The sequence below is a fragment of the Lactuca saligna genome, chromosome 7 (genome assembly GCF_052625555.1).
Source record: "Lactuca saligna cultivar CGN05327 chromosome 7, ASM5262555v1, whole genome shotgun sequence".
Lineage (NCBI taxonomy): Eukaryota > Viridiplantae > Streptophyta > Magnoliopsida > Asterales > Asteraceae > Lactuca > Lactuca saligna.
The window spans coordinates 36,266,532-36,327,500 of NC_136423.1; the positions used below are offsets into that span (position 1 = coordinate 36,266,532).

At 37.8% G+C, this 60,969-nt stretch overlaps 1 pseudogene; it reads left to right on the forward strand.

Annotated features, from left to right (window-relative positions):
* The first annotated feature begins 17,870 nt into the window (after nucleotides 1–17,870).
* LOC145006828 (uncharacterized) lies at nucleotides 17,871–60,011 on the forward strand (annotated as a pseudogene).
* The last annotated feature ends 958 nt before the right edge of the window (nucleotides 60,012–60,969 follow it).

The following is a 60,969-nucleotide window of genomic DNA, read 5'->3' on the forward strand; positions in this document are numbered from 1 at the left end:
CTTCGTTAAAAGTATGATGGTTATAAAGTAACTAAATGTTTTTATAAATTGTCAATCTTAGTTACTTTAGGAAAATGCGAATATGGTGCTAACCCATGAAATTACACTTTGCATTTTGCTTAAGTCGTTAGTGGACTTAACAAGGTAGGCAAATGGTGGCTTAAGGTTTATCATAGATCGATGGAGCGTGTATGATTAGCCGACACATCAGTTAGGTGATAAACATTAAGAGTACCAAGTAATTTGCATGGTTAATTCATACCTTGTTCTATGATCCTCGGCATCACAGTCACAAACCTTGAAGGGCACATTCAAGATTGAAACATGCCATTGAAAAGTTCAATGAATCTCAAAAGAATCTAGGAGTTTCAAAACCAATTAAAACCTAATAATTTATTTCGTTTTTCATGGTGGAAATTGGTGAATCGTCATTCACCTACCTTCAAATATTTTATAGCTTGGATTACGGCATCCCTCTTATAAGTTATAAAATATTGTGTTGGGTCCTAGCATTATTATTACATTTGGGTGTCTTATTAAGGACTATCTTTATATCTAATTCAAACTTGTCTTTCTTCTTTTTCAGATGTCTTCTAACAATGCTGCTTCTAGTTCAAACCCTACCTGATCCTTCTCTCTCATGAACCTTTGTGGGAGAGTCATCTTCGATGGTTCCAACTTTATAGATTGGATCCGGAACATCGGGATGGTTACTCATCACGAGGACAAGCAATATATCCTCGACGAGGAGCTTAAGGAACTTGATGAGTCGTCTGCTACTCCTGAGGAGATCGCTGAATTCCGGACTCATGAGAGAGATACCACTAAAGTGGCATGTATTATGTTGGCCACGATGACAACAGAGCTCCAAAAGTCCTATGAGGACTATTACCCTTTTGAGATGCACCAGGATTTGATGGACCGTTACCATCATAGTGCTCGTCAAGAGTGGTATGAAATCATCTCCTCCATGATAACAACCCGAATGAAGGATGGTGAACCCATCACGGGCCACATGCAGAAAATGAAAAGGTATGTGGACCGTTTACTGAAATTGAATGTGAACTTCCCCGAGGAGTTGGCAATTGACATCATTTTGGTGTCCTTGCCTTCGTGTTATGATCAATTCCGAAAGACATACCACATAAACAAGGAGGAAGTTACACTCAGCAAACTCAAGGACTTTTGAAGACCGCCGAAAGTAGTCTTAAAGGTAAATTGGTTGTTACCACTCCTACTCGTACCGCGGCCCCTGTCTTGGCAATCGGGCAACGTAAAGGGAAGAAGAGGAAGAGACATTTGAAGGGTACCAAGGGAAAGTCCCTTGATGGCCCCTCTTCAAGTGGAACCAAAAGAGATTATGTCACTTATTCTGCTAACCCTAAAGAGGCTGAATGCTTCTATTGCCATGACAAGTCGCACTGGAAGCGAAACTGCCCAAAGTACCTGCAAGATGTTAAGGATGAGAAAGTGAAATCCAACCATGCAGGTATTTACACTATATTGTCTAATAACTCACCCCATTCTAATTCTTCGGTCCTTGATACATTTTTTGGTATTCACATATTATCTGATTTGTAGGGACTAAGAAGAAGTAAGAATGTGGAGCATAAGAAGATAAACATGATCATGAGGAATAGGAAAGCTTCACCTGTCACCAAGATTAGAGTTTATTCTTTGTTTCTAAGTAGTGGGTTAACATTAGATTTGAATAAATGTTGTTACTCATCTGAAATGGCGAGAATATTATTTCCCTTCATGGTTTGTACAAACAAGGGTTTACCTTTTCGTTTAATAATGAATGTGGTGGTGTTAATGCTTTCTTTAATAATGTTCTTTATTTTAAACCACTACCCTTGTGATGGTGTGTATGAAATTGTGTCGGTTATTGATAACCTAGGAAATAATGTGTTGTGTATTGATTCTTCCACTAACTTGGATAAAGAATCATTATGGCACGGTCGTATTTGACATGTAAGCAAGAAACGCACAGGCCAACTCCAAAAGTATGGAGTCTTGGAGTCATTTGACCAAAAATCGGATGATAGTTGTGAATCTTGGTTTCTTAGGAAAATGACAAAGTCACCATTCACTGGTTCTTGTGCTAGGGGTGAGGGTTTGTTTGATCTCATACATATTGATGTGTTTGGGCCCTTCAGAACTACCACAAGGGATGATAACCGCTTCTATGTGACTTTTACTGATGATTATAGTATATATGGATATGTCTACATAATCAAGCATCAGTCATAAAACTTTGAAAAGTTCAAGGAGTTTAAGCAGCAAGTGGAGAATCAAGTGGGCAGGAACATTAAGATGCTTTGATCCGATCGAGGTAGTGAGTATCTTAGTACAAAGTTCTTTGACTATCTTAAGGAATGTAGGATTGTCTCATAATTGACACCTCCCAGGACACCACAGCTTTATGGTGTGGCTGAGAAGCGTAATCGAAGTTTGTTAGATATGGTTCATTCCATGATGAGTTGAGCTTCACTACCAATCTCATTTTGGGGGTATGCCTTAGAGACTGTCGCTCATATTCTTAATCTAGTCCTTACCAAAAAGGTTGCCAAAACACTTGATGAGATGTGGACTGGAAGAGTTCCCAATCTGGACCACATCAAGATTTGAGGTTGCGAGGCTTTTGTGAGGCGCAAGACTCACGATAAGCTCGAACCTCAAAGTGAGAGGTGTATTTTCATCGGCTACCCACATAAATCCTTTGGTTACCTCTTCTACAGACCCAGTGATAATGTGGTCTTTGTAGCAAGGAGATGAGTTTTTCGCGAGAGAGAGTTCATAAGCCAAGGAAACAATGGGAGGTAAATTGACCTCGAACAAATTCAATAGTCAAGTGGTGAAGGAACCTCAAACCCTAGCAATCAACCTGAGGAGGAAACTCTTGTTGATCTGACAGACAAGTTTGTACCTCTAAGGCGTTCCACAAGAGTTAGGAATGCACCTAAGCATTACTATGGTTACCATATTATTGCGGAAGGTGATACACTTATCACTAGTAAGTCTGGAGGAACCTAACAGCTACACGGAAGCCATGGCAGGCCCTGAGGCTACTAAATGGATAGATGCTATGGACAGTGAGATACAGTCCATGTATGACAATCAAGTTGGGAACTTGGTTGACAATGTACCAGGTCGCAAGATAGTCGGGTGCAAATGGATCTTCAAGAAGAAGATTGACATGGATGGTAATGTACACACTTATAAGGCGCGACTGGTTGCAAAAGGATTTTTTCAAAATTCGGGAGTTGATTATGATGAGACCTTTTCACCAGTAGCGAAGATTAAGTCTATTAGGGTTATGCTAGCCATTACTACATTTCATGACTATGAACTATGGTAAATGGATGTCAAAATCGCTTTCCTTAATGGAAAGTTGGCTGAGGATGTTTATATTGTTGGATAAGGTGTCTAAGTCCACAACTATTTCTGGTATGTACTTGACCCGACCCGGCATGGTCCATTTGGGTTGCATGGCACCATGCATTTGGATAGACTAAATGAGAGAAATAACACTTGTGGTTTATTAATATATTATAATTTCTAATATTAATAGTATTCTTTAATTATTATTGATCAAGAATTAATTTGGAATTAACTAAGTGATCAAAAGATAACTAATAAAATATATGGGTTGATTATGTAAATCATCCATAACTTGTATAGTGGGCTAAGAGGCTCCATGGTTTTTCAAGTTGGGTTAAACCCATAAGATGCTCCATGGGAGTTACAAAACCATGGGTCATGGAAATGAAGATCCATGACACATTAGGGTTTACATGGTGTAACCATAGATGTGTCACACTATATAAGGATCATCTCTTCCACCATAATCGGCTACACAAATGAGAAGTGAGGGCTAGGCTGATTTTTCAAGTGTCAGTATTCTCTCAAAAGTCATTCCAAAAGCATTTGTGTTGTGTGAAGCATTTGAGGCATCACACTTGGGATGCTAGGCTCACAAGGTTTCAAGGAATCAAAATCAACTACAAGGTATGTAATTCTAGCCATCCTTTTAGGATTAAAGTTCCCCATGTATGCTAGATAGGATTATGAACCCTAGAAACCAAATTTTGCATGTATTTAGACAAACATAGATCCAAGGTTATTAGGTTTGCATATACACTTAGGAAGTGTTAGAATGCTCAAAACCCATCAGTGGTATTAGAGCCTAGGCTTGTTTGTTAAATACTTGATGCAAACTTGTTTTCAAAAGCCAAAAACTATCTAGAAAAGAAAACTCGACGAGTTCTGGCCAAAAACTCACTGAGTTTGTATGTTATAGCATAAACTCGACGAGTTTCCTGATAAGCTCGACAAGTTTGTCATCCAGTGAGCAGTTTTTGGAGCTTGGCTGCTGTAAATAGACTAGAAACATTACCCTAAACTGTTTTGGTGTTGTAAAACTTGTTTTAGATGGTGTAATGATTGTTCTAATCCATTTACAATGGCAAATATCAAATTTTCATGATTATATGTGTTCATATGTTCTTGAAACTTTGATATGAATGTTCATGTTCTTATGAGTTCTTGATAAATCATAGGAGTTACTTGTTGATATGATTAATTCATGATCTTTATGTGTTTTAATGGAGTCCATTACTTGTCCTCAAGTTATGGATAACCAAAAGTATCTTTGTGTTAAAAGCTATTAAAAGAACACATAAGTTATAAAATGAAGAGTCTTCATTTTAATGAGTCATAAGTTATGAATGTGAAAGGTTTTGTAAAGTCACAAAACTTGACCTCAAGTTTTGGAACATGTAAACTCACTTAATATACTTTAGTTCCAACCCTTAGAATTTTAAAAGTTAAAATTAAACCCTTATACTTTATAATATTATAAGTTAATAATATATATATATATATATATATATATATATATATATATATATATATATATATATATATATATATATATATATAAGATCAAGTCGTCTTACCGCTAGTACGCCTCATTCACGAAGTTGGTCTATAAGGGGGGGGGGGGGATAAGGTTGTTGTCTATAAAATGGCAGCTTAATGGGTGTCCACTCTCACCCACCGCTTCCTTGATCGGTGGAGGGTCTTTAGCCGAACGGGTAGGACAACGACTTATAAATTCTCATTAAAAGTATGATGAATATTATAAAGTAACTAAATGTTGTTATTAAATTCCCAATCTTAGTTACTTTAGGAAAAATGTGAATAAGGTGCTAATCCATGAAATTACACTTTACACTTTGTTTAAGTTGTTGGTGGAGCGTGTGTGGTTAACTGGCACACTAACATGGACTTAACAAGGTAGGTAAAGGGTGACTTAAGGTTTATCATAGTATTGGTGGAGCGTGTATGGTTTACCGACACATCAATTGAGTGATAAACTTTAAGGGTATCAAGTGATTTGCATGGTTACTTCACACCTCGTTTTGTGATCCTCGGTATCCCAATCACAAAACTTGGAGGGTACACTAGAGATTGAAACATGCCTTTGAAAAGTTCAATGAATCTCAAAAGAATCTAGGAATTTCTAAGAACCAATTAAAAACCTAATATTTATATTTCATTTTTCATGGTGGAAATTGGTGAATCGTCATTCACCTACCTTTCAAATATGTTATAGCTTGGATTACGACATACCTCTTCTAAGTTATAATATATTGTGATTGGATCCTAGCCTTAATATTACATTTGGGTGTTTTTATTAAGGACTCTCTTAATATCTAAACTAATCTTGTTCTCTTCTTTCAGATGTCTTCAAACAATGTTGCTTCTAGCTTTAATCCTAATGGGTCCTTTACCCTTATGAACTTGTGTGGGAAAGTCACCTTTCATGGATCCAACTTCAATGAATGGCTCAGACACATCAAGATGATTACCCGCTAGGAGGACAAAGAATATATCCTCGACAAGGAGCTTAAGGAGATTGATGAAACCACTACCACTCCCTAGGAGATCACTGACTTTCGAGCACATGAAAGGGATGCTACCAAAGTGGCATGCATTATGTTGGCCACCACGACAGCAGAACTCCAAAAGTCCTATTAGGACTTCTACCCTTTTGAAATGCACAAAGATCTGATCGAAAGATACCATCAAAGTGCACAAAAAGAGAGGTATGAAATCATCTGCTCCATCATAACAACCATGATGAAGGACGGAGAATCCATCACAAGCCACATGCAAAAAATGAAAAGGTATGTGGATCGGTTGCTGATGCTTAATGTGAACTTCCCTAAGGAGCTTGCAATATATATCATTTTGCACTCCTTACCCTCGTGCTATGATCAATTCCGCATGACATATCACATGAATAAGGAAGAGGTCACACTTAGCAAACTTCAGGGACTCCTCAAGACCGCAGAAACAAGTCTTAAAGGTCAGCCGATTGTTAACACTCTGACTCCAAACTCCGCCCCGGTTTTGGCAACCGGGAAAGGTATAGGGAAGAAGAGGAAGAGCTCTTCGAAGGGTACCAAGGCTAGGACCCTTGATGGCTCTTCTTCAAGTGGAACGAAGAAAGGTTTCGTCACTCCTTCTTCTAACCCAAAAGAGGCTGAATGCTTCTATTGCCATGAAAAGTCATATTGGAAGCGGAACTGCCCAAAGTACCAGCAAGATGTGAAGGATGGGAAAGTTAAACCCAACCATGCAGGTATTTACACTATCTTATCTAATAACTCACCCCAACTTTTGGGTCCTTGATACCGGTTGTGGTATTCATATATGTTCTGATTTGTAGGGACTAAGAAGAAGTGAGAATGTGGAGCATGGAAGAATAAACTTAATCATGGGGAATAGGAAAGCTTTACCTATCACCAAGATTGGAGTTTATACTTTATCGCTAAGTAGTGGGTTTAGTTTAGATTTGAATAAATGTTGTTATTCTCCAGAAATGGTAAGAAATATTATTTCCTTTCATGCACTTTATAAACAATGTTTCACCTTTTCATTTGATAATGAAGTTGGTTTGATTAACGCTTTCTTTAATAATGTTCTTTATTTTAAAGTATTACCTTGTGATGGTGTGTATGAAACTGTATCTATGGTTGATAACTTAGGAAATAATGTATTGTGTATTGATTTTGTCAATGATAATAACTTGGATAAAGCATCTTTATGGCATTGTCTTCTTGGACATATAAGCAAGAAACGCATAGGCCAACTCCAAAAGGATGGAGTCTTGGAGTCATTTAAACTAAAGTCAGATGATAGTTGCGAATCATGCTTACTTGAAAAAAATAACAAAGTCACCCTTCACAGGTTCTTGTGAAAGGGGTGAAGGTTTGTTGGATCTTGTACACACGGATGTGTGTGGACCCTTCAAACATGCCACAAGGAACGATAATCGTTATTATTTGACTTTTACTGATGATTACAATAGATATGGATATGTATACTTAATCAAGCATAAGTAAAAGACTTTTGACAGGTTTAAAGAATTTAAAAAGGAAGTCGAGAATCAACTGGGAAGGAACATTAAGATGCTTCGATCTGATCGAGGTGGTGAGTATCTTAGTTCAGAGTTCCTCAACTATCTTAGGGAATGTGGGATTGTCTAACAATTGACACCTCCCAGGACACCGCAGCTAAATGGTGTGGCTGAGAGGCGTAATCGAACATTGTTGGATATGGTTTGTTCCATGATGAGTCGAGCTTCGCTACCAATCTCATTTTGGGGGTACTCCTTAGATACTACCACCCATATCCATAATCCGGTCCCTACAAAGAAAGTTGCCAAAACTCCTCATGAGATGTGGACTGGTAAAGTACCCAAAATAGACCACATCAATATTTGGGGTTGTGAGTATTATGTGAGACACGATACTCATGATAAGATCGACCCTCGAAGTGAGAGGTGTATTTTCATCGGCTACCCACAGAAATCCTTTGGTTACATCTTCTACATGCCTAGTGAAAATGTGGTCTTTGTAGCTAGGAGGACTGTCTTTCGAGAGAGAGAGTTCATAAGCCAAGGAAATAATGGAGGCAAGTTGACCTTGACGAAATTCAAGAGTCAAGGGGTGAAGGAACTTCAAACCCTAGCACTCAACTTGAGGAGGAAACTCCTGTTGAGCCAATTGACAAGTCTGTACCTCTGAGGTGTTCCACAAGGGTTAGGAATGCACCTGAGCATTACTATGGATTCCATATTACTGCGGAAGGTGATACACTTATCAGTGATGAGACACTGATAGGTCTGGATGAACCTAACAGTTACGTGGAAGCCATGGTAGGCCCTAAGTCAGCCAAGTGGAAAGAGGCAATGGACAACGAGATACAATCCATGTATGACAATCAAGTTTGGAACTTGGTTGAGAATGTACCAGGTCGTAAGACTGTAGGGTGTAAATGGATCTTCAAGAAGAAGACCGACATGGATGTTAATGTACATACTTATAAGTCACAACTGGTTACAAAGGGTTTCTCTCAAACTCCAAGAGTGGATTATGATGAGACCTTTTCTCCAGTAGCCAAGATTAAGTCTATTAGGGTTATGTTAGCCATATCTGCATTTCATGACTATGAAATATGGCAAATGGATGTCAAAACCGCTTTCCTTAATTGAAAGTTGGCTGAGGATGTTTATATGAGTCAGCCAGAGGGTTTTGTCAATACAGAGTACCCTAATAGAGTGTGTAAGCTTGAGAAATCCATATATGGATTAAAGAAAGCACCTCGTAGATGGAATCTTTGCTTTGATGAGAAAGTCAAAGAGTTTTGCTATTCTAGGAGTGAAGATGAATCTTGTGTATATGTCAAGGCTAGTGGTTGTATAGTTAGCTTTTTGGTATTGTATGTGGATGACATAGTACTCATAGGAAATAACATCCCAACTCGACAGGAAGTTAAGTCTTGGATTGCGAAGTGTTTCTCTATGAAGGACCTAGGAGAAGTTGTCTATATTCTAGGGATAAGGATATTGAGAGACTGTAGTAAAAGACTAATTGGACTTAGTCAGAGTACCTACTTGGATAAGGTGCTGAATAGGTTCGGCATGTAGGACTCCAAGAAAGGAGAGTTACCCATCTAGAGTAACGTCAGATTGAGTAAGATACAAAGCCCTAGTACTGAGGCTGAGATAGCAAAAACGAGTCGAATACCTTATGCTTCGGCTGTAGGTTCGATCATGTATGCTATGACGTGTAATCAACCTAATGTAGCCTTTGCTGTAAGCATGGTTAGCAGATATCAGGGGAACCCTGGCAAGGCATATTGGACTGTGGTAAAAAATATCCTCAAGTACCTACGGAGGACTAAGGACTGGGTCCTTACTCTCGGTGGGAGTGATGACTTGAGAGTTGTTGGGTATACTGATGCTAGCTTTCAGACTGATAGGGATAATTTCCGCTCTCAGTCAGGCTGGGTCTTTACCTTAAATGGCGGAGCAATTTCATGGAAGAGTTCTAAGCAAAAAACAGTGGCTGATTCAACTTGCGAGTCAGAGTATATAACAGCAAGCGAGGCAGCAACGGAGGTGATATGGCTGAAGAACTTCATTGGAGACCTTGGAGTTGTACCAACTATTAAGGAGCCAATGGAAATTTTCTATGATAGTGAAAGTGCAGTTGCCTTAGCCAAGGAACCAAGGGATCATGCGAGATCCAGACTCATCGACAGAAAATACCATTTCATTAGACATCAAATAAAAGAAGGACTCCTCGTGGTAAAGAGGGTATCATCGGATGAGAATCCAACAGATCCTCTCACGAAGGGACTGACTCGGGTTAAGCATCTCCAGCATGCTCGGAGCATAGGGCTGAAGGATGATATTTGTTTTAGTAGTTAGATAATTTTAAATTTATAAAGTGTAATTGACATTAGATGATGAATAAAATGTGTTTTATTTATGAGTAAAGTGTTGCTATCTCTTGTAAACCGTTTACTATATTTCTTTTGCATGTTTTGACTTCCAGAATAATTATGTTTGGTATATCATATTATTCGAGCCTCCACAATCGGTCATATGTCGGAAGTAGGTATGAATCAAGATTCTCATGATTGGTTGTAGAGGTCTAAGTTGCGACATGCCTACAAAACTCATAAGTGCTCATAAGTTATGAGCATTGGACTCAACCCACGCTCACTGGAATCACTTCGTGGAATTTATCTCGAGTGATCGTGAGATGGTAATATCATATAAGTCTTCAAACCTAGAGATATAATTTGTGCTATGAGTTGGCTATGCATTGATTGTACGAAAACACATTGGTAACTCGATGTTATAAAAAGTGCTCTTGTGTATAATTCAATAAGTAGTAGAGCAAACATATGAGTCAAAGTTTATATGTTCCTTCTTGGATTAGAAGCTTATATCTGGGCCCCTCGATGATTTTGTTTTGACCTATGTACCAGGACCATTCAGAACCGAATTGATGTGTTCAATTTAGTTCTATGTCAAACAAATCGTAAACCGGGAAACAAACTGCTAGACAATAAGTAAGACATTGTTCCTTGTATTTTTCTGGCTGATATCTAGAATAGAGGATTATATGATCACTTATCTTAAATGGCGTACCATTATCTTCTCAGTTCTGTGAGACCTTGAAAGAGCTACGATTGTTGATCGGTTCCTGGAGTCATACTTGCAGTTATAGTTATTAGACTTATCCAAGTGGGAGATTGTTGGATAAGGTGTCTAAGTCCATAACTATTTCTGGTATGTACTTGACCCGACCCGACATGGTCCATTTGGGTTGCATGGCACCATGCATTTGGATAGACTAAATGAGAGAAATAACACTTGTGGTTTATTAATATATTATAAGTTCTAATTTTAATAGTATTATTTAATTAGTATTGATCAACAATTAATTTGGAATTAATTATGTGATCAAAAGATAACTAATTAAATACATGGGTTGATTATGTAAATCATCCATAACTTGGATAGTTGGCTAAGAGGCTCCATGGATTTTCAAGTTGGGTTAAACCCATAAGATGCTCCATGGATGCTCCATGGGAGTTACAAACCCATGGGTCATGGAAATGAAGAGCCATGACACATTAAGGTTTACATGGTGTAACCCTAGATGTGTCACACTATATAAGGATCATCTCCTCCACCAAAATCGGCTACACAAATGAGAAGTGAGGGCTAGGCTGATTTTTCAAGTGTGAATATTCTCTCAAAATCATTCCAAAAGCGTTTGGTGTTGTGTGAAGCATTTGAGGCATCACACCTGGGGTGCTAGGCTCACAAGGTTTCAATGAATCAAAATCAACTACAAGGTATGTAATTCTAGCCATCCTAGTAGGATTAAAGTTCCCTATGTATGCTAGATAGGATTATGAACCTTGGAAACCAAATTTTGCATGTATTTAGACAAACATAGATCCAAGGTTATTAGGGTTGCATGTACACTTAGGAAGTGTCAGAATGCTCAAAACCCATCATATATGAGTTAGCCAGAGAATTTTGTCAGCGCATAGTACCCTAATAGAGTGTGTAAGCTTAAGAAATCCATCTATGGATTGAAACAAGCACCTCGCAGATGGAATCTTTGTTTCGATGAGAAAGTCAAAGAGTTTGGCTTTTCGAGGAACGAAGATGAATCTTGTGTATATGTCAAGGCTAGTGGGAGTATAGTTAGCTTTTTGGTATTGTATGTGGATGATATACTACTCATAGGAAATGACATCCCAACTCTACAGGAAGTGAAGTCCTGGCTTGGGAATTGTTTCGCTATGAAGGACCTTGGTGAAGCTACCTATATCCTAGGGATAAGGATTTTGAGAGACAAGAGTAAAAGACTAATTTTACTTAGTCAGAGTACCTACTTGGATAAGGTGTTGAATAGGTTCTGCATGCAGAATTCCAAGCAAGGAGAGTTATCGATCCAGAGTAACGCCAGATTCAGTAAGACTCAGGGCCCGAGTACAGAGGATGAGATAGCAGAGATGAGTTGAGTACCGTATGCTTCCGTTGTAGTGTTGATCATATATGCTATGACTTGTACTCGTCCGGATGTGGCCTTCGTGTTTAGCGTGGTCAGCAGATATCATGGGAATTCTGGCAAGGCTCACTGGACTGCGGTAAAGAACATTCTCAAGTACCTGTAGAGGACTAAGGACTGGGTCCTTACCCTCGGTGGGAGTATAGTTAGCTTTTTGGTATTGTATGTGGATGACATACTACTCATAGGAAATAACATCCCAACCCTACAAAAAGTTATGTCCTGGCTTGGGAAGTGTTTCTCTATGAAGGACCTCGGAGAAGCTTCTTATATTATAAGGATAAGGATCTTGAGAGACCGGAGTAAAAGACTAATTGGACTTAGTCAGAGTACCTACTTGGATAAGGTGTTGAATAGGTTCGACATGTAGGACTCCAAAAAAGGAGAGTTACCCATCCAGAGTAACGCCAGATTGAGTAAGACACAAAGCCCTAGTACTGAGGCTGAGATAGCAAAAACGAGTCGAATACCTTATGCTTCGACTGTAGGTTTGATCATGTATGCTATGACGTGTACTCAACCTGATGTAGCCTTTGCTTTAAGCATGGTTAGCAGATATCAGGGGAACCCTGGCAAGGCACATTGGATTGCGGTAAAGAATATCCTCAAGTACCTACGGAGGACTAAGGACTAGATCCTTACTCTCGGTGGGAGTGATGACTTGGGAGTAGTAGGGTATAGTGATGCTAGCTTTCAGACTGATAGGGATAATTTCCGCTCTCAGTCAGGCTGGGTGTTTACCTTAAACGGAGGAGAAATTACCTGGAAAAGTTACAAGCAGGAGACAGTGGCTAAATCAACTTGCTAATCAGAGTATATAGTGGCAAGTGAGGCATCAAGGGAGGCTATATGGATAAAGAACTTCATTGGAGACCTTGGATTTGTACCAGCTATAAAGGAGCCTAAGGAAATTTTCTATGATAGTGAAAGTGCAGTTGCCTTAGCCAAGGAACCAAGGGATCACGGAAGATCCAAACATATCGACAGAAAATACCATTTCATCAGACATCAAATAGAAGAAGGACTTCTCGTGCCAAAGAGGGTATCATCAGATGAGAACCCAACAGATCCCCTCACGAAGGGACTGGGTAGTGTTAAGCATCTTTAGCATGCGAGGCCCATAGGGCTAAAGGATGATATTAGTTTTATAAATTAGATAGCTTTGAAATGTGTAAAGTGTAATTGAAATTTAATGAAAAATAAAAGTTGTTGTTTATTTATAAGTAAAGTGTTGCTATCTTCTGTCAATCGTTTAATATCATTTCATTTTGCATGTTTTGACTTCCAGAATAATTATGTTATGGTATGTCGTATTATTCAAATTCTCCACAGTCGGTCATATGTTGGAAGTAGATATGAATCAAGACTGTCATGAAGTTGGTTGTAGATGTCTAAGGTGTTGGACATAGCAAGAGTTGCTACAACACTCATGAGTGCTCATAAGCTCTAAGTATTGGATTCAACCCACGCTCACTTGTATCACTTCATGGAATTTATCTCGAGTGATCGTGAGATAGTAATATCATATAAGTCTTCAAACCTAGGCATATGAGTTGTTAACTATGAGTTGGTTATACATTGATTGTACGAAAATGCATTCGTAACTCGATTTTATAAAACGTGCCTTTGTGTATGATTCAACAAGTAGTAGAACAAGCATATGAGTCGAAGTTTACATGTTCCTTCTTGGATTAGAAGTGATATCTGCACCCGTTGATGATTTTGTGTTGACCTATGTACCGGGCCCGGTCAAAACTAAATTGATGTGTTCGATTAAGTTCTATGTCAAACAAATCGGAAATCGGGAAACAAACTGTTGGACAATAAGTAAGACATTGTTCCATGTCTTTTTCCGGCTGATATCTAGAACAGAGGATTATATGATCACTAATCTTAAATGGTGTATCATCATCATCTTAGTTCCGCGAGACATTGAAAGAGCTACGATTGTTGATCGGTTCCTGAAGTCATTCTTGCAGTTATAGTTATTAGACTTATCCAAATGGGAGACTGTTGGATTAGGTGTCTAAGTTCATAACTATTTCTGAAATGTACTTAACCCGGTTAGCATGCTGTATTTTGGGTTGCATGGCATTGCAACACCTACATAGACTAAATGAGAGAAAGGACACTTATGGTTTATTAATATATTATAAGTTCTAATATATTAATAATATTATTCAATTAGTTTTAATAAAAAATTAATTTAGAATTAATTTGGTGATCAAAAGGCGACTAATTAAATATATGGAGTTGATTCTATAAATCATCCATTCTTTTATAGTGGGCAAATGATCCATGGTTTATTGAATTAGGCTAAAACTCATAAGGTGCTCCATGGATAGTCCATGGAGGTTATAAACTCATGGATCATGGAATATGGAAAGCCATGTCAATTAGGGTTTACATGTGTAACCCTACTTGTAACACAACTATAAAAGGACCCCATGGCTAGCAAAATCGGCACTACTATGTGTAGAACAAGAGGGCTAGCTGATTTTGAGTGATAATGTACTTCTCTCAAAGTTATTCCAAGAGTTGTGGTGTTGTGTGAAACATTTGAGGCATCACAATTGAGGTGCTAGGCTCACAAGATTCTCAAGGAATCCAAGCAACAAGAAAGGTATGTTCTTCTACTAGCTTTTATGTTTCAAAGTTCCCCATGCCATGCTAGTTAGGTTAAGAACCTTGGAAATCAAATTTGCATCTATCTTAGTAAAACATAGATCCAAGATTTCTAGGGTTTCATGTACACCTTAGGAGTGTTAGAATGCTCAAAACCCTTCAAAATCATCTTAGTTAGAGCAAACACGAACTAGCGTATCAAACACACACCATACATCAAGTCATGCTTGGTTGCAGTTAGGTACATCAGACTTCCAATCATCTATTTGAAGATGGTTTCATCATTTTTTCTTCTGATGTATCTTTCAAAAGCTTTGAACTTGGTAGTATTGGATTTTTCACAACATCTCTATTCTCCATGATAAATGTAGCCACCACCTCTACAGCATATCTTTTCTGGCCAATGAAAATTCCATCTGAGCTTTCTTTTACTTCAATGCCGAAAAATGTTTCATTTTTGCAACATGTAACGTTTTAAATTCCAACATCATGGAGTTCTTGAAATCTTCAAATAATATACTATCATTCCTAGTGAATATCAGATCATCAACATACAAGATTACAATTAATAGTATACCTTTACTTAATTTTGTGAACAATGTATGTTCACTTGGACACCTTTCAAAGCCTTCTTTTATAAGGTATGCACCAATTATGTTATACTAGGCTCTTAGAGCCTGCTTTGGACCATATAAGGCCTTGTTCAGTTTATAAACTTTATATTTTCCCCCTTCTTGATGAAACCTTCAGGTTGCTCTATAAATACCTTTTTTTAATCCCATGTAATAAAGCACTCTTTGTATCATGTTGGAAGGCTTCCCAACTATTTAGGGCAGCTGTAGCAACTATTAGCCGAATAGTATCCATTTGTGCCACCAGAGAAAACACTTCAGTGTAGTCAATACCGTTAGGTGTGTTAATCGGGTAAAATTTCCGGGTTTCGGGTAATTCGGGTTTTTCATATTAAAAAATTACCCGTTACCCGACCCAAATTAAATTCGGGTTTGGATAATTCAGGTAATGGGTCGGGTAAGGGTAATTCGGGTATTACCCGATTTTTAAATTTTTTTTAGTTTTTTAATGGCACCTAAAAATAAGTGTAATGAAATAAGTATGTCGTGCTAAACTTTGAACATTGAGATTTTTTACTCAATAATATTTGAGACATCAAGTATTCGTTTAACAATTTAATTAAATCTAATAAGATGTTAAAAAACAAACACTTAAAGAAATAATGATAACCAAAGTCAACCATTAAAATTTTTTGATATCAATGTATATGCATGTATTTTGCATTTTTAACAAAAAACTCACGTCTTAAATCTAAAATAGATAAAAACATAATTACATAGTATGAAAATAATAACATGTCAAGTTCCAAAAGACATTCATAAATATACTCGTCTTCTTGTACCTACTCGTTCTTTTTACACCTTCAATACTTCATCTTGCTCAATTCTATATAAAAAAAAGTCAAATAATGTTAGTATTAATAGGAAAAGATATTAAATTTACAATAACTAAAATAATGAACGATAAAAAACTACCCTTGCCAATTTGTTGATTTTCTTCCCACTCTTTTTCATAATCGATTGTGTCACTTATGCTACCCCGAATCTAATCTTGTGTACAAATTAAACTTTCAACAATCTTAAGAGTCAAAGAACTTCTAAACGGATTCAACACCCTCCCACTAGTGCTAAAAACGGATTCTGAAGCCACGGTTGAGACGGGAATGACAAACACATCTCTTACCATCAATGATAGAATCGGGAATCTTTGACTATTCACTTTCCACCAATCTAGAATACTAAACCTTTTTTAGTCTTCTTCAACACTTTCTTGAAATCTTTAAAACTTATATAAAATTGAGCAATGTGAATAAAAAACATAAAAATCAGGAAAAGAGCAGGAAAACATTTAAAAAACATGGAAACCAGGAAAAGAGTTAAAGTTGCACGTTCCAGCTTGATACTAATCTATTCATATTATTAGATTTTATACAATGTGAATAACCCTCCTAACGAATCCATAATGGTATAAAGAGTTTATATTCATATAAACTAAGATCAAATTTAATGTCTAAAGAGTTTATAATCATACAAACATAACATGCACTTTTCAACCAAATTATAATCAATCCAACCAATCTCTCCATAATATTGACCTCTAAAGTATCACCATTTGAAGTTTTCTAATAATTTCAACCAAAAAACATCCAAACAATGATAGACATCTCTTGCCATCAATGATAGAATCGGAAATCTTGGACTATTCACTTTCCACCAATCTAGAATAGTAAACATTTCTGAGTTTTCTTCAACACTTTCTTGAAATCTTTAAAACTTATATAAAATTGAGCAATGTGAATAAAAAACATAAAAATCAGGGAAAAAACAGGAAAACAGTTAAAAAATACATGGAAACCAAGAAAACAGTTAAAGTTGCACATTGCAGCTTGATACTAATCTATTGATATTATTAGATTTTATACAATGTGAATAACCCTCCTAACGAATCCATAATGGTATAAAGAGTTTATATTCATATAAACTAAGATCAAATTTATTGTCTAAAGAGTTTATAATCATACAAACATAACATGCAGTTTTCAACCAAATTATAATCAATCCAACCAATCTATCCATAATATTGACCTCTAAAGTATCACCATTTGACGTTTTCTAATAATTTCAACCAAAAACATCCAAACACGGTAACATACCAACTGAAATTTCTTCTTTGTGAAACTAAAATAAATTAAGATATTCTATCAAATTAACCTAGAAAGACCAAATTGTTATTAGATAGTATGTTAGTGCAAAATCTGATTTTTTGGCACCTGTTTGCAGCCATGAAATTTTTTTGACTAAATTTTCAAGTTTAACAGTGAATTTATTTGTTTTTATATACTAGATATTTAAAATCCCAAATGCGAAGACAAGAAACCAAAGACAAAACAAAAACTAAGTGGAGGACCCTACTCTCTATCTTTTTTTCTATAATCAAAGTAAATGCTTTTATGATTTCTTCGTGACACCCAAATCAAATTAACTATGATCATATTTCATTCCATAAAGTACAATAATTTTAAACAAGAAGCTTCGAATTAATCCTAAGTATTAAGATAGCACGAATGTAACTTCACTCTGCAAATCAAAGACAATAAGATAACTAACCGTAGTTTCACAAAACAAAGCTGATGACCAACGATGACAAGCTGATAAGCAGTGAAGACGAACGACGAGGGGTTTTTTTTTTTTTTTTTTTTTATGACGTTAGTGATCGAGAATGAGGGTTAGAAAGAAAAAGAACGAGGTAAATAGAAATAATGAAATTAGGACGGACATACATAAAAGGGATAAGTGGTATTTACATATTGGGCCATATTTTCTTAAAGATAAATTGGGTAATTCGGGTAATCCTTGAACCCAACAAACGTACCCTTTACCCGAACTGGAAAAAAAAATCGGTTACCCGATTACCCGAAAAAAACCCCCGAAATCGGATTTACCCGATACCCGAAAAAATCAGGTGGGTAATTCGGGTAACGGGTATTTTCAACAGGGCTAGATAAAAGGTTTTCTGTTTTCCTAGTGTAAGTATAGTTTTCTATTAAACTTGTTTCATATCCAGTAACCTACTATTTTCTGCTTTTTTATTTATTACAATAATGATACCTACTAATTATATTTTTCAAAAATATAACAATGACTCGAAAATTTGAAAATTATAGGTGAATTTATATAACATACTAAAAAATAAAGATAAATTAATTAATTTCAAAAAAAAAGTTATAAAAAGGTTAACTATTGGAGAGTGTTTATAACCATACTAGTTTATAACCCGTAGGAACCACGGTTATAAAATTAATCAAACTTTTATAGTAAAACCTCAAAACTATTAATAAAAACTCAAAACTATTAATAAGTTATTTTAAATAAATTATTAATTTAAGAGATATATGTGAAATTATAATCATTGATTCAAATAATATATAAAATTAATTTTTAATATATATATTAGATATTTTTTATTTGTGAATTAATGAAAACAATAATTTAAAATTTAAAATTTAAAATAGAATCACATTAATGAGGAGGTCTAATAAATTTAAAATGGAAACTAATAGATTGACAAGTGGCAACATATTAATTAAAATGTCTAATATGATGATACATGATAAAAAAAAAGCTACTTTTTTATTCGTATAGGGATATGTTTTTCATAAATATAGGTTAAAAAAAATTGGCAAAAATAATAAATTTTGTAAAGCTTACCATCCTAGATTTCCTTATAATGTAATTTAATTTTAACACCCATGTGAAGAAATTAATGACATACAAAATCTATGTAAAATTAAACTTTTAACAGATTTGCCTTTTTATACGTTGTGGCAGGAGCTATTCCAGATGAGATCTGGTACCTTGATCAGCTTGAGCAATTGAGTTTAAAAGGAAATTTCTTCAGTGGAAATACTAGATTCAACATCTTAACACTTAAGATGTTGGACTTAACTCAGAATTTATTTTCAGGGGATATACTTGCAGCGGTGGGTTTCTGGCTTCCCAATTTTGAAGAACTATATTTGAGCGATAACAAATTCCATGGAAGCCTTCCTAACACAATCATCAATGCTTCCAAACTCTCTACTATAGATATATCTATAAACTCATTTACTGGTCCCATACCGTTTATAATTGGTAGATTAGAACTGTTGGAGCGACTACATTTCAGTCAAAACTATTTCACCACTGAAGGTTCAGAAATAGAATTCTTGTCTTCACTGACAAATTGCCGAAAGTTGAGGATGCTCAGCGTTGCAAAAAACCCATTGAATGCATTCCTTCCAGATTCCTTAGGCAACCTCTCTACATCTCTCGAGGTATTTCAAGCATTTGACTGTGGAATCAAAGGCAACATTCCAAGTGGAATTGGCAACTTGACTAGTTTGAGAACTTTAAGTTTGGACATGAATGAGTTGGAGGGTAACATCCTTGCCACACTTGGTAAGCTGGAAAATATTGGCCAGTTGTATCTTGAAAGTAACAGATTACAACGAAGGATTCCAGGTGAATTTTGTCTCTTGAAAAACATGGGTGAATTATATTTAAGTAACAACCGGCTCTCAGGAAATATACCACCATGCTTGAGAGATACTGGTTCTCTTACGTGGTTATTCTTGGACTCCAATACATTCAACTCCACCACACCGGCGACATTGTGGAGCCATAAATCGCTTGTGGTCCTAAACTTGTCTTTAAATCTTTTAATCGGTGATTTACCATCAAGTGTTGGAAGCTCCAATTCACCTCTTAGCACATTGGACTTGTCATTTAATAGACTTTCAGGTAGTATTCCTGGTAACCTTGGTGGCTTCCAAATGCTGAGTAAACTCTCCTTGGCCCATAACAACCTGCAAGGTTCAATTCCTGAGTCGATTGGCACGTTAATAAGTTTAGACTCTTTGGATTTATCTCAAAATAATCTATCTGGTTTGATTCCTAGATCTTTATAGGCACTCAGGTATCTAGAACACTTAAATCTGTCTTACAATATGCTACAAGGAGAAATCCCAAGTAAGGGTCAATTTGATAACTTCACCGCTTCATCCTTTATGCATAATAAAAATCTATGTGGTGCACCAAGACTGAAAGTATTGTTATGCAGAAGCGGACATCATGAGTCGAGATTTTTGTCTTCTCTCAAGTATATATTACCCATCATCACATCAGCAGTCGGGTTAGCTTCCATTGTTTATTTATTGAGAAGACATAAAACAAAGATTAGAAAAAAATATAGAGCCATCTTTAGGTCATCTGTAACGCCCGCAGATCCGGGCTAGTCAATTTAAAGGCAATAGGGGTCAAAAACAACTTTTCGACAAAAAGATTATTTAGAATAAATAATCTTAACCAAGTTGTAGAATATGTCACAAGGTTTCCGTACATATAACGAACGCCGAAATCCGAGTTATAACGAAGAAGTTATGACCCGTCGAAGTTTCGCGTCGGAACCGGCACGGCGTCGGGAAGCGTAAATAGTAAATTTATGATAGAGAGAGATTTAGCCTTAGCGCTCTAAACGAAAGTCGTAGAATATGTTAAACTAAGAACATCGATAAAAAGAACGCCCAAATCTGACTTCGTATGAAGAAGTTATGATTTTTCGAAGTTTCGGATTAGCGGTGTACAGCCCGAAATTCGAATTTTAGATCGATTGATTTTTAGCCGACACAACCTAAACAAGAATCGAAGATCTCGTTATTAGTAGCGTAACGATAAAAAGACAGATGAAAATGGACATCGGATAAAGAAGTTATGAGATTTTAACGGACCAATCCTGTCCCGGCCTGTTAAAAATATAACTTTAAAAATAAAGTCAAAATTAGCCGACGGAGTCTAAACGAAAGTTGTAGAGTACGTCTCCACCTACGCGCGGATATAAAGAACGTCAAAAACGGAGTTCGTATGAACGAGTTACAAATTATAATAGCATATTTACGTATTAAAATAAAGTATAAAACATGTATACGTACACATATATATACATATGTATATATCATTAGAAAGGTATCGACAATGCGGTCATTATAAGACTAATGTTGAGTTCTTTCGACATTAGTTTAGTACAAATATCATTAAATCCATTTAAAATAGTATTATAGAGGGGTGTTTAGTTGTTTATATAACTATAAGGTTATTAAGTAATTATAGAGGGTAGTTTTTGTAAATTCAATTACTATAAATAAGAGGCTTGGGCTCTCATATTTCTTGCACCATTCTCTTGATTCAAGAGTCTTTCTCTCCTTATCCCCCGAGCATTTCGGTCCCTCGTGATTCGACTTCTCTTTCTGTAGTTTAGTATAGTAAGGTGAGCGCTGAAGCGCTGCACGAATCTTTCTTAGAAAGATTCAGCGACGAAGTTCTGCCCCTGCAGAGCCCGACTCCTAGCTAAAACCCCCTTGTAAGTAAGTTATGCTTACCTTATTTTAATATAGCTTATATTTAAAATTAGTATTATTATTATGAACTTATAATAAATACTTGGGCTATTATTATGGGTTATATAAGTATTTTTTTTTACGCTTATATAATAATAATAATAGCTAGACTATTAATTAGTCTCGGCGAATAATAAACTAAACTCTAGTGGTAATAATACTAGGTTTCGTCGAAGAAATTTCTATTTAAGAAGCGAAGCGCTGTCTGAGTTCGGAATCACCACCTTCTCAGGTGAGTGCATGGTCCCTTTCATCTTACACATAGATATGAAGTATTTATTATATAATTTACGTGTTGTGAGTGCATAGTCTCTTTCATCTTACACATAGATATGAAGTATTTTATATAAACTACGTGCTATGTGTGCATATTATCTGAATACTTGCTGTCTATGCTGGATGAACGTTTTATACATGTTTTAAAGGATTTAAACTGTATACGTATTTTATATATACGAATATGTTGGGTATGATGATGGGTAGATAAATGATGATAGATAGAAGATGATGTGAGTATACATTCGCAGCTATAGACTTAGTGCCTATGGGACAAACACCGGTAGCTATGGACTTAGTACCTGTTAGACGTTGGTAGCTATGGATTTAGTACCTGTTGAACATTGGTAGCTATGGACTTAGTACCTATTAGATAAAGACTGGTAGCTATGGATTTAGTACCCGATGAATAGACTATAGCAGCTATGGAATTAGTGCTTTATGAACGAACATTGGCAGCTATGGATTTAGTGCCAGTCCTAGAACCCTGGAAGTAAGGGACTTCGGAATAAACGAATGAAGAATAGATGACTCTTAGGATAAATCCTTAAAGAGTAAAAAAAAAGATAACGGGGATGGGTAATTGGGTTGATTCTTTGATTGAACATAATAATTATATTATTGTGGGTTGAAAACCCTATGTACTCACCAGGTTTCCCAACCTGACCCACTCAGTTTATTTATATCACAGGTGTTGATACGAAGTCACTTTACACTGAGAGATTTAAAGAGATGTAGATCACTAGTGTAAATACATGTAAGTTCTGTTTATGCTTATGTTTCTGTATTAACGATGACATCCCAAACGTTTTAAATGAATAAAAATACGTTTCTTCGAAAATGTTTTAATAACGTATTTATCGTGTTTTTCTGGGAACAAATTCCGCAACCTTTTTATAAAATGAAGTACTCTGATTTTTATAAAGCATAAACAAAATCGGTCTTTTCTGGCCGTGAAAATGGGGATGTCACAGTTGGTATCAGAGCATTAGTTTAAGCGAACTAGGAATATGAATCTATTTCTAGACTTAAACTTAGAATGCTAAGTGATGATTGTGAGGTGTGAGCACTAGCTTATTTTAGGAATTATGCCTAAAATGCTTTTATGTGCTAAATACTTGTGCCTGATATGCTGTTAGTTGTTCGGATCTATGGTCTGTTGCCGACCGGATCTGGAAACCTTATGTGTTTAGGATTCTAAATGTACGACTACGATATTAGAACTAGCATATAAACGTTTCGGAGTGATAAGGATGATTTAAGACGTCAATCCTAAATTAAGATCTAGATTCACCTTATTCGGTGTATAGATCAAGATGGCAAGAACCCGTAGCGGAAACGTAAACGCAAATGGGAACAGGATCCGACCCCCAGTGGTTCAGCAAATACCTATTGTAGAAGAAGTTGCGCTTGATCCAGTCACCATGGCTGGAGTTCAAGCCATGATTCGGGCTATGTTGGCTGAACAAAGGGAAGAAATGAGACAAATGTTAAATAGGGACGAACCTACCGTACATGTTGAACCGACAGAGCCAGTTCCCGAGCAATCAAAGGAAGGGAACTACAGCCGCCAAGTGAGTCAAGTAGGGACTCAAGGTGAGCAAAGGGATGACCCTGAAGGGAGAAACAACAAGGATGGGCGGATATACAAGAATTTCTTGGGTGCGAAACCCCCAAATCTCTCAGGAAGCCCGAAGCCGGTTGAGATTATGGATTGGATCTCTGAGATGGAGATGGTGTTTGAGAGCTGCAGCTGTAACGAGAAACAGAAGACTGTCTTCGCAGTAAGACAGCTGAAAACTGGAGTCTTGAGCTGGTGGAAGCTATTGGCAGATACGATGCCACGAGGAGAAGCCTTAAGGATGTCGTGGGAAGAGTTTTTGGAACAGTTGAAAATGCAATACTGCTCGGAGATAGATCTGATAGACCTAAACAACGAGTTTCAGAACCTGAAGAAAGGAAAGATGAGTATTGACGAGTATGCCACCGCATTCACCGAAAGGATGAAGCTATTCCCCTACTTGGTGCCTACTGAACTCTCTAAGATTGATAGGTTTGCTAACGGACTACCCATTGACTTTGGCCCAATGGTCAAAATGGCAACTACTTTGAAAGCAGCTGTTAGGGCAGCTAAGAACGTAGAGGCCCAGATAAGAGAAAAAGGTCTAGAAAAAGATAAGGTAGGAGAGAAGCGGAAGTTTGAAGGATCTTCGAGGCCGAACAAGGAAAGCAAATTCTCAAAGTTTGGAGGAGCAAATGGAGGTGAAGCAAGATGGTGTGATAGATGCAAGAAGAAGCATGGTGGAAAGTGCAACGAAGAAGTGACTTGTTACAAGTGTGGGAGGACTGGTCACTATTCCAAAGACTGCACGCATAATGACAAAGTATGCTATAGATGTGGAGGCAAGGGGCACATGTCCAGAGACTGCCCAAAGAAAAATAAAGCAGCAAGACCAGAAACGCCACCAAGGCCAAGGGCATTTCACATGATCCTCGACGAAGCAGAGAACCATGCGAGGAATCAAGAATGAGGACTTCTTACCCGAGGATCGGATTATGCAGTAGTCATAGTTTCGTATGATGTAGCCTAGTAGAGGCATAGTCTAGGGTGAACTTGAACACCTATGTAATCGTTTCAAGAAATGATATAAAACCTTCGTTTTGTTATCTGATGTGTTGAATGATTGTATGAATTGTTGCATGGTGACTTGGGAAACTGCGGGACAATACTTGGGACGAGTATGAGTAGGTGTGAATGGTAGTAGAGGCCTATACTACCGGAAGCACAGGACTCACACTTGGATCAGGGAAAGTCACAAGGTTACCAAGAAGCTAGTAACTGATTCTGTTTTTTTTCAAGTATGTCATTACCATCGTTTCGATAATGACTAAAAAGATTGTTAATTTCCGACCCTAGTGGTCGTACCGAATTGAGTCTGACTACGATCAGTATGTTGCGTGGTTCAGGGAACCAAGTTCGATGTAGCATCCGACTTAAACCAAACAATTGAAATCAAAGCGATCAATAGAAGTATCGCGTTCGTTGTTAAAGAAGTTGGTAGCCAGAAACGCTACATGTTAAAGTGTGATTATATCACATTAGAACATGAAGGAAGGCATAGTCTATTTTAGAATTTAACTCTAAGAGACCTAAGTCTAAACGTGCATCACATAATGATAGGTCATAATTTGAAGTCTAGTGTGAGGTAGAGAGCAGGTGCACGATCAAGTACTACTTACAGTCAATAAGTCTAAGAGATAGACTTGAAGGAATAAAGAATTTATAATTATTACCTAGGATGAAGAGATGACGTATGGAGTCATTATACGATCCTTGTTTCGTTGATGATTCCGGGACGTAATCATCCTAAGGGGGAGATAATTGTAACGCCCGCAGATCTGGGCTAGTCAATTTAAAGGCAATAGGGGTTAAAAACAACTTTTCGACAAAAAGATTATTTAGAATAAATAATCTTAACCAAGTTGTAGAATATGTCACAAGGTTTCCGTACATATAACGAACGCCGAAATCCGAGTTATAACGAAGAAGTTATGACCCGTCGAAGTTTCGTGTCGGAACCGGCACGGCGTCGGGAAGCGTAAATAGTAAATTTATGATAGAGAGAGATTTAGCCTTAGCGCTCTAAACGAAAGTCGTAGAATATGTTAAACTAAGAACATCGATAAAAAGAACGCCCAAATCTGACTTCGTATGAAGAAGTTATGATTTTTCGAAGTTTCGGATTAGCGGTGTACAGCCCGAAATTCGAATTTTAGATCGATTGATTTTTAGCTGACACAACCTAAACAAGAATCGAAGATCTCGTTATTAGTAGCGTAACGATAAAAAGACAGATGAAAATGGACATCGGATAAAGAAGTTATGAGATTTTAACGGACCAATCCTGTCCCGGCCTGTTAAAAATATAACTTTAAAAATAAAGTCAAAATTAGCCGACGGAGTCTAAACGAAAGTTGTAGAGTACGTCTCCACCTACGCGCGGATATAAAGAACGTCAAAAACGGAGTTCGTATGAACGAGTTACAAATTATAATAGCATATTTACGTATTAAAATAAAGTATAAAACATGTATACGTACACATATATATACATATGTATATATCATTAGAAAGGTATCGACAATGCGGTCATTATAAGACTAATGTTGAGTTCTTTCGACATTAGTTTAGTACAAATATCATTAAATCCATTTAAAATAGTATTATAGAGGGGTGTTTAGTTGTTTATATAACTATAAGGTTATTAAGTAATTATAGAGGGTAGTTTTTGTAAATTCAATTACTATAAATAAGAGGCTTGGGCTCTCATATTTCTTGCACCATTCTCTTGATTCAAGAGTCTTTCTCTCCTTATCCCCCGAGCATTTCGGTCCCTCGTGATTCGACTTCTCTTTCTGTAGTTTAGTATAGTAAGGTGAGCGCTGAAGCGCTGCACGAATCTTTCTTAGAAAGATTCAGCGACGAAGTTCTGCCCCTGCAGAGCCCGACTCCTAGCTAAAACCCCCTTGTAAGTAAGTTATGCTTACCTTATTTTAATATAGCTTATATTTAAAATTAGTATTGTTATTATGAACTTATAATAAATACTTGGGCTATTATTATGGGTTATATAAGTATTTTTTTTTACGCTTATATAATAATAATAATAGCTAGACTATTAATTAGTCTCGGCGAATAATAAACTAAACTCTAGTGGTAATAATACTAGGTTTCGTCGAAGAAATTTCTATTTAAGAAGCGAAGCGCTGTCTGAGTTCGGAATCACCACCTTCTCAGGTGAGTGCATGGTCCCTTTCATCTTACACATAGATATGAAGTATTTATTATATAATTTACGTGTTGTGAGTGCATAGTCTCTTTCATCTTACACATAGATATGAAGTATTTTATATAAACTACGTGCTATGTGTGCATATTATCTGAATACTTGCTGTCTATGCTGGATGAACGTTTTATACATGTTTTAAAGGATTTAAACTGTATACGTATTTTATATATACGAATATGTTGGGTATGATGATGGGTAGATAAATGATGATAGATAGAAGATGATGTGAGTATACATTCGCAGCTATAGACTTAGTGCCTATGGGACAAACACCGGTAGCTATGGACTTAGTACCTGTTAGACGTTGGTAGCTATGGATTTAGTACCTGTTGAACATTGGTAGCTATGGACTTAGTACCTATTAGATAAAGACTGGTAGCTATGGATTTAGTACCCGATGAATAGACTATAGCAGCTATGGAATTAGTGCTTTATGAACGAACATTGGCAGCTATGGATTTAGTGCCAGTCCTAGAACCCTGGAAGTAAGGGACTTCGGAATAAACGAATGAAGAATAGATGACTCTTAGGATAAATCCTTAAAGAGTAAAAAAAAAGATAACGGGGATGGGTAATTGGGTTGATTCTTTGATTGAACATAATAATTATATTATTGTGGGTTGAAAACCCTATGTACTCACCAGGTTTCCCAACCTGACCCACTCAGTTTATTTATATCACAGGTGTTGATACGAAGTCACTTTACACTGAGAGATTTAAAGAGATGTAGATCACTAGTGTAAATACATGTAAGTTCTGTTTATGCTTATGTTTCTGTATTAACGATGACATCCCAAACGTTTTAAATGAATAAAAATACGTTTCTTCGAAAATGTTTTAATAACGTATTTATCGTGTTTTTCTGGGAACAAATTCCGCAACCTTTTTATAAAATGAAGTACTCTGATTTTTATAAAGCATAAACAAAATCGGTCTTTTCTGGCCGTGAAAATGGGGATGTCACATCATCAACTTACAAGATTATCTTATTATGAACTTGTAAGAGCAACATAATCATTTGACGAAAGCAACTTGATTGTGCATGGGGCTTATGGCTCGGTGTACAAAGGGAAGCTCTCTAATGGTGCAACTGTTGCAGTAAAAGTTTTCAACTTGCTCTCAGAGCGTGGGTCAAAGAGTTTCGATTTTGAATGTGGAGTACTACGCAATATTCGCCATAGGAATCTTGTTAGAATCATTAGTAGTTGCAGTAACTTGGATTTTAGATGCTTAGTTATGGAATATATGTCGAATGGGAACCTAGAGAAATGGTTGTACTCCCACAATAATCATCTGAGTGTTGTCCAACGACTACAAATAATGATCGATGTTGCATCCGCCCTGGAGTATCTACATCATGGCCAAATGACGTCTATTATTCATTGTGATTTGAAACCAAGCAATGTCCTACTTGATAATGATATGAACGCACGTGTTTGTGATTTCGGTATTGCCAAAATGTTTGGTGAAGAAGAATTTATGCTAAGAACTACAACTTTAGGAACAATACGATACATGGCACCAGGAAACAATATTCTTTCCACTTGTTTCTTCCTTTTACATTGTTATGATCATGTTAAGGTTTCAAATGGCAAACACACAATAAAAAATGCTTACAAAATAATCAGTGCACAAGAATTAATGTGTTCATATGATTGGGGTAGGCATGTTGTGTCAACACATGAACTAGAGCGATCTACTGATTTCGAAACATTAAAGTCATAGGGTTTACTAGTAATATATATAGGGAGAAAATTAGACCTACTTTTACATTAAAGTCATAGGGTTTACTAGTAATATATATAGGGAGAAAATTAGACCTACTTTTATTATTGGAACGGTTGCTTAGTGCGTTTGAACCCAGGACATTCAATTTAAAAGGCTTCCACCTTTACCAAGTGGGCTAGCCTCAATTGATAGACCTACATAAAAAAAAAAAAAAAAGGCCAAGGCCAATAACAATCTACGACCATAATAGTGCATTTGGATCTGTTTCGATACTTTATTTGGATACTCACTTATAAGTCCCAAGGAAAGTAAAACTTTTTCTAGAATTTTGATGATATCAAGAGTAATCTGTTTCAATCTCTTATTGATTATCATGTTTAAGAGGGAATAAATAGATACAAGAAAAGTGTATACCCTAAACATAAGCTAGAAGCTAGGAAATGATAAGCATAATAGCAAACAATAAACATAAAATATTATCCTATATCCTATACGGCCCCTCAAGATGGGGCATGTAAATTCTTAATGCCCATCTTTCCATGCAAGAATAGAAGTTGATGTATGCCAAGCCCTTTTGTCAATAAGTCAGCGAGTTGCATTTTATTTTCAATCTTGATTGGAAGAATTTCTTGAGAAGCAACTATTTCACGGACAAAGAAACAATCACTGTAGACATGTTTTGTGCGTTCATGGAATACTGGATTGTTATAATAGTGGCATGCAGCCTGGTTGTCACAAAATAATGTGGGTGGCAAGTCAATGAACACTTACACATCATTAAGCAGCCATCACATCCATAGAACTTCACTAACTGAAGAAGTCAATCCTCGATACTCTGCTTCCATGGATGATCAACAGACAACTGATATTTTTTTTGTTTTCCAAGAGATAGACACACCTCCAAGAATGAGCAAGTATCGCGTTCTGGAGCGTATCGTATAAGGACATCTGAGCCAATCAGAATCATAAAATCAAGTTAATATTGATTCTTCCATACGAGGAAGGAGGATTCCTTGACCTGGTGTTCCTTTTAAGTACATAAGCATCCAATTCACAGCCTTCATATGATTTTATCGAGGATCAACAACAAACTGACTTAGGACATTAACAACATATGTTATGTCAGAACGAGTAGCCTAGAGGTAAAGTAGCCATTTTATGAGTCGGCGATATTGGCTAGGTTCAACCATAGCTTATGATTCTCCTTTATCTAACTTCAAGTTTTGCTCAATGGGAAATGAACTCAGGTTACACCCCGACATTCCATTATCTTCAAGGATGTCCAAAACATACTTTCGTTGGCTTAGAACCAAGTTGTAGTGTGTCCTTGCTAATTTTATACCAAGGACATATTTTAATGCACTAATGTCCTTGATGTTGAAGGCTTCATCAATTTGTTTTTATTTTCTAAATTCGATCGAGGTTGTTTCCAACTATAATAACTTCATCCACATAAATTAAAATGATAACAAAGCTTTCTTCGTCCTTTTGTATGAACAAAGAGTGGTCGATCTTGGATTGACTCAACTTTATGTTTAAAAGAAATGTGGTGAATTTGTGATACCAATTCTAAAACACTTGCTTCAATCCATCTAATGATTTTTACAACTGACAAACATGCGTTTTGTTATCTTGAGCAAACACTTGAGGAGTCTTCATTTACACTTCCTCATGTAAATCTATATGTAGGAATGCATTGTTGAGATCGAGTTGGTGAATAATCTAGTTCTTCTTGATGACCACCTCCAGAAGTGTTCTCACACTGATGAACTTGGCGATCGGGGCGAACATATCGTGGTAGTCAACCATTACCATTTGTGTCAACCCTTTTTGCAGTGAGTCGACTCTTGTATCATTAAAATTATCCATTTGGTTTATACTTTATCTAGTAACCCTATTTGGATCCGATTGCTTATTTTCCATACAGTAGATCCGTTAACATCCATTGTCGGTTCTGTTGGAGAGCTTGAATCTCTTGTTCCATGGCTTTTTGCTAGTACTTATCCTGAAAATCTAGTTTGATATTTGAGTTAATGACTATTAGATAAGATTTATGATTGTTAGAGAAACTTTCATTTGAAACAAAGTGGGATATGAGTGTACTGTTGAGGCCTCTTGATTGGTAATGAGAAGCTTGTGGTTGACCGAAGGGGGAAGCTTCACAAGGTAGTCATCGAAGTGTTAATGTCGGGATTTAGTTCTCATGCCTCTAGTTGTATTTTGGTTTTGAGGCTTGGTATTCGAGGTTTGCCGATCGATGGGTTTGGTTGGCACAAGATATGAATATGTTTAAAAATTGTTATCCTCCCCCAATTATTCCTCTCCATTGACTTGTATACATAAGAAGTTAACAATATTGTCATCACTATTATCACTTTTTAGTGGTCCTTTATTATTTGAATCATGTGAGAAATATTGTTCGATGGGGTGTTTTTCATGACATGTGTCATCTTGGTATTTGATTGGTTCATCATATTCATCGTTTATCGATTTTAGTGTTTCTGAAGGAAGAATTGATTAAAAAAACAAAATGTCTCTACTTATAACAATTTTCCTATTTTTGATATCATATACCTTTTACCCTTTGGTTCTTTTGGGGTAGCCTAAGAACAAACCTGGTTTTCCCTTTTCATTGGATTTGACCCCTATGTGTTAGTGTTTTAGTTGTAAGAAAGGAAGCCAAATACTTTCATGATGTGTTTTTTTAATGCACTAGTTTTTATTTATAATTTCTAGTTTATTGCATCTAAACCACACCTTATACATAGTCAACCTGATTGGGTATAGTATAGTTTTGATAAGTAAGGGTATAGAACTCAAGGGGAACACTAGTGAATTAGTATTAGAATATTTGTTTATAGGTTATACTAAATAACAAAAAGCAGTAAAAAGGGGTTTTGATTATTAAATCTCAAATAAATCAATAACTAAACATAACTAGATAAATTGATTGGAAATGAATCAGTTCATGTACTTTAGTTCATGTACTTTGGTTAGATTTGATTACATCCCAAAATCATAATTTTAAGTTCGTTAATACTACGGTGGAATTATTAGTTGGTTACCAAATTCTAATGTGACTAGTTATTTTGATAGGATATCCTAATACTAATAATTAATTAACTAACACAATGATCGTGTAATTAGTGAACACATAACTAATTTTATGTAAATTCGGAATATGAAAGATATGATCTAGTGATTTCATATCAATGGTCATGAAAATCAATAGAAGCATAGCATGGATATCTACAACTCTCTAACACAGTCAAAATCAGAGATTAATATTACCTAATCCTAGGAGTTGATCAATCTCTAATCCTAACGATTTAATGGCCATAAAGTAATTAAGAGTCAAGTTAATGTAATTAGATTGGTCCTCTTCACAACACATAATTCAATAATAGGTTATAAAAATCATAACTTTAACATGATAAGTGATGTGAACAATCAAACACAATTAATAACCAAACTAATAAAATCCAAAATCATTGAAATCGACACATAAAATCAAGTTTCATCTACTCCAAATGAAAACAAAGGGTATTAACACCTAAATTTAGAAAGTTAAAACAAATATAGAAACAACTGGAATGTTAATCATGGTATGAACAACAAACCAAATGATTCTTGTCATTAATCAGCTCTCGAATCCTTCAGATCTTCGCTTCATATCGGATTAACGGCCACCCAATCGCCTTCTAGACCCTCAAAATAACAACTCTGACTTTTCTTATCTCCCAAGTCGAAGTCGAATGAAAGATATATCACTAGGGTTAATTTTTAGCTCTATTTATAGGTTTTAGCGTCGCCACTATACGGAAAAAGACTTTCCACGCCATGGAAACTAGAATTTGTAGTGTACAAATTTTTTTATTTTCCAGGCCGTGGAAATGACTTTGTTACAGCTTGGGAACTAGGAATCCATAATTTGAACAAACGCGAAATTTGTCCGAAATTTTGTCTAGTTTGCAGAACAAATTGGAGTTAGAAGTCATTAGATATGGCAAAAACACTGAAGAGAGGTTTAGTCTGCTAGAAACATCATTTTTTGCGTCTTTTCTAGCTTGTTTGCATCCTAACTCCCATTTAACTATAATTGAACATTCCAAAGCATATGAAGTATCATATATCTTAAAATATATCATTTTTACTCAAATCTATTAGGATAATAGCCTAAATACATAGTTAAATAAGGCTATATCACTTCATATGATTGTATTGTGGTTTTCGGTTCCAAACGAGCTCATAAGGAGTTTTTTTTATGACCTTGTAAGGAAGATGATTGATACTATATGCAACGGTAAGAATGCATTCTCTCCTAAATCTTTTCAGAATGTTAGCTTCAAGTCGAAGAGATCGCGTTGTTTCGAGTAAATGTTTATACTTCCTTTTTCACATCATCGTTTTGTTGAGATGTATGCTGGCAAGTGGGTTCAAGAAGTATTATTCTATTTTGTAGAATTCAATCATGGAGTTAGATGTGAATTCTCTACCAGTGTCACATCTAACCCTTTTGATATGCAAACCAAATTGCGCTTCCACCATCTTGTGAAAATCAACAAGACATCTACTTTCATCACTTTTGTGTCTAATGAGAAAAACCCATACAAATCTATTGTAGTCATCGACAATGGTAAGAAAATAGTTTTCCCATTTATAGGATGGCCTTCGATAAAAACCCTAAATGTCATGATGAATCAACTCAAAATGGCATTACTTTTAACATAACTAATAGAAAAAAGGTGTTCTAGAAAGTTTTGCTTTAACCCAAGAATCACACACTTTGTTACTAAAATCAACATTATTACTTTTAAAAAAATAACCTTTAAAGTTATTTCCCTTCAAGGTGTAATCTATTCTTTTGTGCCATGTATCTATAGTAGTCGGCATAACTCTTCTATTCTTCAATGGGACTCCACATGCTCCATATTCCAACTAAAGAAGGGGTAAAGAAACCCTAGATTCATGAGATCTACTATATACACGAAAATAGGCACGGATTCATACCTCAAACAACAACCTTTGATGATGTGATAGTAGATCTGAGCTCCTCAATCAGCCTAGCTTTAATCCCTTCCTTCCTTCTTGCAAGAATGCACTAATGGTGATGAAATTAGCTCCTTCCCTCGCTCTCTATGCTCTCTGTTTCGTTAGGGTTTCTCAAGTGTGTGTGCAACCGCTAATGAAGGACATAAGGTCCTTTAAATAGGGCACAGACCCTAAGATTTTGGGTTTTTGTCCCCAGCGCGGACTCGTCGAGTCCATTCATTAATCTGAGTCATCAGTCGCGATCCTACTCGACGAGTTTAGGCATCAACTCGTCGAGTCCCTCTTCTTATCTCAAAACAAATATATGAATTATGATACCTGGAAATCCGGATGTTACAATTCTCCCGCACTAGAATCAAACTTCGCCCTCGAAGTCTTACTCTACAAAAAACTCTGGATATTGCTCTCGCATCTCCATCACCGGTTCCCAAGTCAGCTCGAACCCTCTCAGATGTTGCCACTGGACCTGAACCAGAGGCACCTCCTTGTTCCTCAGAACCTTGATCTTCCGATCCAAGATCGCGATCGGCCTCTTAATGTAATTCAGGCTCGCATCCACCTGAATATCTTCTAGCGGCACTACTATCGTCTCATCGGCTATACACTTCCTCAACTGGGATATGTGGAAGGTATCATGAATCTGGCTCAACTCCGTAGGTAGCTCTAAACGGTAAGCTACCTTACCCACTCTCGCGGTAACCCTGAACGGACCAATGTATCAGGGCCCCAGCTTGCCCCTCTTCCTGTATCGGATCACTCCTTTCCAAGGGGATACCTTTAGGAGAATGAAATCTCCAACTTGGAACTCGAGCTCGGATCGCCGCCTATCCACATAACTCTTCTGGCGGCTTTGGGCTATCAGCTACCTCTGCCTGACTTATTGTATCTGCTCAGTCGTCTTAAGCACTATCTCAATGTTACCCATTACTCGCTGCCCTACCTCTCCCCCAACAGATGGGAGTTCGAAACCTCCTCCCATATAAAAGCTCATAGGGAGGCATACCTATACTCGAATGGTGGTTGTTGTTGTAAGAAAAATCAGCCAAGGGTAGGTATGTATCCCAACTTCCACCAAGTCCATGTCGCATGCTCGAAGCATGTCCTCAAGCGTTTGTATTGTCCGCTCACTCTGCCCGTCTATCTTTGGGTGATAAGCGGTACTGAAGTGCAATCTCATACCCAACTCCTCATGAAACTTATTCCAGAATATGGAAGTGAAACGTACATCTCGGTCTGACAAAATCGAGATCGGCACCCCATGCCGCGACACCACCTCCCTCACATATATCTCTGCCATTCTCTATGTAGAAAAGCTCTCATTGATAGCAAGGAAGTGAGCGCTCTTCTTTAGCCAATCCACAATCACCCAAATTGCATCAACACCCCTCGCGGTCCTCGATAATTTGGTGATGAAATGCATAGAACTCTGTTCCCACTTCCACTGGCGAACCTCTAGCGGCTGCAACTTGCCATGCGGATGCTAGTCCTCGGCCTTAACCCGACGACAGGTCAAGAACCTCTCTACTACCCACGCAACATCCCTCTTCATACAGGGCTACCAGAAATCCCTCTTCAGGTCTAGATACATCTTAGTGGTCCTGGGATGGATCGAACATCTCGACCTATGCGCCTCCTCCATCAGAGTGCTACGAGCTCCGCCCGCATAAGGCACCTACACCCGACCTCGAAAGGTCATAAGCCCCCGGCTATCCATCACAAACTCGGATACTTGCCCAATCACCCGCTCCCTCTTGCGGTTCTCTAGTCTCACGGCAATAAGTCAAGCACCTCTCTACTACCCACGCAACATCCCTCTTCATACAGGGCTACCAGAAATCTCTCTTCAGGTCTAGATACATCTTAGTGGCCCCGGGATGGATCAAAAATCTCGACCGATGCGCCTCCTCCATCAGAGTGCTTCGAGCTCCACCTGCATAAGGCACATACACCCGACCTCGAAAGGTCATAAGCCCCCGGCTATCCGTCACAAACTTGGATACTTGCCGAATCACCCAATCCCTCTTGTGGTTCTCCGGAATCACGGCCTCCGCCTGGGCCTCTCGAATGATATCTAATACCGGAGTCATCATTGTCATCCTCATACATATATTTCGAATCGGGGCACTCTCCGCCCTGCGGCATAAGGCATCAGCTACAACGTTAGCCTTGCCCGAGTGGTACATGATCTCATAGTCCTAATCCTTTACGACATCCAACCATCTCCTCTGGCGCATATTCAGGTTGGGCTGATCCATCAGATACTTCAAACTCTTGTGGTCCATGTATATGGTACACCGGACCCCATAAAAATAATGGCACCATATCTTGAGGTCAAACACCACTGCCCCCAACTCCAAATCGTGGGTGGTATACTTCATCTCATGAGGCTTCAGCTGCCTCGATGCGTATGCTATCACGTGCCCTCTCTGCATAAGCACCGCACCCAACCCCGATATAGACGCATCACAATAAATCACAAAATCCTCCATTCCCTCCGGAAGGGATAACACTGGGGCTTCGCATAATCTCTGGAAAAGAATCTCAAACGAGGTCTACTGCTCGGGACCCCAAGTAAAAGCAACGTCCTTCCGGTTCAATCTGGTGAGGGGAACGACAATCTTGGAGAAATCTGTGATAAATCTCCAATAGTAGTCGGCCAACCCTAAAAAACTCCTTATCTCGGTGGGGGTCTCGGCACCTCCCAACTCATGACAGCCTCAATCTTGGCCTGATCGACGAATATCCCATTCTGATTAACGATATGTCCCAAGAAATGGACCTCTCGTAACCAGAAATCACACCTGGAGAATTTGGCATAAAGCCTCTCCGATCTCAACACTCCAAGGATCTCCTTCAGATACTCCTCATGCTGCTCTTTGGATCTCGAATACACTAGAATATCATCGATGAACGCAGTCACCGATCGATCCAACATCGGCCTGCACACTCGATTCATGAGATCCATGAACGTTGATGGTGCATTGGTGAGCCCAAAAGGCATCACCACGAACTCGTAATGCCCATAACGAGTCCTAAACATCATCTTCTGGATATCCTCATCCCGCACCCTCATCTAGTGATATCCAGACCTCAAGTCTATCTTGGAGAACCAAGAAGGTCCCTGCAACTGATCGAATAGATTTTCGATTCACGGTAGTGGATAATGGTTCTTGACCGTCAACTTGTTCAACTCCCGGTATTCAATACACATCCCGTGTGAACCATCATTTTTCTTGACAAAAAGGATCGACGCTCCCCATGGCGAGCTACTCGGTCGGATGAATTGCTTCCCCAACAGCACCTGAAGCTGCGAGGATAACTCATGCATCTCCGGTGGCGCAAGGCGATTAGGTGCCTTGGCAATAGGCGCTGCCGCTGGAACCAAATCGATGCGAAACTCCACCTGCCTCTCAAGAGGCACACCCGAAAACTCCTCGTGGAAAACATCCGGACACTCTCGCACTATCGGAACCTCACCGACAAAACTCGACCTCTCTGCGGCCACTCGTGTATCCATCACATAGGCTACAAACCCTCTACAGCCCTGTTGTAGACTTTGTCTCGCTTTGGCAACCGAGCAAAATGTTGACCCAGATCAGGTACCCTTTCCATATACCGTAAGTACTCCCCCCCTAGGGTCTCGTATGGTCACCAACTGACTCTCACAGTCGATAACAGCTCCAAATCAGCTCAACCAGTTCATGCCCATGATGACACAAACATCCTTCATCGCAATCGGTACCATATCTATCGGGAACTCAACACCGAAAATCTCGAGCACACATCCTCGAATCACATCAGTAGCATACACCGCTCGCTCGTCGGCTATAGAAACTCGCAGAGGTCGACTCAACGCCTCTTGTCGGATACTGATGTGCTGAATAAACGCTAATGACAAGAAAGATCGACTCACACCTGAGTCAAATAACACCAAAGCAGGTTGAGGATGAACAAGGAAAGTACCTATGCATACCACAATATAAGCACAATATCTCGAACTCAGCATAAGTATATAAAAGAGTACATACCAGCCACGACATCGGACGCTGCGTGGACCTCCTCCGCTGTCAACTGAAAGGCTCTCCCGTGAGCCTTCGGTGCCTCGGCCTTTAGTGGTCGGGCCTCGGTGGCTCTAGTAGCAGTAGGTGCAGATTCTTGTGCTAATCCTTGAAGTAGCTGTGGGCACTCGGCCTTCCGATGACCAGTATGGTTGTAGTGGAAGCAAACTACAAACCTCTTGGGGCAATCCCTCGCAAAATGCCCCTCCTTGCCACACTTGTAGCACACCCCCGCTCTGCACACTCCCTCATGGCTCTTGTCGCACTTCCCACAAGTGCGGCCCTTCGGTCCTCCAGATCTCGAATCAATGGGTTTTCCGGTTTGGCTACCGGCTGAGACTGTGTCGGCCGCCTATCCCTCCTCTAAGACTCGACATCCTCCCTTTCCTGAGTCTCTAGCTTGATCTCCCTCTTCTGAGCATTTTCTTGGAGCTCGGAAAATGTCCGGTATGTTGAGTTCACCACGAACTCATGAATGTCTCTCCTCAGTATGCTCAAATATCGACTCATGCGTGCCTGCTCAAAAGACACATGCTCCGGGAAAAATAATGCCCTCTCGTGAAACATCCGTGTAATCACAGTCACGGACCCTGCTTGAGGGATAAGAACTCCTGGGCTAGACGTTCCCTCTCCACACGGGGAACATACTCATCTCGGAACATGGTGGTGAACCTTTTCTTCCTCGTGTTATAATTTCTTTCTTTAGGCGGGATAAATCCCCAGGTCACCATTGTAATCTGTGCAGGAGTAAAGTCAACCGTCACACACTTCCACCAATCCTTCGCTCCCAAGCGAAGCTGGTTCAGCACTAACCGTACCCTCAGATGCTCCGGACAAGAACAGGTGAATAAACATCCCTTAATGTCAGAGATCCACCTCATTGCGGCTATCGGATCTTGAGTCCCATCAAAATCTGGTGGCTTCGTGTGGTTGAACTCTCGATACAGCAACGAGACACCCCCTTATGGCCTCGCAGCAGCGACAACTGCAGTGGCTGCAGCAGCAGCCGCCTCAGTCAGAGCAGCATATTGATCGTCTAATGTCTCAATCAGGGTGGTATTGATAGACCCAAAAATCTCCGGTATCTCAGCTCGGATGGCTGCGGCCACCTCCTCGTGAATCATCCTACGGATCTCCTCATCACTATTACCATTGGTACCACTGCCTCCTGGGTTGTGGCGCGTTCCCACCATGATGCTTCTGAAATATGACATAAAATAATCAGAGACTCGACCAAGATTACTCACACTCGATCAACCGTTCCTACTTGTTCCTTAGCACCGTAAGGATTCTTACTTGGGATGTTGACCGATTCGGTGCTTTCAGTAGTACGGGCCCGATACTACCTTCCACACCATATCCATATCCACACCAAGTCCTCTTCCTAGGATCCCAATTCTCAAGTACTCTATACCCCCTGAATTCAGCCTACTCTCAAGAAGACTTCTCACAAGCTACTCTCTGCTACTTACATGTACTCAAAGTAACTCACATTAGCATAAACTCGTAGGCTAAGGCATCACATATCAGGCCACCCTAGTCCTAAGATATGATTTACCTAGCCTACTCTAGCATGCATAGAACATCACATAATATCTCATAACACATAATGTAAGGGTATTTTAGGAAATCACAGTTCGGGTGCTGGCTGATCGTACACACTGTTCCTTTTTGCTTTTCTCAAAATCTTTTACTCTTTTTAGAAAAATTGTTTCTTTTATGAAAGATTTTCTCAAATCCTCAGTTTGAGTTCAGATACGCCCAAAGTTGCATCCGAATCCCTCAAACCAAGGCTCTGATACCAACTTGTAACGACATGAATTTTCAAAACAATTCTTCATTTTTCAACATAACATAACATATCTCATATAAATCATCTCAAACTCAAGTGTATCAAATGTTATCACAGTAAAACATTTCCCAGAATCTCGAATACAAAATCCTCTGTCAGTGTGTACAAATCATGTCGGCGCCTTCCCGCGATCCTCGCTAGTACCTGAAACATAGATCACATAACACGGTAAGCATAAATGCTTAGTGAGTTCCTCAAAATACCCTCCGGTAAGCATAACTCAGTATGAACCTCCGCTCAATGTGTCTCAGTAGGACCGTCCAGTCCCGTAGCTCGTTGGACCCTCTAGTCCGGTCTAACTCGTTGGACCCTCCGATCCGGTCTGATCGAGGACCCTCTGGCCTCATAAGTCATGGGATTCTCTGGTCCGGTCTATATATCACATAGCATACATATATCACAATACACATAATCTCAAACATACACATAACACATAAGACCCTCCGGTCTGCACATAGATACCACTCTAGTTGAAGTATAGTGAGAAGACTCACCTCGGGTGATCTCGGAAAGTCTCGAACTCGAAATACTGATCTAGCCTCTGTCTAATCACATAAATTAATTTACCTCTAATTAACAACGATTCTCAAAGGCTGGACTAATCCCTTCCTATAATCTCACAGAAGGGGAAAAGACCATTTTACCCCTCTAATGGTCCAAATGTCCAATTTTTGTCCAAACCCTAAAAGTCAACGAAAGTCAACTCCAGTCAATGATCCAACTTTGACCAGACTCGTCGAGTGCACTCAGGTGACTCGGCAAGTCCATGTGTGTCCTCTAAATCCTCCTAAGGCCTCACTCGACTTGTCGAGTTAGCCTTTCACTCGACAGGTTACCACTGGTCAGGAATTGCGGAGCAAACTGATCCGACTCGTCGAGTCCTCTCATGGACTCGGCGATTTTCCTCCATGGCAATGCTCAAACGACCTTCTAAGGTCAGATCTATTTCTCTAACTTATAGATCGGACCTTCTAACACCCAAAAGTCACGTAAAGGTCCCATCTGTATGTTCATGCATCACACACATGGCTCCTATTGATGAAATAACTCTTATAATGGTAACCTAGACTCAAAACTCTTATGGGACAGCATAAAGCTGGATGATTAGTGTTAGAAATGGGGTATAGAAATCTTGGAAATTCTGAGAATTGTGGCTTTCACTTTTAGATTAAAGTATTTGGGTGGTACTCCCAATCTTTATTCGGATAAGACTCAGAATTGAGAGAAAACAGAAGAGAGAATGTTTTGATGTTATGAAGAAGAAGTGTACCAACCACAGATTCGGATATGATCATATAACAGCAAAAACTTCTTGTCTTAAAACTGCCACATGACAGTTTTATGTCCTAAAACTGTCCACAAACGATCATAAACAATCTTAAATCCGGGTCTAGAATACGGATCACAAAACTGGGTACATTTATCAAAAATCCAGATTTCTTATGCAATTTTAATATAGTAACATAACAGATTCGGGTCCTAAAACTATCCACAAACGGTTATAAATAGATTCGGGTCTAGAATATCTATCCCCGCCGCCCCTTGGACCCCGCTCCCAGGGGCGCTGCCCCTGGACCCCCGTCGGTTTAGGGGCTTCGCCCCTAAATAGTAGTATACAAAACATCATTTCCTAAGTTATCAACAATCATAACAGTTTCATATATTCCATTACATGGTATAGCTTCAAAATAAAAGACACCATTTAGATAAGCCAAAATAGAACCATTCTCATTATTAAAAGAAAATCTAAAACCTTGTCTATATAAACCATGAAATGAAATGATGTTTCTAGCCATTTCTGGCGAATAGCAACAATTGTTCAAATCTAAACGTAAACTATTCTTAAGCACCAAAGAATACACTCCAATCTTGGTCACAGGCGACGATCTTCTGTTCCCCATGATTAGATTGATTCTTCCTTGCTCCACATCCCTACTTCTTCTTAGTCCCTGCACATTAGAACAAATGTGATAACCACAACCGGTGTCGAGAACCCAAGAAATAGCATGATTAGAATCGTTAGATTTTATTGCATATATACCTGCGAAAGATGGCTTGATCTTTCCTTCCTTGATGGCTTGCAGGTAGTCCGGGCAGCTTCGCTTCCAATGTCCTATCTTGTGGCAGTGGTGGCACTCTGCCTCCTTCGGGTTAGAGCAGGGCTTAGAGGGATCAACTTTTTTCCCACTAGAAGAGGAACCATCTCGGGCTTTCACCTTTCGATAGTTATTTGAAGAAGCTTTCCTCTTCTTTCCCTTCCCTTGACCAATAGCCAAGACAGGAGCAGCAGACGGATTGGGAGTTGGTGCAACAGACTTGTCCTTGAAATTGCTCTCAGCAACCCTCAAGAGACCTTGGAGCTTACTTAGAGTGACCTCCTCTTTGTTCATGTGGTAGGTCATCCTAAATTGATTGTACATTGGAGGCAAAGAGTGAAGCACCATGTCGATCGCCAAGTCTTCGCCGAAGTCAACATTTAACTTGCGAAGGCGGTCAACATACCTTTGCATCTTTTGCAAGTGCACGGTAAGAGATTCTCCGTGACCCATCTTAGCGGAAATCATGTTAGTGAAGATCTCGTAACGCTCTTGTCTCGCGTTTTGGTGGTACCTCTCCAACAAGTCTTGATGCATCTCGTATGGATACATGTCCTCGTAGGACTTTTGGAATTCGGAGTTCATGGTGGCGATCATGATGCAATGTACTTTCGTTACATCTCGCTCATGGGTTTCAAAGGCGGTGATTTCAGCGGGAGTAGCAATTTCGGGGTTGATTTTCTCGAGCTTCTCGTCGAGGACATACTCTTTATCCTCATAGCGAGCAATGGTGCGAATGTATCTTATCCATTCGCCAAAGTTCGTTCCATCGAAGGTGACCTTTTGGCAAAGGCTCATCAACGTGAAAGAACTAGCAGCAGCGTTGTTTGCGTTTGACATCTATAGAAAGGACAAAGATAGATTAGAACAAGAATCCCTAATTATCACCCAATAAGAAAAATTAGGGCTAGGATCCAACAATAACATTTACATACTAGAAAAGGGATGTCGTAATCCAACATGCAAATAAATTGAAGGTAAGTGAATGACGATTCACTAATTCTCCATCAAAACTTAAACTTTTAGTCCTAAGTGTTTTTGAGAATTCCTAGGTTCGGATGAGATTCATTGAACTATTCAATGGCATGTTTAAATCTCGATATGCCCCTCTTGTTTGTGACTGGGATGCCGAGGATCACAAAGCCGGTGTGAATTACCATGCAAATTTACATGGTGCCTTCATTGTTACGATCACCTATTCGATGTGCCGGTAAACCACACACACTCCATCGAACTATGATAAACAATGAATCACCCTTTGCCACCTTCGCTTAGAACCAATTAGTGTGCCGGTAAACCACACACGCTCCACTAACATCTTAGCAAGGTGCAAAGTGTAATTTCATGGGATTGCATCAATTCACCTTTCCTAAAGTAACTAAGATTGGGAAATTTGAAAAAGATTTAGTTACTTCGTATTTCTTATTATACTTTTAATGAGAGGATGAGGTTGCCCTATCCTACCCGTTCGGCTAACGACCCTCCACCAATCAAGCAAGCGGTGGGTGTGAGTGTACACCCATTAAGCGCCATTTTATAGGCCGCAACCTTATACTCACCTTATAGATCGGCTTCGTGAATGAGGCCTACTAGCGGTAAGACTAGCATTTAGTTATACATATATATATTATTCTAATAACATCATATAAGTATAGGGTTGTATTTTAAACTTTTTCAAAATCTAGGGTTTGAAATTTAAGTTGTCTAAATTAAAGCTTTTAATCACAAATTTAAATTTCAAAACTATAGGGTAGGTTTTAAACATTTAAAAACATTGAGGATCAAATAACAAATAATTTCAATTAACAATTAATATCTTAATTATCTTTATTTGATTTATCTTTGATTTCTTTGAGGATAATTACCAAAAATAATTAAAACAATTAATTAATTATCATATAAAGAAACTAAATATTTAATTATTTGATAATTACCTTTAACTAGATCAAGATAACACTTATATTTATCAAAAAAACGGATTCATATTGATCTAATTAGTTTATGGAAAGTTTGGATAAGATAAACACAAAGAAATCCCGAATTTGGCCCTTCCTGACGCTTGGACTCGCCGAGTGCACAAAGGGACTCGCCGAGTCAGGCCTACTCGACGAGTCCACCTTGGAACTCGACGAGTCAGTGACTCAAAACCCAAAAAATCGAATTTTGCAGGTTTGTTTCAGTTATTCAAGCAACAATTTAAAGAAAACCAATCTAGGCTCTGATACCACTGTTGGGTTTTAGCCATAAGAACTTTCCTATGTGCGCATGCAAAACCCTATTGCTTGGATCTAGGCTTTCTATCAAACATGCTTTTGAATCCAAGACTTCTAATGGCTAATTAGGTTAAACAACAACATTAATACAGATCTAGAATCATACCTTTGAGTTCCTTGTTGATCTTCTTGTCTTGGAGCTTCTAGAGTCACAATTGTCACTCCTCTAATGGCTTACAAACACCAATAGCAAGCAAGATGATTTAGGAGAGAGGAGAGGGGATGGAATTCGACCAGAGGTTCCTTGCTTTAGGTTCTGAAAGATTGTACCCGAATTCCACATCCCAAGGGCCTATTTATACTTGTAGACTCCTTAAGGGTTTCACCCTAAACCCTAATTGGATAATCTTCTCTTAAGGCTATCCAAATCCATTCCATAGATATCCTTATGGACTATTTTGAGCTATCCTAAAGCTCTTAGAAACCGTCCAAAGTCCATCCTAATGGATTTATAGTCCAAAGTCTAACTATCAAACAATTGACAGTTTATACCCTCTTATTTAATTAATCTCTTTAAGTCACCAAATTAATACCAATTAATTTATGACTTATATTAATCAAATAGCAAAATATTATTTCTTATAATATTTACTCTCTCTTAACAAATCATCCTTCAAGTTGCTATGGTGAAGGCAACCCAAAAGGACCATGCACAACCGAATATAGTTACAGCCTTAGACACTATTCCAACAGTCTCCCACTTGGATAAGTCTAGTAACTATACAAGTACAATACGGTTTGCAATCGTAGCTCTCAAAGATGCTGTCAACTCTGATCTAATCAATCTTGTCCTTTAGATAAGGGATCGTACAGTCCTCTGTTAGATATCATGCTGACAATCCTATGGAATGGTTAGTCATAGCATTTAAATTTCTCGATCTTCGATTTATTTGACATAGAACTTAATCGAACACATCAATTCAGTTCTGACCGGGCCCGGCACATAAGTCAAATCAAATCATCGAGTGGCCAAGATATCTCTCCTACCCTCTTAGGATAAAATTTACAGATAAACTTCGACTTATATGCATTTACTTATTCATTAACCAACTATACACAACAATGCGTTTTATAACATCAAGTTACTGATGCGTTTTCGCATTATCAATGCACAATCAATTAACAAATAATAAACCATATATCTAGGTTTTAAGACCATATGATATTATCGTCTCGCGATCACCTTTTATATCGTATTCCATAAGGTGATTCCAGCAAGCGTGGGTTTATTCCAATGCTCAAAACTAGTTCGTAAGCACTCATGAACGTTGCAGCAACTCTTGCTATGTCTAAGACCATTTAGACACTCTACACACCAATTCACGACAATCTTCATTCATATCTACTCCCAACATATGAACGATTGTGGACCATTTGAATAATTCGATTATTCCTAATAAACTCAATTATTCTGGAAGTCAAAACATGCAAAGTGAAACAATAGTTAAACAACTAACATGTGATAGTAACTTTACTCATAAATAAAACTTCTTTATTTAATCATCAAATGTTAATTACATTTATCTATTATACGTTTCTAATACTATCTAATCCATGCTAATATCATCCTTCAGCCCAATACTCCTAGCATGCTGTAAGTGCTTAACCCTACTCAGTCCCTTCGTAAGCGGATCTGCTGGGTTATCTTCTGATGATATCCTCTTCACTACGAGTTGTCCTTCTTCTACACGATGTCTAATGAAGTGATATTTTCTGTCGATATGTCGAGATCTACCATGATCCCTCGGTTCCTTGGTCAAGGCAACCGCACCTTCGTTATCACAGAAAATCTCCATGGGCTCCTTTATGGCCGGCACAACTCCAAGATCACCGATGAAGTTCTTCAGCCATATTGCCTCCTTCGACGCTTCGCTCGCTGCGATGTACTCTGATTCGCATGTTGAATCAGCTACGGTTTCCTGCTTGGAACTTTTCCATGTCACTGCTCCTCCATTTAGGGTAAAGACCCAGCCCGACTGCGAACGATAGTTGTCCCTGTCGGTTTGAAAGCTGGCGTCACTATACCCTCGCACCTTCAAGTCATCACTCCCTCCAAGGACTAAGAACCATTCTTTCGTTCTCCGAAGGTACTTAAGGATGTTCTTCACCGCAATCCAATGTGCTTTGTCAGGATTCCCTTGATATCTGCTAACCATGCTCAAAGCGAAGGCTACATCAGGGCGAGTACAAGTCATAGCATACATGATTGAGCCAACTGCGGAAGCGTATGGTACTCGGCTCATTTCTGCTATCTCGGCTTCGGTACTCGGACTTTGAGTCTTACTCAACTTGGCATTTCCTTGTATCGGTAGTTCTCCCTTCTTTGAGTTTTCCATACTAAAACGTTTTAGTACCTTCTCCAAGTAAGTATTCTGACTAAGTCCAATTAGTCTCTTACTTCTTTCTGTTACTATCCTTATTCCCAAAATGTAAGAAGCCTCTCCGAGGTCCTTCATAGCGAAGCACTTCCCGAGCCAGGACTTAACCTCCTGCAGAGTCGGGATGTCGTTTCCTATGAGTAATATGTCATCGACATATAGAATGAGGAAGCTTACTACACTCCCACTGGCTTTGACATATACACAAGATTCGTCTTCGCTTCGTACAAATCCAAACTCTTTGACTTTCTCATCGAAGCAAAGATTCCATCTGCGAGACGCTTGCTTAAGTCCATAAATGGACTTCTCAAGCTTACACACTCTATTCGGATGCTTCGGATCCACAAACCCCTCTGGCTGAGCCATGTAAACATCCTCAGCCAACTTTCCGTTAAGGAAAGCGGTCTTGACATCCATTTGCCAAATCTCATAATCATGAAATGCGGCAATTGCTAGCATCACTCTAATAGATTTAATCTTCGCAACTGGCGGGAAGGTCTCATCATAGTCAACTCCGGGAGTTTGAGCCCTTCGCAACCAATCGCGCTTTGTATGTGTGTACGTTCCCATCCACATCGGTCTTCTTCTTGAAGATCCACTTGCACCCTACGGTCTTACGTTCGGGCACGTAATCAACCAAATTCCAAACTTGGTTATCGTACATGGATTGGATCTCGCTATCCATCGCCTCTTTCCATTTCGCAGACTCCGGGCCTGCCATGGCTTCCTTATAGCTATTAGGTTCATCAAGATTTACTAGTGTACCATCACTAATATACGTGTCCCCTTCGGTAGTAATATGAAAACCATAAAACTGGGGTTGAACTCTAAATCTATCGGAACGTCTAAGAGGTAAGGATTCGTCAATCGGTTCAACCGGAGTTTCCTCCTCGGGTTGAACGCCAGCGGTGGAGGTTCCTTCATCTATCGATTCTTGAATCTCTTCAAGTTCGATTTGCCTCCCACTGTCTCCTTGGCTTATGAGTTCTCGCTCTCGGAAAACTCCTCTCCTCGCAACAAAGATAACATTATCTTTCGGTCTATAGAAGAGATATCCAAAGGAAGTTTGCGGGTAGCCGATGAAAATACATCGCTCACTTCGAGGTTCAAGCTTGTCGTGAGTATCTCGTCTTACGAAAGCCTCGCAACCCCAAACCTTGACATGTGCCAACGAGGAAGCTTTCCCCGTCCACATCTCGTGAGGTGTTTTGGTAACCTTCTTGGTAGGGACTCGGTTAAGGATATGGGCGGCAGTCTCTAAGGCATACCCCCAAAAGAAGATAGGTAGTGAAGCACGACTCATCATAGAGCGAACCATATCCAATAAGGTTCGATTACGCCTTTCTGCCACACCATTCAATTGCGGTGTCCTAGGAGGCGTCAATTGTGAAACTATTCCACACTCCTTGAGATAATCGTGGAATTCAAGACTTAGGTACTCTCCTCCTCGATCGGATCGAAGCATCTTGATTTTCCTGCCCAATTGATTCTCCACTTCACTCTTGAACTCTTTGAACTTTTCAAAGGTTTCTGACTTTTGCTTGATTAAATAGATATACCCATATCTACTATAATCATCGGTAAAGGTCACATAGAAGCGGTTCCCATCCTTCGTGGTTGATCTAAAAGGTCCACATACATCGGTATGTATTAGGTCTAATAGTCCCTCACCCCTTTCACAAGTACTCGTGAAGGGTGATTTAGTCATCTTTCCAAGTAAACAAGATTCGCATGTGTCATCTTCCCTAAGGTCGAATGACTCCAACACTCCATCCTTTTGGAGTTGGGCTATGCGTTTCTTGTTGACATGTCCAAGACGACAATGCCACAAGGATGCTTTATCCATACTAGTGGAAGAATCAATATTCAAAACATCATTTCCTAAGTTATCAACAATCATAACAGTTTCATATATTCCATTACATGGTATAGCTTCAAAATAAAAGACACCATTTAGATAAGCCAAAATAGAACCATTCTCATTATTAAAAGAAAATCTAAAACCTTGTCTATATAAACCATGAAATGAAATGATGTTTTTAGCCATTTCTGGCGAATAGCAACAATTGTTCAAATCTAAACCTAAACTATTCTTAAGCACCAAAGAATACACTCCAATCTTGGTCACAGGCGACGATCTTCTGTTCCCCATGATTAGATTGATTCTTCCTTGCTCCACATCCCTACTTCTTCTTAGTCCCTGCACATTAGAACAAATGTGATAACCACAACCGGTGTCGAGAACCCAAGAAATAGCATGATTAGAATCGTTAGATTTTATTGCATATATACCTGCGAAAGATGGCTTGATCTTTCCTTCCTTGATGGCTTGCAGGTAGTCCGGGCAGCTTCGCTTCCAATGTCCTATCTTGTGGCAGTGGTGGCACTCTGCCTCCTTCGGGTTAGAGCAGGGCTTAGAGGGATCAACTTTTGTCCCACTAGAAGAGGAACCATCTCGGGCTTTCACCTTTCGATAGTTATTTGAAGAAGCTTTCCTCTTCTTTCCCTTCCCTTGACCAATAGCCAAGATAGGAGCAGCAGACGGATTGGGAGTTGGTGCAACAGACTTGTCCTTGAAATTGCTCTCAGCAACCCTCAAGAGACCTTGGAGCTTACTTAGAGTGACCTCCTCTTTGTTCATGTGGTAGGTCATCCTAAATTGATTGTACATTGGAGGCAAAGAGTGAAGCACCATGTCGATCGCCAAGTCTTCGCCGAAGTCAACATTTAACTTGCGAAGGCGGTCAACATACCTTTGCATCTTTTGCAAGTGCACGGTAAGAGATTCTCCGTGACCCATCTTAGCGGAAATCATGTTAGTGAAGATCTCGTAACGCTCTTGTCTCGCGTTTTGGTGGTACCTCTCCAACAAGTCTTGATGCATCTCGTATGGATACATGTCCTCGTAGGACTTTTGGAATTCGGAGTTCATGGTGGCGATCATGATGCAATGTACTTTCGTTACATCTCGCTCATGGGTTTCAAAGGCGGTGATTTCAGCGGGAGTAGCAATTTCGGGGTTGATTTTCTCGAGCTTCTCGTCGAGGACATACTCTTTATCCTCATAGCGAGCAATGGTGCGAATGTATCTTATCCATTCGCCAAAGTTCGTTCCATCGAAGGTGACCTTTTGGCAAAGGCTCATCAACGTGAAAGAACTAGCAGCAGCGTTGTTTGCGTTTGACATCTATAGAAAGGACAAAGATAGATTAGAACAAGAATCCCTAATTATCACCCAATAAGAAAAATTAGGGCTAGGATCCAACAATAACATTTACATACTAGAAAAGGGATGTCGTAATCCAACATGCAAATAAATTGAAGGTAAGTGAATGACGATTCACTAATTCTCCATCAAAACTTAAACTTTTAGTCCTAAGTGTTTTTGAGAATTCCTAGGTTCGGATGAGATTCATTGAACTATTCAATGGCATGTTTAAATCTCGATATGCCCCTCTTGTTTGTGACTGGGATGCCGAGGATCACAAAGCCGGTGTGAATTACCATGCAAATTTACATGGTGCCTTCATTGTTACGATCACCTATTCGATGTGCCGGTAAACCACACACGCTCCATCGAACTATGATAAACAATGAATCACCCTTTGCCACCTTCGCTTAGAACCAATTAGTGTGCCGGTAAACCACACACGCTCCACTAACATCTTAGCAAGGTGCAAAGTGTAATTTCATGGGATTGCATCAATTCACCTTTCCTAAAGTAACTAAGATTGGGAAATTTGAAAAAGATTTAGTTACTTCGTATTTCTTATTATACTTTTAATGAGAGGATGAGGTTGCCCTATCCTACCCGTTCGGCTAACGACCCTCCACCAATCAAGCAAGCGGTGGGTGTGAGTGTACACCCATTAAGCGCCATTTTATAGGCCGCAACCTTATACTCACCTTATAGATCGGCTTCGTGAATGAGGCCTACTAGCGGTAAGACTAGCATTTAGTTATACATATATATATTATTCTAATAACATCATATAAGTATAGGGTTGTATTTTAAACTTTTTCAAAATCTAGGGTTTGAAATTTAAGTTGTCTAAATTAAAGCTTTTAATCACAAATTTAAATTTCAAAACTATAGGGTAGGTTTTAAACATTTAAAAACATTGAGGATCAAATAACAAATAATTTCAATTAACAATTAATATCTTAATTATCTTTATTTGATTTATCTTTGATTTCTTTGAGGATAATTACCAAAAATAATTAAAACAATTAATTAATTATCATATAAAGAAACTAAATATTTAATTATTTGATAATTACCTTTAACTAGATCAAGATAACACTTATATTTATCAAAAAAACGGATTCATATTGATCTAATTAGTTTATGGAAAGTTTGGATAAGATAAACACAAAGAAATCCCGAATTTGGCCCTTCCTGACGCTTGGACTCGCCGAGTGCACAAAGGGACTCGCCGAGTCAGGCCTACTCGACGAGTCCACCTTGGAACTCGACGAGTCAGTGACTCAAAACCCAAAAAATCGAATTTTGCAGGTTTGTTTCAGTTATTCAAGCAACAATTTAAAGAAAACCAATCTAGGCTCTGATACCACTGTTGGGTTTTAGCCATAAGAACTTTCCTATGTGCGCATGCAAAACCCTATTGCTTGGATCTAGGCTTTCTATCAAACATGCTTTTGAATCCAAGACTTCTAATGGCTAATTAGGTTAAACAACAACATTAATACAGATCTAGAATCATACCTTTGAGTTCCTTGTTGATCTTCTTGTCTTGGAGCTTCTAGAGTCACAATTGTCACTCCTCTAATGGCTTACAAACACCAATAGCAAGCAAGATGATTTAGGAGAGAGGAGAGGGGATGGAATTCGACCAGAGGTTCCTTGCTTTAGGTTCTGAAAGATTGTACCCGAATTCCACATCCCAAGGGCCTATTTATACTTGTAGACTCCTTAAGGGTTTCACCCTAAACCCTAATTGGATAATCTTCTCTTAAGGCTATCCAAATCCATTCCATAGATATCCTTATGGACTATTTTGAGCTATCCTAAAGCTCTTAGAAACCGTCCAAAGTCCATCCTAATGGATTTATAGTCCAAAGTCTAACTATCAAACAATTGACAGTTTATACCCTCTTATTTAATTAATCTCTTTAAGTCACCAAATTAATACCAATTAATTTATGACTTATATTAATCAAATAGCAAAATATTATTTCTTATAATATTTACTCTCTCTTAACAAATCATCCTTCAAGTTGCTATGGTGAAGGCAACCCAAAAGGACCATGCACAACCGAATATAGTTACAGCCTTAGACACTATTCCAACATAAACTTCATGCTTATGTAGGTAGTCCTTTTATTCTTGCACCTGCAAATGCAATTTTTCAAAAGAACTATTAAGAATATAAATTCAACCTCCTTAACTTGAAGTACTGAACACATAACTTGGGACGATAATAATAATGTGTTCCAATCTTCAAATATCAAGCTTTCCACATTGAATTCAACATCTAATATTACATTAGATGGGAATTGGGTATCTCAATATAAAAGATTTCAACTGGACTTTAAACCCATCCCTACAGCCGCCTTGTGCACAAGATCTCTTGCTAACCCTTTGGTTAGATGATCGGCTAAATTCAACTGAGTTTTTACAAACTCCATAGATATCACACCAGTCATGATGAGCTCACGAATCATGTTATGTCTAACACCTAAATGTCTAGACTTTCCATTCTACAATTGACTATAAGCCTTAGCCAATGTTGCAGCACTATCACATCTGATAGAAATGGTAGATATCGGTTTGGGCCATAATGGAATTTCATAAATCAAATTCCTTAGCCACTCAGCTTCTTTACCAGCAGCAGACGATGCAACAAACTCAGACTCCATGGTTGAGTTAGTAATACAAGTCTGTTTCTTAGATGCCCAAGAAATGGCACCTCCTCCAAGAAGAAACACCCAACCACTTGTAGAGGAGTGATCCTCTAAGTTGTTAATCCAGCTGGCATCTGAATAACCTTCTAAAACAGAAGGATATCCACTATAAGTTAAACCATAATTAATGGTCCATTTCAAGTACTTGAATACTCTACTCAAAGCTTTCCAATGATGTGAACTAGGATTACTAGTATACCTACTAAGCCTTCCCACAGCATATGCTATATCAAGGCTAGTACTAATCATGGCATACATTAGACAACCAATAGCCCTTGGGTATTCAAGTTGAGACACTGGAGATCCTTTATTAGGTAGAAGCTTAAGACTAGGATCTATAGGAGTGCTAACAGGAGAACAATTCTCAAAGTTAAACTTTTTCAAGATCTTCTCAAAATAATGAGATTAAGAAATCGAAATCCCATTGTTTCCTTTTCTAATTCTTATACCAAAAATTACCTCAGCCTCCCCCATGTCTTTCATTTCAAAACTAGATGATAAAAATTTCTTGGTTTTATCAACTTCTTCTAAATCAGTACCAATAATCAACATATCATCTACATATAAGCAAATCATGACTCCTTTACCAGAAGTGTCAAAATTTCTATATACACACTTATCAGCTTGGTTTAATGCAAAACCATTAGACAAGACAACATCATCAAACTTTTGATGCCATTGTTTTGGTGCTTGTTTCAAACCACATAATGATTTCTTCAACTTGCACACTTTGTGTTCATTTCCAGGCATCACAAACCCTTCAGGTTGTTTCATGTATATTTCCTCATCCAAGTCACCATTCAAGAATGCAGTTTTCACATCCATTTGGTGAATCACAAGATTATGTATAGCTGCAAGAGCTAATAATAATCTAATAGTAGAAATTCTGGCAACAGGAGCATAAGTATCAAAGAAATCAATGCCTTCCTTTTGTCTAAAGCCTTGGATAACCAATTTGGCTTTATATCCATTTACATCCTAATGCCTTGCAACCAGGAGGTAAATCAGCCAATACCCAAGTATTGTTATGCATGATAGAATCAATTTCATCATGAATTGCCTCTTTCCATAAATGAACATCCCTAGAAGCCATAGCTTCACTGAAAGTCTTTGGATCCTCTTCAATATTAAAACAATATTGATGTTGAGAAATAGTCTCATTCCTTGTTCCTTCAACTAAATATAGTTGAAAATCATATTCAAAAGACTTAGCTTTTCTAGCTCTGGTGCTTTTCCTAGGTTCAAAACTTGCACCACCAGAAACATCTTCAACTTGAGTAGTACTCTTGCTAGAATATTGATGAACCATGTCCCTTCGTCTAGGTATAGATGTAAATCTTTCTTCATCAAAGATAGCATCTCTTGACTCTATCACTATGTTTACAGACACACAGTCATTAGATTCTAAAACATAGAATCTATATGCTTTGGAATGCTCAGCATATCCAATAAAGATACAATCTATACCTCTCTCACCTAATGTTTTCCTTTTGGGTTCAGTGAGTCTTACAATTAATCTACAACCCCAAACTTTGAGATAACTCAAATTTGGTACCTTTTTACACCAAAGTTCATAAGGAATATTCTTACTCCTTTTATTTAGAGTTCTATTTAAGATGTAATATGCAGTTAACATTGCCTCACCCCAAAACCCTTCACTTAAACCAGAATATGACAACATGGAATTAACTATTTCTTTCAAAGTCCTATTCTTCCTTTCAGCTACACCATTTTGTTGTGGTGTATATGGAGTTGTGGTTTGATGTATTATTCCAGTTGATTCAAAATAAACGGGATCATAATACTCACCACCTTTATCAGTATGCAATACTTTTATTAATTCATTTTTATGAAGCTCAATTTGTTGTTTATAAATTATAAATTTATCAAGTGCTTCACCCTTAGAATGTAGCAAATATATATAACAATATATAGATGCATCATCAATAAAAGTAATAACATACTTCTTGTTTCCAAGGGAAGGTGTTGCATGGAAATCACATAAATCACTATGTATAAGATCCAACGCCTTGCTTTCCCTAACAACATCTTTGAAAGGTTGTCTAGTGATTTTAGTTAGAATGCATGTTTTACATTTTTCATTATTTTGCATATCAAAAGTGGGAATTAAACTCATTTTAGACATGTTTTTTAATCTCTTGTAATGAATGTGTCCTAGTCTAGCATGCCATAATTCAGATTTATGAAAATTATTGCTAGTACTACTAGAAGCCATGCAAACAGAATTATCACTAGAAGGATAATTAATATTAATCCTAATCATTCCATTACATACATATCCAAATCCCATAAAAGAACCATGTCTTAACAAGATATACTTGTCACTTTCTAATACTTGTTTGTAACCACAATTATTTAATACAATTTCAGACACGAGATTCTTACAAATCCCTGGAACATATAAAACATTGTTCAAACACAAACATTTCCCAGAAGTAAAAGTAATTAAAACAGATCCTACGCCCTTGATTGGTTCAGTTGCAACATTTCCCATTTTCACAACAGATCCATCATCAATTGGTTGAAAGTCCTTGAACCAATATTGATCTTTGCAAACATAACTTGTTGCTCCCGAATCAACCCACCATGCAACATTATCATCCTACACATAAAATGCTTTAGAAATCACAGAAATATAATTCTGAATATAGTTAGATTTCTGCATGAAAACAGAATTCTGACGTTGTTGCTTTTCAGGATCCTTGGATCCACTTGGCCCTGCACCATCCTTGTTCACTTTACGCAAATGACAATATTTCTTAAAGTGACCCGGCTTGTTACAATTCCAACACACCAATTTAGCCTTCTTGTTGGAAGATTTGTCATCCTTTCCTTTAAACTTCCTTTTTCCATTAGACTTCTTTTGATTCTTTGATCCTTCTCCATCCATAGTGTTCACAAATGAGGAACTCTTGCCTTTGGGATTGTTATCAAGTTCTTGAGTCCTTAAGGACTCTTCAATATGTAAATGACTTCCAAGTTAAGTCAAAGTCAATTCCTCTTTGCTATGTTTCAGATTGTGTTTAAAATCCTTCCAGGAAGGGGGTAATTTGTCAATGATCACAACCACAGCAATGGCTTCATCCATTTTCAGATTGTGTTGAGAGAACTATCCCAGGATCCTTAACATTTCATGATATTGCTCCATAACAGGCCTGAAGTCAATCATCTTGTAACCCATAAAGTTACTGACAAGAAACTTCTTGCTAGAAGCATCTTCAGCCATATACTTGGATTCAAGAGAATCCCTTATTTCTTTTGCAGATTCGAAATTTTGATAGATATCAAAAAGAGAGTTAGACATACCATTGAGAATATGACCACGACATATGTAATCATCATTTTCCCACTTTGATCTTCTTCTTGTTGCCTCCAAAGGTTCATCTTCAATAGATTCTGATAAGACTGGCATAGGTGTACTTAGATTATACACCACTTCCAGAGTGGTAAGGAGAAACTTCATCTTCTTCTACCATCTACGAAAATCTTTCCCTTCAAACTTGTTCAGTTTTTCAAACTTACTAGTCATTTCCTTCACAGAATAACCACTTGTCATGATCACAGAAATACTTTAATCTTTGTTAGAAATGGGGTATAGAAAACTTGGAAATTCTGAGAATTGTGGCTTTCACTTTCAGATTAAAGTATTTGGGTGGTACTCTCAATCTTTATTCGGATAAGACTCAGAATTGAGAGAAAACAGAAGAGAGAATGTTTTGATGTTATGAAGAAGAAGTGTACCAACCACAGATTCGGATATGATCATATAACAGAAAAAACTTCCTGTCTTAAAACTGCCACATGACAGTTTTATGTCCTAAAACTGTCCACAAACGATCATAAACAATCTTAAATCCGGGTCTAGAATACGGATCACAAAACTGGGTACATTTATCAAAAATCCAGATTTCTTATGCAATTTCAACAAAGACAAAGTTAAACAAATGTGCACTCCACACCATACCAATTTGTTCAATAATTGTCAAAGTGACATTGATCAACAAATTAACCCCATTACACTTAAATAACATTAGTGATATAAAATCACCAACAATTAGGACTCTCTGGACCTCACAAGGTCCAGATCTAATGTCTATTCCTCAATGGGACTCCACATGCTCCATATTCCAACTAAAGAAGGGGTAAAGAAATCCTAGATTCGTGATCTGCTATATACACGAAAATAGGCATGGATTCATACCTCAAACAGCAACCTTTAATGAAGTGATAGTAGATCTGAGCTCCTCAATTAGCTTAGCTTGAATCCCTTCCTTCCTTCTCGCAAGAATGCACTAATGGTGATTAAATTAGCTCTTTCCCTCACTCTTTATGCTCTCTGGTTCGTTTGGGCTTCTCAAGTGTGTGTGTGGCCGCCAATAAAGGCCATAAGGTCCTTTAAATAGGGCACAGGCCCAAAGATTTAGGGTTTTTGTCCACAGCGCGGACTCGTCAAGTTAACTCTCCGACTCATCGAGTCCATTCATTAATCCGAGTTATCAGTCGTGATCCTACTCAATGAGTTTAGGCGTCAACTCGTCGAGTACCTCTTCTCATCTCAAAACAAATATATGAATTATGATACTTGGAAATTCGAATGTTACAATATGACACTCTAACTAGGAAATCACCTAATTATCGCTAAATATCACTTATTTTCTGATGTGGTGTGTTTTGGAGTGAAAAAGGACAAATTTAGGTCGTTTAATTTTCTTCTGATATAGTCACCAAGCCGTGGTGGTATCTTGACCACGTTGTGGAGATGGGCGAAGCCTTACGTCATGTTTTAATAGCTTTGACAACACTTTTTATCTGCCACAAAAGGTTTTCGTCACTAAAGTAGTTAACAATCTACTTTCACCACGTTTGGTATACCCCTTCCGCGTTGTGGGTTTGTCAAAGAACATTGTTTTCATTTTTACGTAAAAAAAATCACCGCCTCCCACGCCGTGGCACAACCTCCACCATGTCGTGGTTTCTGAAACATCAAAAACTATGTTATTTATTCCCATTTTACCCCTCTTTATCCTCCAACCATATCTATAGATCCTTTCCTCTCTTTCTTTAACACTAAGTCATTATTTTTAGAAATTAAGACACAATTTATACTTTCAACTAATTTCAACTTATTAATTATAGCAAATAACCAAAATGTCCTTTTTAACCATTAAGTTCTTAATAACACTTTATGCTTCATAATTATCAAACATATACATTCATACATATTATATTACATCATTCCTAACTTAGTTAAATTAGGACATTACAGTAACCTTGTCACATTATATAAATATCAAAAATAATTAGTCATAAAGTTTAAATCAACACCATCATGCATAAAATTATATACTACCTTTCAAGGTAGTTCAAGTTCCATAAATACTGTCAATTTATACAACCCATGTGGTTCTTAGCCACAAATACTCATCATAATCATTCAACATTTACAAAAAAAATGGTCTTGCACATACGGGCTCACCATGATCATTCAAGAACTATTAACTACGGTTCTTCATAAAAAGTCTTACCATGATATATTCAACAATTAGGACATCTAGTTCTCGGCACAAAGGCTCACAATGATTTTTTTAACAAATTAAAATTATTTTATTTCTTGGCTACAACTTTAACCCTAGCAGGGTTACTTGGTCCTAAAAGGATACAAAAAATAATGGTTAATCATAGTTATTTCACTTAATTCAATAATAATAGTAGCATACCAAATATTAAAAGGGAAGAACAATTATTCATATTAGGATTTTACTTGAGTGTGAGTTCCTACTCCTTGTAGTTTTTATTACCTTTTGCCTCTAAGGATGTTAAAACAACATAACATGATTATGCATAAAAATCTAACAATACAAATATATTATCTTTGTAATACATATTTAACTCCACAACTTTCGAAAATCACCATCATCAACAATTCCAGCCCTTACATGGATTGAGCTTAAACTTAGAGGTTCATATTTAATTTTATCCACTAAAGCTTTAGCTTACATCAATTTGTAAGAATACAAGTTTACTTTCGAGTTTCTAGCAACTTACCCAAATTGGGGTTTAATTCACCACTTCCCAATTCATCATAACAAGAATTTCATGCTTTGTTTTAGAAGTCTAAACCTTGTAAACAATTAATTAACACTCTCATTTTTCTTATTTATCATAGATTTCACCATACAAGAATATGTATAAATTAGGGTTCATAAACCCTCTTTTAATTCGGCTGTCAAAACAAGAAATCATTACAAGAAGGATAGATTTTTACCTTCAATGGAAAGATGAATCCTTGTATTTCCCTTTGATTTTCTATATATTACTTCAATCAAAGATGAAGTACTTTAAAAATCATTCTCCCTTTTCTCCAAAATGCATTGGAGGTGTTTAAAGTGTTTTTGGGAGAACAAAGACCGACTTAAGCTTTTATATGATGGTTTGGTTCTCGACACAGTTACACGGTCCATATTTTCTCCAATTTACTCATTTTAGCAATGTACTTTAATTACTCAAACAATGGTACCTTGACAACTTTATACGGTTTAAGTAACTTAAAACATGGTCCTTATAACTACTGAAAATTTTCATCTAAGGAACATAGTTGCACTTGTTTAAGCACAACTCAAACCCCGCAACTACAAAGGCACATAACTTTCTCATATAGACTTTGTCTTGCTGATTCTTTCACTAATGTGTTCTATATGAATACATTTTGAAATAAAAATTCAATCATTTTGACCATAGTAAGCGCAAATTTCATTACTTTAAATATGGTTGTAAATCAACAAGTTTGTTAAAACTATCATGTTTCATTTCAAATAACAGAGCTTATTCATTACTTTTCCATACCAATATTTACAATGAATATCATTCCACAATCAAATCTTCAAAATATAATTGCACCTTATTCTACCACTACTGGTTTACAAAACAAAGTGTTACAAATCACAAATTAATAATATTAACTGTGTAAAGGCTATCTCTCCAGCTTGTCGTTCCTTTTCTGGAATCACAATCCCCATCAGAATTGAGGGTCCATGGTTGATTAGAAATCTTTTTTGTTCTAACCAAATATGCCCTAAAATCAAGCTTGTCTTGTAACCATTGCCAAGTCTTAGTAGCAGGTATAAGGTCAAGGAAGATCGGCCTCCACAACAATTCTACAACTCTCAAATACTCAAAGAACCCACCTTTTCAAGTGCATATTTCCTTAACAATATTATATTACTTCCTCTTATCAACAATAACTTTATTAGAGTTGTTTGTCGTAAAATATCCAAAGCAGTTAAGTTGAAAACTTTTCCCAAAAGGGGAAGATTGTATATTTAGTAGATTTTGATCATCTATCCAGGACTCGTGCCCTTATGGTAGTGGGTGTGCTGTGTAAATAATTTTTAGTGTCAATGTATAGGAAATAAAAATGACTCATAAAAGGTTGTTATGATATGCAAATCTCTTGGTTGAAAAACCTAGAACCACAGTTGGAATTAATAACTTCTAATATGCTACTTTATCATGCGTAGAATATGGGATGGAGGGAATAGTATCTACCAGAGCCAATGTCTATAATTTTGGAATTCTATTGTTAGAGACATTCACAAGGAAGAAGCCTATTGAAGAAATGTTTTGTGGTCAGACAAGTCTACGAAGCTGGGTACTTGAAGTAGGACAACATTCGATTTTTGATGTAGTTGACATGAATTTAATCAATGGGGAATTATCTACCAAACAAGAATCTCTAACATCCATTTTTAATTTGGCAATGGATTACACCATTGATTCAGCTTCTCACAGGATAAACATGAAAGAAACAGTGATTAGGCTTTGTAAAATATACAAGAGTTTCGTGGCAAATAATTAGTCACATGTATTTGTCAACATAACATGTAAGTGTTTTCTTCCACAAAGATTTCCTAAAACACATTATACCATGCTCTAAAGTTCATTTATAATATATAATGTCACAATTCACAAACACACCATTGTCATCTTATAAAAGGCCTCACTAGTTCTCTTTAAAGAAACTAAGATGGTTTACCTCCAAATATTAGGCTATATGGTAATTTGTTGCCATACCGAACTCAGTATATTGAAAATCTTGAATCAATGGTTGCACAGCAAGATGGGAGCTTACCATCATCCACCATTACTTTACCATTGACAATATACATGAACGCTTCTCGTTGCATAAATATATCAAATTTATACATTTGATTGATGTCAAGAGTAACACGGTTTGATGGAGCAAATATGTTAGAAGAAATCCAAACAACCGAACTGGTAAAACAATCATTTAGTTGTTTTATTGGTTACCAAGTAACCATGTTTTCTCTTTGGTCTTCTAATCACCAAAGTAGAACTCAAGAAAATCAATATTTTTTTTTTCAGAAATTTATTACAATATTAATATCCAATTTACAGCAACACAACATGTCCTCAATCCATTAAAATCCATTTCGCATTACATCATAAATTCGTATTTGTCAATATTTCATTTTGCTTACAGTTGAGTAAATGTACTTTCTGTCAAATGTATTTGGTTTGTTGGTGTTAGTTTGTCTATTTGTTAATAATTTGCATATCATGTATGGTATAAGCCCAAACATTGTTGGGAACATGGTCACCAAGGTGATCAAACTACGTTATCTAAATACTCCATTATATTTCATATTGTACAGTGGCTTGAACAAATAACCCAAACATATAGAACATAACAGTCTTCCATTCTTGAACTCCTTCACCTTCAACTCAGCAAAAGCCTTTGGATCATTGGCAAGATCCAATGGGTCAAAACTACCACCAGAGTAAATTGTTCAACAACCTCGCCTACAGGTCCACCAGCAATCTAATAACCCTCAGTGGCTCAATTGCACCCATTAAGATG